The sequence below is a fragment of the Pipistrellus kuhlii genome, unplaced genomic scaffold (genome assembly GCF_014108245.1).
Source record: "Pipistrellus kuhlii isolate mPipKuh1 unplaced genomic scaffold, mPipKuh1.p scaffold_m20_p_15, whole genome shotgun sequence".
NCBI lineage: Eukaryota > Metazoa > Chordata > Mammalia > Chiroptera > Vespertilionidae > Pipistrellus > Pipistrellus kuhlii.
The window spans coordinates 2,760,497-2,832,585 of NW_023425460.1; the positions used below are offsets into that span (position 1 = coordinate 2,760,497).

General features: G+C 38.3%; 1 long non-coding RNA gene across 1 annotated transcript; it reads right to left on the reverse strand.

Annotated features, from left to right (window-relative positions):
* Positions 1 to 5,789: 5,789 nt before the first annotated feature.
* LOC118719619 lies at positions 5,790 to 26,458 on the reverse strand. Its single transcript, XR_004988191.1, has 3 exons — positions 26,438 to 26,458; positions 12,355 to 12,359; positions 5,790 to 5,950 (listed from the first exon to the last, which is right to left on the reverse strand). It is a non-coding gene; the product is annotated as an uncharacterized LOC118719619 (long non-coding RNA).
* Between the last annotated feature and the right edge of the window lie 45,631 nt (positions 26,459 to 72,089).

Below are 72,089 nucleotides of genomic sequence, written 5' to 3' on the forward strand. Positions count from 1 at the left end.
GGAAGTTTCTAATTATGAATTTAATTTTCATAATAGTTACAGGGTTATTCAAATAATATATTTCATACAGGATGAGTTATAGGACTTTGTACTTTGTAAAGACTTGGTCCATTTCCTTACTATAACTTCCTTGTCTTCACAGTGATATTCCCTATTTCATTCTTGATATAGGTGTTTTGTGTCATTGCTTTCAGTCTTTGCTAATCATTTCATTTTCATTCAGTCTAATGATTGGCAATGCCCACTCAGGATCCAAACAGAAGGATGCAAGATTCCTGAGAAATAGAACCAGCACCCTATCTTTTCTATCACGCTCTATCACTGAAGCAAGTCGCAAGTTCAGTCCAGAGTCAGACTGGGAGGAACTAGATAGTCATATGACAAAAAGCATGGACACAAAAGACTTTAATTAGGACCATCAGTGCAATTAACTGGCCACAACCTATGTCCCGCTGCTTCTGAAGGTCTTGGTTTTGAGTGGTATTTGAGCACTTCAGGAACAAGGACCACATTATAGGATCCTAACACTTAACTCCTTGCCTAGGCATTTATTTAATGATTTAACTTGTGTGTGTAAATGGGAAACTTGATTCAACTTACAAAGATAATTGAAGAAAATATTTATAAATCTATTAATTTGACTAACTTTTACTGAGTTGCTACTATATGCTAAGTAAATCTTTTTAAATATAACTTCTACATATTTGCATAATTATCGTGGCATTTATTGAAGCTCAGAAACACATTTCTAAGCTTAGAGTTTGTATATCTGCTTAAAAGCAGGAGAAAAACAATCTTGGGTGTTATTTAAAATCCTCACACATACACACCTATTATACATTCTAAGACATTTGAAGAAACTTTGTCTCACTATATTAGGCATCAGTCATGAAACCATGAGAAAATATTAGTGAAAAGATTTGCTTTTTATAATATTTTGTTTGCTATCTCATATCCTAAATCAACTAGCCCATATAGAAAAACTCCAAATTAATATAGTTAAATAATAATCAGTCTATAAATTTACTTTATAAGAAATTTTTTATAATCGCTAGGGCTAATTTTGGAATTCAAAGATTTAGTATTCAGTGAGAGAATTCTTATTGTGACAAATGCTGAAGTAATATTTTCATAATTAAAATAATCGTTGGATAGTACATAAATTTCAAACACTTAGTGAGAGCCTACTATGCATAGAACGTAGTTGGGTTTATATTGTAGTGGATGATGGGCATGTTTTTGCAATTAAAGGACTCCATATTGTATTGAAAATAATAGATTAGACATAACTAGATTTTAGTAATTAACCAGGAAATACCACATTTGCTCAGGATATTTTTATAAGGAATAATTCGTTTTAAAAACATTTTCTCCCTAATATTTGTACCTCCGTTTTCTTGTTTGTAACATGTAAATATGGCAACACGCATGGACAGGAACATTGCAAAAGACAATTTAATGAACTTTGTGAAAACAAATTGTACTCCAAAACACCATGGCAAGTACTCAAGCAGCAGGCAGCAAGCGTTCACTGTCACAGATGAAACACTTGGTAAAATATCTTCTGGTGGAAAAGCCTACAATAGAATAAGAAAAGTCTTCAACATAATTGTTGCCTTCTGTTCCCTCGTCATTTACACTATTACAATGAAGCCCTCCATCTCTCTGCCGCCTGTATCATTTTGCTGCTAACACCACAGTCTTACCTTTGCTCTGAAGACTCTCTCTACCCTCATTAAATGAAAGATAAGATGGTTATTAACTTCAGAGCTTGTAATAGACTTTGGCCTCTTTCGTTTCATTATCATTCATTAGCAGCACCTCCTCCTCCCCCATGCTCTTACTGTTCCCTGTGTCTTGTTGCCTTTGGTGCACTCTCTCGGCTGTTTCTCTGGCTTTTAACAGCAGAAGTGGCATTAGTAACCTACCCTGGCATTGGCATCCAGTTACTGCCTCCATTAAAGATAGTCTAATTAAAAGGGGGCATGTGTTGGCCAAGAGTTAGTGAAAGGAAGTGCAAGAATCAAAGCAGGGCATTGCTTGTTTGAAATACAAGTTTAGCATCACATTTTGGAAGGCTAGGTTATGACTATTGACCTAATTATGCATTAGAAGTACTTTTGTATCTGAAATCAGTGACTAGATCCATTTTTTAAATCCTCACACAAGAATACTTTTATTGATTTTTAGACAAGGGGAAAAGGGGAGAGAGAGAGGGAGAGAAAGAAAGACAGGGAAGGAGGGAAGAGAGGGAAGGAGACAGGGAGGGAGGGAGAAAGAGAAGAGGGAAACATTGATAGGTTGCCTTTTGTACACATCCTGACTGGAATTGAACCTGCAGCTTGGTATGTGCCTGACAGGGAATCAAACCTGCAACCTCTTGGTTTACAGAACAATGCTGCTACTAAATGACCTAACTGATGAGGGCCATGACTAGATTCCTTTTAATCAGCGCTATCTGTGTGTGTGCGTGTGTATGTATATATGTTGGAGTTCGTTTGATTTCTTCTTTTATTTATTTTTTAAGATTAAAAATGTTTTAAAGGCTATGCTGGCTCTTCATTGCCAGATTTCCTTCTTCTTAAGCACTTTTAAAATATATTTTTTCTTTATTTCAGAGAAAGGAAGGGAGATGGAGAAAAAGATAGAAACATCAATGATAGAATGGGTTGCCTCTTGCCTGCCCCCTACACTGGGCATTGTGCCCACAACTGAGGCATGTGCCCTGACTGGGAATCAAACTTGACCTCCTGGTTCATAGTTGATGCTCAAATACCGAGCCACACCAGCCAGGCAAGTTATTTTAAATTGATTTTTAGAGAATGAGGAAGGCAGAGTGTGAAAGGGAAACATCCATTAGCAGCATCCTGGACGCCCCGCCCCCTACAGGGGATCCAGCCTGCAGCCTGGGCATGTGCCCTCACCAGGAATGGGACCAGGAACCGTTCAGTACCTGGGCAATGCCTGACCAACTGAGCCACACCAGCCAGGGTTGTTTGGATTTTTCTTTGAAAAAGATTTTATGTGAGTGAACCACTTGGACATGAGAAGACTTCATTAATAGAAAGCACCAACGATGCTAAGATCAAGACAACGTTAGATTGCTTACTACCAGACTATTTTGATTCAGTTCATCCAATTTTTTAAAACACTAAAGACTCTTTAACTTACAAGTCTTTCTAAGGATAGAAATGCTTGACAAGGGTCTTTCCTGCCATCTCCCCTTCTCAATCATCACCTGTTCTATCTCCTGCTAGACCTTACCTTTGGAGGCAGTTCACAGAACCTGCTTCTCAATGCCTGGAATAGCCATCAGATGCTCTGGTTCATAGGTCTGGAGTGTGGCCAGGGATTTTGCTTTTTGAGCGAGGTCCCAGGTGATGCTGCTGCTGCGACTGCCCATCTGCAAAGCATATTTTGAGCAGCAAATGCTAGAAGCTTTGTTCAAACAAATCGACATAGTCAAGTCTATCTCTTCCCTTCTACTTCCCCTGGTCTTATTGTGAAGAGGCATTATACTTCCAAATGACGTACAAGAATGTCACCATCACTGCTCAACCCTTAGGGTGAGGTTTCTGACATGTCGAGTTTCCATAAATGAGAGGGGAGCTTAAGAACTTAAAAATAAAGGGAGTGCAGAGGGGAAAATGGAACTTGAACATATGAAAATGTTTACCTTTATAATTTTATTCCATTCATAAAAAGAAAAAAAAGAGCCTTATGTAAATTAGAAAATAAATTGCATCCACATGTCTTAAATAGTAGTAATGACATCTATAATATATATATATATATAATAAGTCTCACTTATCTTTTACTCAAGGTGACTTCCTGTGATGTTGATAATGTTTTTAAATTAATGTGCTAGTGATGGTGTTACTAAGGAAGAAAGATAGGGAGGTGGGTTTTTTTAGGGAAAAAAAGATCTAGAACTCTCTCTCCCCTGGAATGAATGGTTTTACAAACTCTTTGGGAGCCCCGTGCTCTTCACCCTCTGAATGAAAGGCAAAGCCCTCATTTGAATTCTCCTGTGCATCTCCTTATTGATTATATCAAATCACTCCAGGTCGATTTAGGAATTGCTAAGACTTTGCTTATGCATTTTCATAAAGAACCATTTTTGAGTGCCAGCCCATAAGTAATTGATTTTCACAGAAAACTTTGCTTCCTATGGTATGTTAGGTATCAGGCAGCCTGGTAAGCAAAAGGTTCTATGGAATGAGACAGCTATAGATAGGTGCTCTGGGCCATGCTGTCTGCAGTGAGAGTGTTTCTGCTTTTACTGCTCAGCGCTAAATAGTTCAAGTTCCCAAGAGCGAGGAGAAATGCTTGCTGTTTTCAGTTGGTCATTATTTTTTCAAATATTAGTTTCTGACCCCATTCTTTCCTTTCCTTATTTCCTGAACCAAACTTACGTGTATGAAGAACATCTGATATTAACTCACAAGCACCCTCTCCCCCTCTTCTAGCTGCTGTTGTTGTATTTCTGTCCTCTAGAAAGACTCTCGGGGTTTCAGCTATCCCATGTGGCACCAACTGTGGACAACTTTCAGGCTGAAGGTTATAAAAATGTGGAAATTACCCTATGAAGATTTTCTTTCCAAGTGTGTAGCCTTCCCAGAAACTTTTTGCTTTTGTTCATTTTCAACTGCATTCGGGTGGTTGATTAAAAAAAAAAAGTATTTTTTTCAGATCAGTAGGAAGGTTGGTCTTTAGGAGCCATAGCAATAATAGAACTTTAATGTACTGTATATTTATGCCTATTTGTTAGACACATCTATCCTTAATAATACAGAAATTTAGATCAGAAGTTGGTGCTTCCAAAATAAAACATACAATGTTTAGCTTCGGCTTATGGTTGTACACAGGTATTACAAGATGGAAATCTGGTAACCATTGGTATACTACCGGTATTGCAAGGACAGGAAGACAAGCAAAATAAGATTCCCAGATTGTTGATTCCAACTATAAAGGAACAGGTGGCTAAAAGTAAGAATGTTGATGTATGCTGAGGTTCATAGCCACTTTAGGAAAATTCTTATAAGAAAATGATCAACTCAGTAAAACTATCCCAAACTGAATTTGTTATAAGAAGCAACTTCATATGATCTAGTATCCAAACCAGGTTATATTTGTGAATGAAAGGAAACACTTAACAATTAATTGAGAAAATGGGCATAATTTGGTATTATCTGGTACACACTGATGTATATAGTCACTAGCTCTGAATAAACAGTCTTAGAGGATAAAATTGTAGCATCTATCTCTTTTCTAACATTTCTCATTAGTATTCTGTAAGAAATGGAAGGCAGTCCAGTAATAAAAATCCGATTAAGATGACTCTTCTGGCCACATATATCTTCATTATGAAATTAAGAGAAGACAAATAGGCGATGTAGAGGCTAATAATTATATTTTAATTTATCATTATTGTTGGAAGTATTACAGATGTCCCCCCTTTTTTCCCAATAACTCCATCCATCCACACTCGCCCCTCTCAGGCTTTAACTAAACTATTGTTTGGGTCCATGGGCTATGCACATAAATTCCCCAGTTAATCTCTCCCCATCCACCCTCACCTCCCCTCTAAAAATTTGTCAGTCTTTTCCTATGCATCTATGTCTCTGGATCTATTTTTTTATCAGTTTATTTTGTTTATTAGATTCCACATATGAATGAAATCATGTGATACTTATCATTCTCTGACTGGCTTATTTCACTTAGCATAATGCTCTCCAGATCCCTCCATGCTGTCTCAAAGGGTAATAGATCCTTCTTTTTTTCTGCTGCATAGTATTCCATAATTTAAATGTACCACAGCATTCTTATCCATTCATCTATTGATGGGCACTTGGACTGTTCCCAGGTCTTAGCTATTGTAAATTGTGCTGCTATGGACATAAGGATGCATATATTCTGTCTGATTGGTATTTAGGGTTTCCTAGGATATCTTCCTAGAAGTGGAATCACTGGGTCAAATGGAAATTCCATATTTAGATTTTTTAGGAAACTCCATACTATTTTCCATAATGGCTGCATAAAACTCTTGATTTAAATTTATGAGTTGCACAGTCAGCTTTCTAACAACCAATTGGGGAAATAGTCCCAATCGTTTCAAACAAAATATCACTAAGGGGACCCCAAGAAGATACATTTTCTTATATTAATATTTGAATTTCTCACACTAGGTAAATTCTCACATAGAGCCGATATTCAGCATCATTATTGAATTTAATAAAATAATGGGCCATATATCTGTAGGCATTTACTCACACATCTTACCTCTCTTCTAACCTACACACTTGATGAATAAGCCCTTGTCAAAAACAGGTTTAACTTCACCCAAAATAATTGCAATTTGTACTATTGAGTTCCAGTGGGAGAAATAAAGAGTTTACCATCATCCAAACATGATTTCCTTCAGTCAGCTCCTCAAAAGATAACCTTCAAGTCTCTCAGGGGGGAAAAAAACTGCCCTAAAAGACCTGCAACATGCCTGGAAAATTTACTCCTGGCTTTAATGCTTTAGCTCTCAGCTCAGGAGATCAGGATTTCAAATCTCAGGTATCCCCGTTGGCATATAAATAATACTTCCTTTGTATTAGTGAAGCAAAGGAAAGAAAAGGTGAACTCTAAATTGACTCCATTTAATGGGCTGCCACCTAAAAACAGTGAATGAAAAGGTAAACTCCCACCAGTCGGTACTGAATGAAGGAAGAGCAGCAGCTGGTAAAAGATAACAAGCAATTTTTAGTTAGATGAGGCTGTATATCAATGAAGATTTTGTTCTCAACAGCTATGAACTTTCAGATGATTAACAGGACAAGAAGGGTAGATTCCAAGGAATACCCTAGGGCAGACGACGCTATCAACGAGCAGAAGACAGGAACCGTTAAAATAGGAAGTGCGGAGAAAGTTCACTGTCAATGTGTATTAAAAAAATACTGATCTGATTACAAACCAGAATGGCGTGACTGGAGCCAGTACTCTGTCTCATACTCAGGTTTGCACCCACCCCTTTCACTCCTCCTGCCCAGACTACAGAGTCAAATCTGCCGAAGGCCAGGACTCAGCCTCCTACTCTTCTGCACTATTCCCCCTGGCCTGGCCTGGCCAACTGTGCCGATAGCATGCCCTACTGTACACACATGAAACCTTGGCCAGATCCCAGCTGTCCATGCTGTCCATGCTGACAGCTTCCTGGATGCCAGTTCCCTGGCTGTTATTCAAGTCAGATCTCTGTCTTGGTTTTTCCTCAGGACATTCTATTCACTTGAATGAAAACTTCCTAATACACAACAGGAGCTGCTTTCAAATAACTGATAATAGGCTTCACCCGCCAAGAAGACTTCCTCCACGCGCATCTTACTAGGTCTGTTCCCCCTTTGCTCACCTGACTCCTGTGAAGGGGTTCTGGTTCCATAGTTTAGCTCCTCCCTTTCCTCCATCCTGCTGCAGTTTACCCAGCAATCAGGACATAAATCAGCATGCCAGTTCTGGCCCAGACCTGGATCAAAGTGCCTGTTTGCCTATTATTGGAGGCATTCTAGGTCATCTTCAGATACTCTCTGAGACCATGGTTCCTACACCTTATTCTGGGCCACCAGATCCATGACCCATATACAGAAAGACGGGCTGGTCAATGGCATAGGCTAAACAAGCTGGGTGATCAGTAATAAGAAAAACTATTCGGCTCCACCTAAGGAAAGGAATATGCTATGGTTCCTAACACAAACTTCTCCATGCTCCATGGAGCTCTGCCCAGCCTGTGCTCCTGATCTTCTGAGTTCCACAGCGACCCACTTCTACCCTCTGAAGTCCCATCCACCTCAAGAACCATTACACTCTGAAGGGGGAGCAAGTTTAACTCATCCCTAGATCCCTTAATCCTTCCCTGTGCAGGACTAATGCACCCAGAAAAGTCACCCTGACCCATTGGAGGGGGTGTGACTCTTCTTTCACGCCTTAGAATGGGGAAACAAAGAGCTATTTGGATCTTTTCTCAACACTGTCTGTTTTAAAGATGCCCAGAGGATGATGAGGAGATTTTCCCAGTCAGTAAAGATCCAGAGATACCTCCACCTGTGCCTGCCTTTGCATCACTGCAAGTACCTCTTTCACTATTTGGGGCTCTTGAATCAGCCTATTCCACAGCCCAGCATTTCTAAATGTATGCTCTCTGGACCACTGCCATCAAAATCAGTTGAAGGACCATCAGAATGCAAAGTCCCAGGCCACTCACTCATCCAGAACTGACTTTACCTACATGTGTTGGTAGCCAGATCTCTAGGGGATTCTGGGACCCACAAAATGCTCAGAGCCACTTCCCAGACCCTTCAGGAGCAACCTCAGCTGAGGACCTGGATACAGGGAGTTCAGTCAGAGGGGAGACTGAACTGATTCAGGTTTTGGACCCTGCAGAGCCTAATAGGAAATAGTATGTCTCCCAAAGAAACACACTAAAATATTACTGCTGGGTCTTACCTGTACTGCAAATGGGATCAGGTGCTGAGATCGGATCCAGGTAGATCCAGATCTCAGCACGGGTGAGTGAGTCGTGAGCGGAGAGCCTCACAGAGGCTGAGAAGGGATTCCTGGGCAGGCAGAGTACTCCCTGGAGTGAAGAGAATGCTCTGTATGGAGACACCCTATGCCTGTGGAAGGGCATGCACACACCTTTCAGGATCAGCCAGGAGACATGCCCAGCCAGTCAAACATCTGGTGCTGAGTGTGACATGACTTCCCCAAAGCTTGATCCATGTCTGAATTTAGAAATAATAACGGTCTCCAAGAGTAATTATATCGAGGTCCCCAGAGACAATTTCAGGGAACCAGACCTCTCAGATTTGCCGGTGGAAATCTCCTGCGTTGACTTTACTCTTCTACGCCAACGACTTTGTCTATACAGACTCTAAGCAAATGCCTCTGGGGTGTCTTTTGCACTAAAGACCTAACTGGAAACATTGGGGTTCATCCTGGAGAGACAGTTTCCATGTAACTTTAGGTAACTCGGGGAGAGAGGAGCATTTGCTATGTGGCGTGGTCAACCAAGAGCTTGCTGCCAGGGCACCACCTAAAAGCCCGGAACCCAGCCTTTGTGCCTACAGCACTGGTGGGAGGGGCCAGACTACTAGGATGGTAAAGACAGCAAATATGCCTCCTCAAAGGAGTAGACCAGTCAAGAAGTATGTAGAGTTATTCTGCTATCAAAGTTGGCTGGGGAAAGCTATGTGATTAAAAAATATTAAAAAATAAAGTGGCCCATGGAGCGAGATCTGCATGTCACAAAAGCTGGAAGGGGTAGACCACAGGGTGAGAACTATCTGACAGTGCGTAGTCTACCATTTCCTAAGCCTCAAAAGCACAAAAATTGGCATTTTATTCAGAGAAGTAGAATGAATGGCATTTCATGCATGCATTTGGTTATAGTGAGCTGAAGGCCTAAAAGATAGCCCAAGGATTTTGAAAATTGAAAGAAAGTTTCTCTCCATCTATATGGCAATAATGTAAGAACATTCCTGCAGCCAGATGTATAGTGAGGTTTAGAGAGACTGAGGTGGGATATCACAGAGAAAACTGAAGGAGAGGAGAAGACAGATTTCAGTAATACTTAAAGTACAGGGAGAGGGAGATGGGGACAGAAATAATGTCCACGTGTGTGTGTATCTTAAAGTATCAAAAGGATCCACAAATATCAGAATACACACACATATATATATATATACTAGAGGCCTGGTGCAGGAATTTGTGCAAGAGTAGGCCTTCCTTCCCCCGGCTGCTGGCACCCAGGGCCTGGGCTTCCCTTGCAGCCCTGGCTCCATCCAGAAGGTCCTCTGGGAGGACATCTGGTCTAATTAGTATATTATGCTTTTATTATTATAGATATGTGATGTAACATGTATGTGTAATCCCTGCTCTCACTGTACCAATTTAACCAATCCAAAAGTAATGAATTAAATCTTTGCTTTCTAAAGCTTATTAATATTAAAACATTATTTTTTTAGTAATTACTAGTCATAATTTAAAGATTATAATAGAAATCAGGGCTCAGCAACCTATGTTCCATGGGCCAAATCTGCTCACCATCCCTGTTTGTAATTACACTTCCTTTGGACACAGCCACACCCAATTGTTTCCACATTGTCTTATGGCTGTTTTCATGAAAAGGCAGTAGTTGCATAGTGACGGGCACTGTATGGCCTGCAAAATCTAACAGATTTACTCTCTGCCCCTTCACATAAAACGTTTTCCAGTCCTTCATGTAAATCGTGATCACAGACACATCCACAATCACACCGAGGGCACATCTAGATGCAGCCCAGGCTCTTTCCCTCGCCGCGGCCAGGTTTCACTGATTCCTTCCACTGCAGATCTCCCAATGTGCTACCCTCATCTCTCTCTAAGCCTGACTACATGGGGAAGGGGCTGGGGGAGTTTTACAGCAATTTTTGAAAAAACTTAAGGCATTTGCTTTTTAAATATTTTAAGGCGAATACTGAGAGAAAATAAATAGGAAATACCAAATTAACATAAAGGAAAAATTACTAAGTTTATGACAGCCTATATCTTCTTCAAATAACATAGTTAGGTCTTTAGTAATATGAAATGCCAATAGAATCTCTTGGGTTTTATAGCTCTGAGAACATGGATTGTGAAATCTCTTTGCTCATGACTAAAATATTTAAAAGAATAGAAAAATAATGAAATAGTCAACAGCTCAAAATTGAGTGAAAGATCTCATTCACATGTGAGAAATTTTGAGATAGTTTTCCCAGATAAAAGACAAATGGAACATAAATACAGCAAAAAACCTCACTTTGGGAAAAAATAAAATAATATGACACAAAGAATAAATAGACACCATCAAATGTGGAAGAAATATAATTTGTGATGTAGAAGACCGCAGAAAACTGAGTCACTTCCCTGGCATCTATAATAATCTATGTAATATGCTAATTAGACCTGATAGCTGAACAGCAGAATGACCTTCTGGATAACCATCCAGGCAACCATCCAGGACCACACTATGACACCCTATGGGGCCAGGCCAGCCAAGGTAGGTGCAATGAGATTGGTCAGGGGCCTGGCCATCATCCCATGATCACCCTGCAGAGGGAGGCCCAGGCTGGCAAGCTGTGGCGTGTGGGTAGAACCTGCCTCTGCAAGGGAAGCTTGGGTCCCGGGTACCAGAGGAAAGCTGGTGTCCGCAGCCAGGGGAAGGAAGGCCTGCTCTTGCATGAATTTCATGCATCAGGCCTCTCGTATCCTTATATTGCTGAGACTCAAGAACACTGATAAGTACAGCTGATGGCTGTGAACATGCCCCAAATGACTCTGGCACCTGCACCGCAGACACCAGGTTGAAATGTACCTTGTTCTTTGAAATAAAGAGAGTAGAGAAAAGATTCTCTATGATAAGAAAGAGAAATAGTGCCAGGAACATACAATGTGTCTGGAATGGAGGCAGGACAAAATGAAATCTGTGCATAGAAAATTGGACCCTTAGCAGCAACTTCAATAAACATACAGAATAAACTGCACCAAGGTAATGATCCCCTACAGGGCCTGCGTCTAGTCCCAATTCATTCCTCACTCCACTGAGAATGCTGAATCAGAACCGCAGAGAAGGGTAGCAGGACACAGCTAGTTGGTAATAGAGGGGGTAATAACACAATTTTTTTAAAGAAAGAATGCACCTCACTTTGTCTTAAAAAAACGTTGTCAACAAGTGTTTATTAAAAGAGTATTCAAAATAGGAATAATCACAAAAAAGAATAACACAAAAGAAGGTAATTCTAAAAGGATTCAAACTAGAAATATGTTCTAGTTCATAATATATATTTTGTTTACTGTAGCAAAAATGGCCTCAACCTAATAAATGAAAAATTAATCAATAAATCATCAAATTCAAGAAAAGGAATTGAGAAGCAAATAGAAGAAAGAAATTAAATGTATTGTTTAATGTGAAGTATTTGAAATGAAATAGAGCAGCTAAAATCCTTGTTAAGGAAAGAAAAGAGTGTGCTTGGCACAGGAGAACACATCAGTTCATATTCTTCAGCACACACTTGAGAAAGGCTTCCACACTGAGGGATGAAATTTAAATGCCATGCTCACCCTGAGTCATAGGTGCTTTCAAGATAGAGGAGGATTTTCCCTCAGACCCGTGGTCAGGCCCTCCCGGCCGGGCCAGGGGAGAGCAGGAGGGCAAGCGCGGTGTGTGCTGGCCTTGGAGAGCAGGGCTAGGGTGGAAGGTGCGGGCAGGACAGCACGTTCCTGCTATCTGTCATCAGAGAGAGAGCCAATGGCCTCTGTGCATACAGAACATGCCCTGCTCATGATTTGTCCTGCAACCTATACTGACTGTCCATATGCCCTAAATATCCTGATTTTTCCCCCCAGTAAGTTATGAGAATTCAATAATTAGAGATACTTTTCTGCCACAGATTTTGGCCTTTAAATCACTTAGTCACCCTAGCTATGTTCTGATTCAAACATACCTCTACAAATAAATATCTGGACAATTCCCTCTAGTCTCCCCTACATGTTTGGCTAAGGGAAGACGAAAATGGGGCTTGTGGGTAGAGGGGAAAGGCTGAGGATTGCAAGTACTTGTTTTTTATAATCAAGAAAGAAAAAGACCAAAGACTGGAAACATGAACAAATAGTAAACACTGTTAAGATAATTTCTGAGCAGTACGCATGCTCTGAAATCTACCAACCAGCCACAGCCCCATTCTAATAACTAGTTTGCAAAGTTAGCCAATCAGAGACGTGGCCACACTTCTCAACAGCTGCCAGTCACCATGTGCTTCTCTCCAGCTGCCATCGTTCTGAAAGTCAGTCTGTCAGAACATTTTATGACATAGCCATGATTGCAAATAATCACAATGCAAAAAAATATATATTTCTATTGTTTATGCAAGATTTTGAATGAGCTCAAGAAAGAATTGATGAAAAATTTATCCATTTAAATGTCAAGGTTTGTCTTATTATGCAGGACATTGTTTATAAACAGGAAAAGAAATTCTTGTTTGAAGAGAATAATTATTACAGCATTTGTCGTACTATCTTTTCAAATGGATTTTTATCTCTTAAAGAATTTAACTATTTTACATAGATGTTACTAAATATCCTTCCAGCATGAGAACAAATGGACTCACAATACATAGTATTGAAGACTAAGAGAATAAAAATTAACAATACTACTACTTTTATTCATGAAAATATTTTAAAACCATTGATTAAGTGGTACTATGTACTCCTGAAGAAAGGAAAAAGAATTTATGCCATAAAAGATGACATTATATACTTCAACACATGTAATTAGAAGAACTTACTCCAGGTTTATGACTGAAACTGTTCAGTGGCTGACTCATGAGATGAATTTCTTATTAATGAGTGTTAAATGAACAAAAGAATAAAGTAAATTGTATGGGACCACTATAGAAGGTATGTCACCATGTCAATTGAACATAAACTATAATTGCAAGGAATTTTATCAGCAAATCTACAAAAGAAATAACTATTAAAGAGAGTTAGAATATAAAGGAAATAGAAGTTAAAAAGTGTCATATAATTTATATATTTGAGATAAACAATGAATAATTTTTAATTTAAATATGCTCATGTAATGTTTTTATTATATCCCAAATGTGCATATGCATAAGCCATCAGAAAGTATTCAAATTTAACTGCCATCTTTTTTTTATTTTATTTGCTAAATATGGTACTCCTAGTCAGAGAATGAGACCTGTCTAATTTTTCCAGGATTGAGAGAGCTGCTTCTTTTCTGTTTTCAGAAATATGCAGTTTGACTAGGGACCCAGCTCCCTCCTTCAAAAGCCAGTGCTCCTCCATTTGGCCATAGGCCCCCAAACCTAAAAGGCCATTTTTCCTGAGAGGATCTAACTGATCCCAGGAGCCACAGGACAGGAAAAGAAAAAAAACAAAAAAAGAAAAAAGAAAAACGTACTAAGCAATACAGCCTACCCCACCCTCAGGAGCCCTGCACGCTACAAGCTGAATTAAGAGCATTAAAAAAAAAAATCAGATAAAGACACCCCAATGAAAGGAATATAGTCACAAAAATCATCAATAAGATACAATAAATCAAATTCAGCACATTTAAGAAAAAAAAGTATGCAACCATGAAAACGTGATATTTATTTAGGAATGCAAGGCTGGTTTAACATTGTAATGTAATATCGGTTATTAAAATCAATTATTGTAATTATAAAATCAATTATTGTAATGTAATATCGATAGAATTTAGAACAAAAACCATATAATTATCTCATATATACAGAAAAAAAGCATTTGTCAAATTTCAGCACACTTTCATGATGAAAAACACCCAGAAATCTAGGAGCAGAAGAGAATTTTCTTCTCCTGATAAAGAGCACCTGGGAACAGTTAGCATGATGGGGAAAAACTCAATGCTTTCCCCCAAGAGCACTTTTATATAATACTAAAGGCCCAATGCACAGAATTGGTGCAGGAGTAGGTTCTTCTTCCCCCAGCTGCCAGCATCGGCTTCCCTTTGGCACCTATAAAGCAAGATCATCAAGATTGCAGAATACAAGATCAATACATTAAAATAAATTACATTTTTATACACCACAAATAACTGAAATTCTGAAAATAAAATTTTAAAAACAGTGCATTGATAATGGCATCAAAAAGAATAAATACTTATAAATAAATTTATTAAAAAGTACAAAACTTATACTCTGAAAACTACAAAATATTGTTAAGAGAAATTTTAAAAGATCTAAATAAGTGAAAGACATCTAAATTTTTAATATTAAAAAGCAATATTGTAAGGATGACAATATTCCTTAGGTTGATCTACAGTTTCAACAGAATTGCTATCAAAATCTCAGGTGATATCATTGCATAAACTGACAAGCTTATCCTAAAATTCATATTGAAATGCAAGGGACTCACAATAGCCACAGCAATCTTGAAAGAAAATTAGAATACTCATATTTCCCAATATAAAAACTTACTAGGAAGCCATAGTAATCAAGATATAAGAATTGATGTATAGAACAACCTAAATTTGAGAATCCAAGGGGGAGAAATCACATTTAATGTCAATTGATTTTCAACAAGTGTGCTAACACAACTCAATGGGCAAACAATATATCTTGTAAAAATAAATAAATAAATAATGCTGTAACCACATGATATCCACATGTAAAAGAACAAATTTTGACCCTTACCTCATACCATATACAAAATGGGTGCTGCACCTAAACATAAGAGCTATAACTATAAAACTAATAGGAGAAATATAGGTGTAAATTTTCATGAATGGACCTGGCATATCCTGTGATATTTCACCAAAACAGGCAAAATAAATAAATAAATAAATAAATAATAACAATAAAATTAAATTAAATTAACAATTATCATAATTAAAATCTTTTGTGCTTTAAAGGACAGCATCAAGAATGAGAAAACCCCACAAAATTGGGAGAATATATTTGCAAATACCATATCTGATAAGGAATTTTACCTAAAATATAGAGAGAATGCTTACAGCTCAATAATAAAGACAACCTAATTGAAAGGATCTGAATAGACATTTCTATAACAATACACACAAATGCACAATTCTATCTAATAAAAGAGAAACATGCAAATTGAGCATCACTCTGCTACACCCACCAGCCAATCAGGAGCAAGTATGCAAATTAACCCAATAAAGATGGCTGTGGCCATGGAGCTGCAGCAAGCAGGAGGCTTGGGTTGCCCCCAGTGATAGAGGAAGCCAAGCTTCCTGTCTGCCCTGGCAGGCCCTGGCCTTCACTCAAGGCTACAAAGTTTCAATTATATAAGACAAATAAACCCCAGATACCTGCTTCCAGCTTGCCCTTGCTTCTGCTTAAGGAGGCACTGAAAAAAAATAAAAGGAAAATAAAAAAAAGAGGGGCTGGAAGCTTGGGTTGCTGAGGGATGTGGCCATCCTGCAAACAGCCATCAGCCCCTCACCCAGGCTGGCCACACCTCTATGGCCCAATCCCTGTAAACAGGCCGTCGAACATCCTTCGAGGGGTACCAGATTAGAGAGGGTGCAGGCTGGGCTGAGGGACACATCCCCCCCCTCATGCACAAATTTCGTACACTGAGCCTCCAGTAAACAGATAAAAAGATGCTCAACATCATTAGTCATCATTAATACGCCAATCAAAAGCATAATGTGACACCAATTTGCAACCAGTAGGATGGCTACAATCAAAAAGTTAACAAGTGTCAGTGAGGCGCTATAGAAATTAGAACCCTCATACATTGCTGGTGGAATGTAAAATGGTGCAACTGCTTTGGGAAACAGCCTTATAGTTCATCAAAAGTTAAACATAAATTTTTCATATTTACCAGCAATTCCTCTCATATATGTATAAGAAAAATGAAAACAAATGTCTACCCGAAAACTTGTACACAAATGTTCATAAAAGCAAAGAATACAAATGTATATCATTTGATAAATGAAAAAAAATATGGTATATGTATACAATGGAATATTATTTGGGAATAAGAAATAAATGAAATACTAATACATGCTACAGCATGGATGACCTCTGAAACAATTTTCATAAGAGAAAAAAGCCAGTAATGAAGGATTACATATTCTATGTTTCACTTTATATGAGGTAAATGTTAAGATAAATCTAGAGAAACAAAAAAGTAAAGCAGTGTTTTCCTAGAGCTGGGAGAGAATGGTTCCTGAGGCAGGGGAGGTAATGGCTAAAGGGCACAGGGTTTCTTCAGGGACTAATGAAAATGTTCTAAAAATTATTATGGCTTCATGTTGACTAAAGTCACCCCAATCAATCTAATAAATAAATGAAATTTAAAAAAAAAAATTTAGCCAAAACTGTTTTTGACTCAGTAGATAGAGTCCCAGGTTCGATTCCAGTCAAGGGCATGTACATTGGTTGTGGGCACAATCCCCAGCAGGGGGGTGTGCAGGAGGCAGCTGGTTGATGTTTCTCTCTCATCGACGTTTCTAGCTCTCTATATCTCTTCCTTCTTCCATGTGGAAAATCAATAAAATATATTTTTAAAAATAAAAATAAAAAATAAAATAAAATTTATTGTGGGGATAGCTGCACAATTCTGTGGATATATAAAATACTTTTTAACTGTACACTTTACATAAATAGTATTGTATTATGTCTTTATAAAACTCTTGCAAAAAATTAAGAGTATGACTGACACTGCCTTTAAAGGAAAACATCTGGATGTTCCCCTCAACACTGAATCTGGTCCCTGGAAGAGTTGATTTCTCTAAAGTGACTGTCACCAGGGTTCAGCCTGTTTAGCTTCAAACTATGCATATTCTCTGGAGGGGAAGAAGCCCTGGGCTCCTGGTCTTGGTCTAGACTACTTAAGCCTCTGAAAGAGAAGGGGCCCTGCCCCTCAACTCCAGGGCTCTGTTCTCTAAACCTCCTGAATATAATCATAATGCCCGCCTTCTTCCTGCTGACAGGAGGGGAGAACACAGAAAGTAAATCTCAAGGTAAACCATGGACTATTGTTACTTATAACAAATACACCACACTAATGTTGTTAATAATAAAGAAAACTACTGGAGGATGGGGTGTGTCTATTTGAATTCTATGTACTATCTGCTCAATTATTCTGTAAATATAAAACTGTACTAAAAATATAAAGTCAGTGGGGGAAAAGGGAGATGTGTAATACTTTAAACAATAAAGAATTTAAATTAAAGAAAAAAATGTGATAATTTAAAAAATGTCTTTTAATTATTTTTTAAACTACCTGACAAGTCATCTTAAAGGTAAGACAGCCTCAAATGAAAGTGCAGAAAAGTCAATGAAATAAGAGAACATGGGAATGAGAAAGACATAGACCTTCCCAAAATGTCATCTGTCAAGACTTTCAACAAGAGCAAGAAAATGTTTGAAACAAATGACAAGATGAACCATTAGGATGAAGAGCTGGAGATGTACAGAAAGGAAAACTTCTAGAAGAAAATCTGAAAAGAACCTGTCCTTCATCTCAGAGCCAGCTTCAGTCCCTGGACTGAAACTCATTCATTAGTTGAGAGTGCAGGAGGATGAAGTAACTTCATTGTCTCCATACAGAATGTGAAGAGAAGAAGAATAGAAGAAACAGAAATGGTACAGGAGCTTCTAGGAGCAGATCCTCATGAATCTGATGACCTAGACTGAGCATTTGTCAGCAAGCATTGCTTTCCAATCCCAGAACATGAGATGTAGCTTTCTATGAGACAAGAGGATCTAACTGCCTCCCATATACCTTCCTTGCCTGCCAGACTTCCTTCCTCTTCCCCTCCACTCTCAAGTCCAGTGTTTCCAGTGAACCCAAATGGGGAGCTCATAGTAAGATGTCCATTCCTGCCCCTTCTTTTAGGATTCCTGGGTGAACACTCTCACAATCTGGCTTCCCATCTTGCTCCTATTTTATTCTCTCTCCTTGTATTTTTACCTCTGGTGCTTTCTTTTTCTTCCTAAGTCTTTCTAAGTATTTATCTATTCATTCACTTATTGATTTAAACAATAATTTTTATTATAACCCACTAGGTACCAGGTTATATTCAAGATGCAGGAAGTTGCTGTGAGCTGCAATTCTATCCAAAACTCCTCTCTGACCTCTGTCCTACCTGGCCAGGCCCTTTGGGTCCACACGCAGGCCTTGAGGATGGATGATCCTTGGACAAAACCTGTTATAGACCAGAATAAAGGTCTGGTGCACAAATTTGTGTATGGGTGGGATCCAGCCAGCCCACCCTGATTGAGCCAGACCAGGGCTGGCTGGCCGGGGGAGGGGGCAAAGAAGGTTGCTGCCTCTGATCAGGATGGGGGATTGATCTGGGATGTGGCTGGCCAGGGGGAGGAGCTGTGGGAGGTTGGCTGGTCACAGTGCCATAGTGACCACTCATTCAGGTTGTTATGGTTGTTCTGATCATTCTCGGTTGCTTGGCTTTTATATATATATAGATGGGCTCCTCTGCCTTAACTGTCTGTAAGATTTATAGAATGAGGTAAGGGGATTGATAGGGGATTGACCTCAGAATAACCCATCTTCCCTAGAAAGAAGACACCCCACCCCTGTCCCATCCATAATCAGGGCCAAGGAGATGAAGGAAACTCTTGTCTACCAAACAGATGGTGATACAGTTTTAGGTTTGGGTGATGGATCACTGCCTTCCTTCCACACTCTACTCACTAGATCCACTCAGGATGAGACAGATCCCTGAACTCAAAGCCAAGCTCTGATCCCAGAACCAAAACCAGAGACTTCAAAGTATGAGATCTGAGCTCAGGACCCCAAAACAGAGGACAGAAACTGAGCCAGTCCACAGGACAGGAGATAGCCAAGAACCCAAAGACTGGAAGACCAAGTGTAGATAGTCTCAGGTCCCTGGGGCTGATCTGGGATGCAGCCAAATCCCAGAGCAGATCTTGGGAAATGGAAACAATAATAAGAATTCTACAAATCCAAGCCTGTAGCCCAGATCAGCCCCAGGGACAAACCTCAGAAAAACTTGGAGATGCATATATTGTTGTTGATTCTTCAGAGTTATACAGGCTGAGTTCTCTGTCACCTGGGGAATGATGATGCTCTGAGCAGTGGCAGCATGTACCTCCAAAGATATACTTCCAACCATTCAGCATGAATGTGGTAGAGGCTTCTTATATCACTGAGGAAGACAAAGAAAAATCAAATGCCAGAAGAAAAATGAAACAAAGGTAATTATAGAAATTTGAAGAAAAGCTATGACCCAAAAATTCAGTAAGCAACTATAATACATTGCTATACTCTGGTTACTTTTAAGACAACAAGAATACATTTTTATGTATAACACAGAACATAAATATTCTACTAGTTCTCCTCCCTTTAAAAAGTTATTCAGAGTGATAAATCAGAATAAAAGTAGAAGAGCTCTCAAGAAGTGAGTGTTCTTGGCATAAAAGAATTAGAGTGCCTATAGAAAGAAGGGAAACATAAATTTAAGGGCAAAAGTAGCAATAGCTATGGATAAAAAAAGAATGTTTTTGCCAAAGTAATTTGTAGGTAGAAGAAACAAAGATGGAATGTTACAAAAAGCATATAAATTTAATATTAATAAGTCATATCTAAAAATCACCTAATCGATAAGAGGAAATTAAGATGAATTTAGAGGAAAAAATTTAAAACACAGGAACCCATGAAAATAAATGGGCCAAAAATAAAAGGAAAAAAGAGAGGAAAAATATATAATACATAGAATCAAAAGGAAAGAAATAACATATAGGATTAAAATAGGGTCATAAGCCCAGTAATTTGGTCTCCTTCCTCAACCAATTTTAAATGTTCCAACAACAGGAATATGAAAATTTCTGGAAATCAGATGGCCCTCTTGGACACTTAAATCTTTAAGAAGTAAGCAAATATGAAAAGATATTCCAAAAATATCATTTCAATATAATTATAGGTTATCAAACTGAACAATGCAAATATTACACAGAATGTAAGATGTACTAGGTGCTGTTCTGAGTGATTTACATTTCTAAATCACTTAATCTTCCCAAAAAACCCATGAAGTGTTATTTTTTATCCTCATGGCACAGGTGAGGAGACTGAGGCATAAGAGAATTAAGTTAAATAAGCCAATCAGAGAAAGATAAATATCACATGATCTCACTCATCTATGGGAAATAATGAACAACATAAACTAATGATCAGAAACAGGGAAGCATAGATCAGACTCAGAGGGAAGGTAGGGGAGGGTGAGGCTAAGGAGAAGAGATCAACCAAAGGACTAGTATGCATGCATATAAGCATAACCAGTGGACTAACAACAGGGGGCTGAGGGCATGAGTAGAAAAGGGGAGTTTGGAAAGGTAATGAGGGGATGAGGACAAATATGTAAACCTTAACCAATAAAGAAATTAAAATGCAAAAAAAAGAGAATTGAGTTACTCTCCTGAAGCCATACAATTACAAATGCCAGAACAAGTGTTCAGACTCTAATACTTTGATTCCCGGTGCAGCTGGTGCCATTTTTTCTTGTTTTCACAGATTTTTTAAAAAAAGATCTTTATTGAAGTATAATAGGCATACAGAAATGCATGTACTTTATGTGTGCAGTTAATGAATTTTCACAGTGAACTCATTTGTTTAACCAGCACCATCATGGAAGCCCTCCCCCCCCCCCCCCATAACCTCCCTACCACTTCCCTAACTTCCAACATCATACATTACTTGTGTCTACTTTTGTCTTTTGCATAAATGGAATCACTCAGGTTATTCAGTTTTATGTCTTTTGTCTTTTGCTCAGTTTCATCTTTGTGAGATGCATCCATATTTGTGTGTGTATGGTGTGGATCACTCATCCTCAGTGCTGTATAGTATTCCATCCTGTGATAACCAACATGTACTTACCCATCCTACTGTTGAAACTATCCTACCTGGATAGTTTCCAGTTTAGGGTTCTTACAAATAGTGCCATTGTTAATACTCTAGTATGGACAGTTCTAGAATGCTTGTTTTGAAAACAATTCTCCAACATGACTATTAGAGCACAATATGAATAAATTTTTTTTATAATGCATAATGTAAACTATATGTTTGCTCATGTACAATTTTGTCCAACAGAAAACACAAAACTACATCCAGATAAAATGAGTAATGCAAGAATACATAGAACACACATTTGGCCTGGCCAATTTACCTCAGTGGTTGAGTGTCTACCTATGAATCAGAAGGTCACAGCTCCATTCCCAGTCAGGGCACATGCTGAGTTTGCAGGCTTGAGCCCCAGTAAGTGTCGTGCAGGTGGCAGTTTATAGATGATTTTCTTGCATCATTGCTATTTCTATCTCTCTCTCCCTCTCCCTTTCTCTCTGAAAAGTCAATAAAAACTATTTTTTAAAAACACACATTTGCACACACCTCAAGCACCTACTAGCTACCTTAGTTCATCATGTGCATTATGTTACAAGTTTGTGTTTTGCTGTTCCTTTATTCATGAACTTTCTATATTTAAAAAACAACAACACACAAACACATACAAGATCCCAAATATGATTAAGCATCATAGTTATAAAGTGCTCAGCAGGGTACATAAAAGACTAAATATTGAAAAGAGCTAGAAAAAGCTTCTGATCAATAGTCATAAAGGAATCCATGTTTGGATCATCAGAAATAACATCGTAAAAACAAAAGTTTAGTTCAGAAAGACTAGAACAATTTTAAATTCTTATGTCTATAAGCATAAGGCCTGAATAATGAAGAAAACAAAAATAAAAACAGAAAGATTGTTGAGCATGTGAACTGAAAACCAAACAGTTAAAAAAAAAAAAAAAAAAAAAAAAAAAAAAAAAAAAAGGCAGGAACAACATTTCTCACAATCTAAGGAAAAACAGCATTTATATGCCTTGGCCTTCCATGGAAACTACCAGAGCCTGCTGAAGTGGCTCCTTTTACAGCTAGTAGTGCCTGCTTTAGTGGTTTCAGACTTTACCTCCTGGGCAAAGCCAGAGTGCAAATGTGAATTCCCAGTAGTGGCACAGAGTAAGTTAACTGCTGAAACCGGTTTGGCTTAGTGGATAGACCATCGGCCTGCAGACTGAAAGGTCCCAGGTTCAATTCTAGTCAAGGGCATGTATCTTGGTTGTGGGCATATCCTCAGTAGGGGATGTGCAAGAGGCAGCTGATCGAAGATTCTCTCTCATCGATGTTTCTAACTCTCTATCCCTCTCTCTTCCTCTCTGTAAAAAAAAAAAAATCAATAAAATATATATTTTTAAAAAAAAGAAATTAGTTAACTGACAATGAGGGCTATCCATTGGAGCTTTTTGTTTGGTTGGTTGGTTTTGGCTTCTATAAAACAGGGATCTATCACATGACTCTAAGGACCTATACCTCAAAGACAGAAAAGCATGGCCCAGGATGTGCAGCTGTGACAGATCACACATGTGGAAACTTTCCTATTGTAAATTGAATGAAGGTTTCCAAGAAAACATGTCCTGAGACCTCTTCCTGCAACCTTATTTGGAAAAGAACTTTTGCACAAGTGAGTAAGTGCAGGATCTAGATGAGAGCATTCTGAACTACATGGGTGGGCCCAGAGTATCTTTTCAAAACACAAAAGAGAAGGAGAGAGACAGAAGGCCATGCGAAGACGGAATGCAGGGATTGCAGTGATGTGGCCACAAACCAAGAAGTACCTGGAATTACCAGAGCTAAGAGGGACAGCAAGGACTCTCCCCGCTCGCCTTTGAGGTGCCCTGCAGACACCTCAGTTTTATATTCTGCTTATCTGACTATACCCACATCAAAAAGGCATCCGGCACACTGTTTCCTGATAGAGAATTCAGTTTCCCAGAAACAATATGAAATGGGAAGCAAAGGAAAGGAGCTCACTCGAGTCCATTTTAAATCCACTTTACACCCTCCCTATTATAGAGAACCAAACTCAGCATCTCCTAAAGACAAGGAAAAAATATGAAAATATTTCTTTTAGATAAAAGCTATGATTAGTAAATCGTAGTCCACGTAACTCAGATAGAATGAGTCGGTCCTATGTTATGCTACAAGCGTTGTTGTGGACACTCTGAGCATGACAGCAGAAGGGAACAGCCGTGTGATGAGATAGAGCCATGCGCTTTGCCAGAAGCTGAAGAAGGAACTGGCGGAGCAAGCACACCTTTGAACATGACTGGCTGTGCAATGAATAATTAATCACATCAGGATCTTTGTTTGATGTTCTAATTTATAAAATATTTTCAACCATCACTGAACATGATGCTCTCACATGAGTTTATAATGTTAGCAACTAACATTTGTAAGAGTTGACAGAATTGCCAAAAGATTTGCATATTTGTTTTTAATTTGATTCTCAGCTTTGCAGATAAGCAAACAAAGGCTCGGGGGGGGGGGGGGAAACATATTTAAATAGACTGATTTCATATGGCTAGGAATTTTCAAAGCTGAAATTAAATCCAGAATGTCATTTTTTGAAAACTTAAACGTCTAAGAATGCTACTCCCCAGAAATAATCAGTATTTACCTGTTGCCATTTAACTTTCCAGAACTGTACATGTCTGTGGGTACATGAATAGCAGCATGAATCAATATTTACTGTTGTAGCAGGCTATTTCCACTTAGGAATATAATGAGAGTGGTTCTCCATACCTATAAATATTTTCTTTTTTATATTTACTATGACAGTGCTTTTATCGTTATAAGCATAACAAAGGATTCAAGATTTGAGCAGTTTAAAGACTTTCACATTTCCATCTCTATAAAAAATAAGTATATCTTCTCATATATAAACATCTTACATCCTTCCTTTTATTTCTTTTTTTATGGGATGTATTGGTGTGACATCAGTTAATTAAATTCTGTAGGTTTCAGGCATAAAATTCTATAACACATTATCTGCATATTGTATTGTGTGTTCACCATCCCAACTCAAATCTCCTTGCACCACCATTTATCCCTCCTTTATGTTTTCCTACCTCCCCACCACCTTTTTCCTCTGGCAGTCACCATACTGTTGTCTGTGCAAATGAGCTTTTGTGAGTTTGTGGGGGGCGTTTTTTTTGCTTAATCCCTTCACCTTTTCATTCAGCTCCCCAATACATCTCCCCTCAGATAGCTGTCAGTCTGTTCTCTGTATCTGTGAGTCTGTTTCTATTTTGTTTTTTAGTTTATTTTTTTCATTAGATTCCACATATTAGTGAAATTAATTTATCTTTGAAGACAAGAGAAAGACATCCTTTCTCTTTCATATAAATGCAAACTTAGAATATGCATGGCTCTGCGTTTCTCTTTTTGCACTTAATAATGTATTATTGGAAACTTGCATCTCACTACAAACATAGAAAATGTCATTGGATGGATATACCAAAACAAACTTAACTGGCATTCTTTTTTTTTTTTTTTAATATATTTTATTGATTTTTTACAGAGAGGAAGGGAGAGGGACCTAGAAACATTGATGAGAGAGAAACATGGACCAGCTGCCTCCTGCACACCCCCTACTGGGGATGTGCCCGCAACCAATATACATGCCCTTGACCGGAATCGAACCCAGGACCTTTCAGTCCACAGGCTGACACTCTATCCACTGAGCCAAACCAGTTTTGGCAACTGGCATTCTACTAATGAAAATTAATGTTTTGGTGATTGTTTTCACTATTAAAATAATGTTGCAATAAATACAACTAGCAATAGCAGAAATAGTGGTGTTTCTAATATTGCTGTTATTATTATTACTACTAGAGGCCTGGTGCACAAAATTTGTGCACTGGGGGTGGAGATCTTCAGCCCAACCTGCACCCTCTCTCATTCTGGGACACCTCACTTCTTACCACCTGCCTGCTTGCTGCTCCTTACTGCTTGGCTCAGTGCTCCTTAGCACTACTGCAGAGGCAAGTAGAGGCTCCTGCCACCACCACTGCACTCGCCAGCCATGAGCCCGGCTTCTGGCTGAGTGACGCTCCCATACTGACCACCAGGAATTAGCTCCTGCATTGAGTGTCTGCCCCTTGGTGGTTAGTGTGCATCATAGCAACCAGTCATTCCACTGGTCATTCTGCTGTTCAGTCAATTTGCATATTAGGCTTTTATTATATGGGACCAGTGCATGAAATTCATGCACTTAAGGTGGGGAGGGGTATCTCTCAGTCCAACCTGTGCCCTCTCACAGACTGGGAGCCCTGCGATTGATCACCCCAAAGAGGTAGGCCCTGCCTACCTGCCACAGCCTGCAGGTCAGTGGCCTGGGCCTCCCTCTTTGTGGTGATCGTGGGGCCCCTCAACTCATTGATCAGCCCACTGGCCAGTGGCCTGGGTCTCCCTCTGCAGGGTGATCATGGGACAATGGCCGGGTCCCAGACCAGTCGCATAGCACCCACCTTGGCTGGCCTGCTGCCAGTGGGTGTCATAGCATGGTCAGCTGGAAGGTCATCCAGACAGTTGTTCTGCTGTTTGGTCAATCAGTCGATTTGGATATTACGCTTTTATAAATTTTTTAATATATTTTATTGATTTTTTTACAGAGGGGAAGGGAGAGGGATAGAAAGTCAGAAACATCGACGAGAGAGAAACATTAATCAGCCACCTCCTACACACCCCCTACTGGGGATGTGCCCACAACCAAAGTACATGCTCTTGACCGGAATCGAACCCGGGACCCTTGAGTCCGCAGGCCGATGCTCTATCCCCTGAGCCAAACCGGTCTTGGCTTTTATTATTATTAATTATTATTATGCACCGGGCATTATTCTAAGTAATTTACATATAAAAACTCATTTAATACACAAGCCAACTTTAAGAGGTAGTCACTATTATTATCTTACTTTTATAAATGAGAAAACCAAGGTACATAAAAGCTAAATAAATTGCCCAAATTACACAGATGGTAAATATGTGTATATTTCCACATCTATACTAATAAAAGGGTAATATGCTATTTAGACCAGGTCGATGGCCATATACCAGACATCAGACTTCCATCCAGACAAAATCATGGTGATAGGGCCGAGGCAGAGGCAGTTAAGTGCAATCAGGTGATAAGGGGAGGGCAGTTGGGGGTGACCAGGTTGGCAGAGGAGGGCAGTTGTGGGCAACCAGTCTGACAGGAAGGGCCATTGAGGTGAGCAGGCTGGCAGGGGAGATCAATTGGAAGCAACTAGGCCAGCAGGGGAGTGCTGTTGGGGGTAATCAGAGGAAGGAAGTTGGGGGCATTAGGTAGGCAGACAAGTGAGTGGTTAGGAGCCAGTGGTTCTGGATTGTGAGAGGGTTGTCTGACTGCCACGGAGGAGTCCTGAATTGGAGAGGATGCATGTCCGGCTGAGGGACACGCGCCACCCCCCCCCCGGACCCCCCCCCCTGTACTAATTTTGTGCACCGAGCTTCTAGAATGTTAATAAATAGATAGGAAATTTTCCATTATATCACAAAGAATATGCATTATGTTTTTATTTATATTGCTAAATTGTCCTTTAATGAGGTTATATCAATTACATACTCCCTTCAACAGTGTATAAAATTTCCAAAATCCTTCTATTTATCAGTGGTGGGCATTGTGAAACTTTGTACTAATTTAATAGGTGAACAAATCAAATTGCTGTTTCTGTTCAGCAATTAAATTGCTGTAATTCTAATAAAATTTAGGTAACTTCATTTAATTATTAGATATTTATACTATTTTCCTATAACCTATCTGTACTATAAATGTGTGTGTTTTTAATATTGGGTTATCGGTATATAAGATTTCTTAATATACCAAAGAAAACAATCCTGTAGCTATAATATATTTGCAAAATTTTTCCCAGCATGGCTTTTTAAATTTGCTCACAAAGTTTTTATAGCTGCATTTTTTGAGAAACTAAGTTTAATTTTTATGTAGATTTCGCAGTCTGAAAAAAATATTATAGTTTTTCTTATTTCCTTTCTTTGTATGTTTTTGTGTATACCAATCTTCATATCTACGGTACCTCTCTTTGTGTCTTTCTATCCTCCCTCCTACTTATTTCTTTCCTTTTTCTGTTTATTTTCTTTCTATTTTAATCTCTAATACAAATTGTTGAGTTAAACACATTCCTTAGATCACATGTGTCAAACACAAGGCCCGCGGGCCAAATCCGTCCCACCAGGCCTTGCAATGTGGCCCTCACTGCGCTGTCATCACTGCACTCCGCTGCGTTTCCATCACAATGACAGTTTATGACTGTTCAGTAAACCATTCTGCCCGCGATTTAGGCTGGATTTTAGATTTTGGCCCCTTCTCTGATTGAGTTCGACACCCCTACCTTAGATTAAAGCTCATGGTTATTGAATTTTATTGTATTTTCCCTCAGCCTTTCCCTCACTACTCTCCTCCCTTATAGAATCCTACTCAAAGATGTTTGAAGTATGTCATTGTAAAGCTTCATTTGGAGAGAAAGTTGGCTACTTGCATTTATTTATTATAATCTCTCTTTTTCTTTTTGTAATCCTTACCTAATTCTATTTTTCCATTGATTTTAAGGGAGAGTGGAAGAGAGAAAGGAGGGGAAGAGTCTAGAGAGAAAAGCATTGATATGAGAGATAAATCTATTGGTTGCCTCCTACATGCACCCTGACTCTAACCAGGGAATAGAGCCTGCAACGGAGGTAAATGCCCTTGACCAGGAATTTAAACCATGACCCTTTGTTTTGGTCTTTGGACTGACACTCTAAACACTGACCAGGGCTGTAATATCTCTTTAAATACACATATGCATATACAGCATATCTTTATTTTAAATATTTTAACTTACCTAAATAACATCATGCTATAGATCTTTCTCTATTTATTAATAATTTCACACAAGGCTGTGTTTTGAAATCAGTCCATTTGATTTTCTGTCCCAGTATCACATTTATTACCTTGGACATGGGCACCTCCATTGCCCATCTCAAAATATGTCAGGATAAACAGCCTTGCCCTTGTCTGACTGCTGACGTGAATGAGCAGAACGCTGGCTTGTATGCAACACTCATACTTAACTTCTCGAGGTGTTGTCAGATCGCCCTTCAGAAACAAGGCACCATTTCACATGTTCACCAGAAGTAACATTTTCTTTCCTCCATATCTTGGTTGACACCAAGAATTGGATAACATTACAATCTTTGACAATCTTGGGTATAAAATGAGATCTTCTTCTTTCAAATTGTATTTCTTTGATTATAAGAAGCATTGAACACCTCTTTAATTTTTAACCATTCAAAATTTTCTTCTTTTTAGTGTCTAATATTTAAATCAGTTGGCAGTTGATGGTGAAAAGATAAGCTAAAGTTGAATAATTTCAAAACCCTTCTTTAGAGTAAACTACTAAATCTTAGTTACAGTTTATCCACTATGTTATTAACTCACTATCTGTCTTCCCTCGTTGAGGATGACTTCCCAGGGAGGGCTGACAGTCAAACAGACTCACTAGTCCACCTGAATAGGGTTCACACTGCCCCGAATTCTAATCCATCAGTCAGTAACTCTGATTGCACAAACTCTATGCCAACACACACAACTGATATTTCTTAATATTATTCTTGTTTATAATACCTAAAGTTAAATAAAACTTCTAATTCCTTCCTATATCCCTAATAAAAACGTTTTAATAGCACTACAGTAAAATGATCTAAAATGAACATTTTCAACTTTGCCTAGAAATTGGTGCTCAGCAGGATGGAGAAATGAGATTTGTGAGGCTATGGATTTAAAAGCTACAAAACAAGTGTTCCTAAGCAGCAAATAAGCAGCAAATGGTTCAAAATTTTGGAAAGTAATATGAAAATGCAAGTGAATATTTCTTTGACCCAGCAATTACACTCCTGATTTGATATAGAAAGCAATTCAATAGATGAGAACTATGCCTCCCCTGAAGATATTCACTGTAGGGGAAATACATTTACAAAGGAAACCGGTTAATTTGATAACAGTTAAAACTACGATGCATCTAGGTAAAGCCTGAATTTGGAATCTCTTATGTTCATTTTTAAATGTATTTTAGTATTTTTGTATTTTAATGGTAAATAGGCCTCTGAAAATTTAATCAATAAAAAGACATGTTTATTTCTTACGATTTAATAAGCTATGTACCATTGAATAGGTCAGAAGGGATAAATACAAGTGGCTTGAGCAGGGTGGAGATGAAGGATGAGAGTGGTAGGGATCAGAGCCTCTAACAAAATCTGAAACTTCAGGTTTTTAGAAGTGCAATTTTGGGTTTATGTATTAAATGGGTCTTTAAGAGCAATTAATCTTAAATGAAATGTGTGCTAAGTATTGATTATTAAGAATCAGCACAGTGTGAAGAAATGCTTTCTGAACCCATAGTTGTAGGATGCATATTAAAATATCGAACCAACTTTACTCTCTGAGCATCTAGACAAAGTAATTGCTTGTTGAGCCCTGTTTTCTCTGATATTGCTGATCTGTGATAAGGAAAGCTTTTCAGTGGAGGAGGCTCTTTTGGCATGTATGACTCCCATTCATCTCCTTGGAATGAATTTTCAGTTTGTGTGAGGGTATGTCCCTGCTTTTCCATCATTTGAATGATGAAAGATGATGGATAAACCCGATTCAGACTTTATTATTGGAATAATGCTTTTACCAAATCATTTTAAAGAGGAATCCATGCATGTTAACTAAAAATGCTCAGAGCCCAGCCAGTGTGGTTCAGTGGTTGAGTATTGACCTATGAACCAGGAGGTCACATTTCGATTCCCAGTCAGGACACATGCCCTGGGCTCCATCCCAGTGTGGGCATGCAGGAGTCAGCCTACCAATGATTCACTCTCATTGATGTTTCTATCTCTCCCTCTCACTTCCTCTCTGAAATAAAAATATATTTTTAAATGCTCATAGATTCATATATTTCAAGTATATTTTATCCTTGAAGGGAATTATATAACTGTCAAACTATGAAGATGGAAAAGTTATAATCCATATGCTCATGACTCTTAAATTCTAATCCCCAAGTTTAAAAACCTCTATTTCTGGGATGCAACTCACATAAATCAACTTACCAATTGGCACTTCTATTTGGGCGTCTTAAAGACAGTGCATTCTAATTGTACTCTATAGTGAACATCTCTTTCTCATGCAAACCTTCTACTCTTCGAAATCCCTTTCCCACTGAATGAAAGCACTATCTACTCAGCTTTCCAAGCCAAGATCATCCTTGGTTTCTCCTCCCTGATCTCCCACAACCAAATAATCAACAAATTCTATTGATTATGTTGCTTACGTTTCAGCTAAAATCCATCCATTTCTCATAGATTCTTTACACATAAAGTATTAAAGATTTAAAAAGATTGCATACTTATAAATAATAATATTCTAATATTATCATACTTTTTTCCCCCACTAAACACTTGGGAAATAAGCAGGGATTTTTTAAATATCATTTTGAGATAAGGAATAAAGATTTAGAAGAAATGAAATTCAATCCAGTTTTTCCTGATTTTCATTTAAAGTTATGTACACTATATTATGAAATGTATTTTAAAAAGTGTCAATGGGGTGGCTACTTCTAACCAAATCTCCCTAGAAGATCATAAAGAGAGAATACCACTGGTTTAATTTTATGTTTTTAATATATTTTTATTGATTTCAGAGAGGAAGAGAGAGGGAGAGAGAGATAGAACCATCAATGATGAGAGAGAATCATTGATCGGCTCCTTCCTGCATCCACTGGGGATTGGTCCTGCAACCCAGGCATGTGCCCTGACTTCCTGAGCCACTTTGGCTGGGCCCACTTGTTTCACTTTAAAGATCTGTGAGTCTTGGGGCAGAGCTTGAAGATGGCGACCGAACAGATGGACTTGTTCTGACTCCGTTCCCAAAACAGATAAAGGCAGAGTCTGAGTAGCTCAGGGAATGTGGATTAGCAGCTAAAGGGCAGCAGATATCTCTAGGAAAGTAAGGAAGGGTCCGCTGGACAGGATTTCCTGACCAAGCGGCCAGCACTGCGGACTTTTCCAGGAGCGGCCTCGGCGCGAAGGCTGCACCACCCTACCAGGAAAGGAGGAGCATCTCTGAGGCCTGGAAAACCCACAGGGGAGGAGTCCATCGAGCACCTGTGATGCCCCAATCGGCGCAAATGCGTGGATTCAATGGAGTTCATCGGCTACCCACGGAAAGGTCAGAGTTTGTGGGGATAGCCTGAGGGTTCTGGCGGCCAGGCAGCGGTAGCCCTGGAGCTCCCGCGAGGCCCCGCCCCCAGAGCAGCCCAGGAGCAATACCGCCCCGCCTATATTGTAGCCCCAGAGCACTGCGAGGCCCCGCCCCCAGTACGCCCCGGAGCGCAGTGGCAGCTGCGCCAGAGCTGTGCCCAAAGAAGGCCACAGCGAGAAACCTGTCTGGCAACACCCAGTCCGGGGTTTGGCGTAATCATCCCCAGAAGCAGGACTTTTTCTAAAACGCCAGGGGGACATGGGACAGATTGTTAAGAATCGCGGCTGTCCCACTAAGGGCGGAATACCTGGACACGTCGGCGCCTGATCCCCTTCACCCCTTTGCATCTGAATACTAGGGAAGGACTGCACAGTTGGGCATATCCGGGAAATCTCAGGGGGAAATTGCCTTCCTGGAAACAAGGGATAGGAGCCAGAGGAGATAGTCTGGGAGCCAGCTGGCACTCTGCCAGCTAGAGCCATAGAGAAAGAAGGCCAGAGCAACCAAAAGACTGGAAGGTCAAACCGGAAACACTGACACCTAAGAGCTGAATTACAAACTGCCTTTTTTTTTTTCTTTCTTTCTTTCTTTTTCTTTTTCTTTTTCTATTAATTAATCAAAAATAAATGGACACAAATAACTAAGATATAGCCTACCTAAAATTAAGGACTACCTTACAAAACTGAGGTGCAGCAGAATACTGGGAACTAGAAGATTCTCTGGTCCGAGAATCAGGTGTACCAAATACAACAACAGAGGAAGTGAATGACCACTACTGGACATTTTTATGCTAATTTTACTATTCTTTACTTTACTTTCATTTTTTACATCTTTTATTTAATTTTCATTTTTTACATCTTTTACTTAAGAAACGAATTTTTTTCTTTTTTCCTTACTTGATTTTACCTTTTCAATTATTACATTTTTCAATCTCTATCATCACTATTACTACTGCTATTTTGCAGTTTTGTGGGTTTTTTTCTTTTCCTCTCCAGTACCATTTTATTTCTTTTTTATTTTACATTGGGAGTAACCTTCATTCTATTTTAATCTCTACTATAGCATCATTCAACCGTATCTCAACTCAACCTTTACACCATCACTCTCTTACTAAACATTAACCTTTTAGTCTCCAGTTTATCCTATCCCTTTCCGGCCTTAGTTTTTCCTCTATTCTTTCTGTGTAGCCCCTGCTAAATCTCTCACTATACTTATAGACCTAAATTCCAACCCCTGATCCAAGTATATAAATACCAATCTCTGCAATATATTAACTAGTTTAAAAAAAAACAAAACTGTTCTACTTTTTATCCTTTTCTCATGGTTTGTGTAAAGGTTGATTATTGTGAATTTTTATGCTTTTTAGTGAAATTTTTATGCTTATTCCTGTGTTGTTATTGTTGCTTTGTATTTTTTAAACAAAAAAAATCTTCTGTTTTTGTTTGTTTCTTTTACTTCTGTATATCATAGCCTTACTTAATAATAGTGGATATTGTATAGTTTGTATTAACCTCCAAGTATTGTTACTCGCATTGGCTGGCCTCAGTGGTTGTTCTATGGCAATTTTTCTCCACATATAATATATATAGTTTGTTTCCCATCTCTCTTTTAGTTTGCTTCTTCTCTCTCTCTCTCTCTCTCTCTCTCTCTCTCTCTCTCTCTTTTCTTTTTTTCCCTGTTTTCCACCTTCATTTTGTCATTACTTTTTTTCTTCTTTGACTATCTCTTTATCCATCTTTTTTATTTACTTATTTATTTATTTTATTTTATTTTTTTATTTTTCCTTACTTTATTTTTACCTTCCTTCCTTCTCTCCTATCCCCTAATTTGCCTTTCTCTAGTGGTCACCTTTATTAGAGGTTATTAATATTGTAAATACATTCCTGTTAAGTGCCTCCTGTGTTGTACCTGGTAGTGTTGTATTTTGCACCTTTAAATCAACGCAAGAGAAGGAACACCACATAACCAGACATCCTGAAAAGAGATACCATGGGAAGACAAAAAAATACCCCGCACATGAAAGAAAAGCAGGCATCACCAGAAAAGGAAGTAAACGAGTCAGAGGCAAGCAGCCTTGCAGAGCAAGAGTTCAGAATAATGATCATAGGTTGGCTAAAAAGAATGGAAGAGAAATTTGACAATAACCAAGAAGAAATGAGGAAGAACCATGAGGAAGTGAAGAAGAGCCATGAGGAATTGAAGAAGAACCAAGAGGAATTGAAGAAGAACCAAGAGGAACTGAAGAAGAACCAAGAAGAAATGAAAAATAACATCACTACCATGAAGAACTCAATAGAATGCAGCAAGAGTAGACTAGATGAAGGAGAGGACCGCATCAGTGAGCTAGAAGACAAGATGGAAAAAAAAATACCCAATTAGAGCAGCTTCTAGAAAAAAAAGATTAAAAAGCAGGAGGAGAGCCTACTGGAGCTTTGCGACAATACAAAACAAAATAATATTCGAATAATAGGGGTTCCAGAAGGAAAGGAAACTGAGGTAGACATGGAAAAAGTATTTCAAGAAATAATGACAGAAAACTTACCTGAGATAGAGAAGAAAAAACCCACACAAATCCAAGATGCTCGCAGAGTCCCGAGCAAAATGAATCCCAGAAGACAGACTCCAAGGCACATTATAATTAAATTGGCAAACAACATTGACAAAGTAAGAATCTTAAAAGCAGCCAGAGAGAGACAGAAAGTTACATACAAAGGAACCCCGATCAGACTAGCAACTGATTTCTCAACAGAAACATATCAAGCCAGAAGGGAATGGGATGAAATATACAAAGTCATGCAAAGGAAGGGTCTGAATCCAAGAATACTGTACCCAGCAAGGCTATCAATCAAAATTGAAGGGGAAATCAGGAGTTTCACAGACAAAAAAAGACTGAAGGAATTTATCTCCACCAAACCAGCAATGCAAGAAATGCTAAAGGGTCTACTGTAAAAATAAAGAAATAGGAAGTGAACAAGGAACACCGGTATAGAATAAAAATGGCATCAAATGAGTACCTATCAATAATAACCTTAAATGTAAATGGATTAAATGCTCCAATCAAAAGACATAGGGTGTCAGACTGGATAAGAAAACAAGACCCATACATCTGTTGTCTACAAGAAACCCACCTCAGAAAAAAAGATGCACACAGACTGAGGGTGAAGGGATGGAAAAAAGTTTTCCAGGCAAATGAAAATGAAAAAAAAGCTGGGGTAGCAATACTTATATCTGAAAAATTAGATCTCAGAGTGAAGGCCATAACAAGAGATAATGAAGGCCACTTCATAATACTAAAGGGAACAATCCAACAAGAAGAAATAACCCTGGTAAATATATATGCACCCAATACAGGAGCACCCAAATACATAAAAAAAACTGCTGGAGGACATTAAGGGAGAGATTAATAGCAATACAAGCATAGTAGAAGATTTTAATACCCCACTGTCACCCTTCGACAGATCATCTAAACAAAAAATCAGCAAAGAAATATCAATCCTAAACGACTCACTAGACCAGATGGAATTAATTGACATCTTCCGAACATTCTACCCCAAAGCCACAGAATATACATTCTTCTCAAGTGCACATGGGACATTCTCAAAGATAGACCACATTTTGGGACATAGGCAAAGTCTTTTCAAATTCAAGAAGATAGAAATCATATCAAGCATCTACTCAGATCATAATGGCATAAGACTGGAAATTAACTACAATAAAAATAATCCAAAGAAATCAAACACATGGAGACTAAACAACATGCTATTAAACAAGGACTGGGTTACCAGAGAAATCAAGGAAGAAATTAAAAACATCCTGGAAACAAATGACAATGAAAACACAACAATCCAAAATCTATGGGACACAGCAAAAGCAGTTTTGAGAGGGAAGTTCATATCCTTACAAGCCTATTGCAAAAAACTAGAAAAAATGGTAACAGATGATCTAACTCTACAACTCAAAGAGTTAGAAAAAGAGCAACAAAAAAAGCCCAGTGTAAGCAGAAGGAAGGAAATAACAAAAATCAGAGCACAGATAAAGGACATAGAGACCAAAGAAACAATACATAAGATCAACAAAACCAAGAGCTGGTTCTTTGAAAGGATAAACAAGATAGATGGACCTCTAGCCAGGCTAACCAAGAAACAAAGAGAGAGGACCCAAATAAACAAAATCAGAAATGAAAGAGGTGAAATAACAACAGACCCCACCAAAATACAAAGGATTGTTACAAAATACTACGAACAACTCTATTCCAACAAACTGAACAACCTGGAGGAAATGGACATATTCCTAGAAAAATACAAACTGCCAAAACTCAATCAGGAAGAATCTAAAAATCTCAATAGACCAGTGACATGGGAAGAAATTGAAACAGTCATCCAAAAGCTTCCAGCAAACAAAAGCCCAGGGCCAGATGGCTTCACAGGAGAGTTTTACCAAACATTCAAGGAAGAACTAAAACCTATCCTCAGACTATTCCAAAAAATCCAAGAGGAAGGAACACTTACAAACTCCTATGAACCCAGCATCACCTTAATACCAAAACCAGACAAAGACAACTCAATGAAAGAGAATTACAGGCCAATATCCCTCATGAACATAGATGCAAAATCCTCAACAAAATTCTAGCAAATCGACTCCAGAAGAACATCACAAAGATCATACACCACGACCAAGTAGGATTTATTCCAGGAATGCAAGGATGGTACAATATCCGCAAATCAATAAACGTGATACATCACATAAACAAATTGAAAGATAAAAATCATATAGTCATATCAATTGATGCAGAAAAAGCATTCGATAAAATCCAACACCCTTTTCTGATAAAAACTCTTAACAAGGTGGGAGTACAAGGATAATACTTCAACATAATAAAAGCTATATATGATAAACCCACAGCCAACATTATACTCAATGGGCAAAAACTAAAACCATTCCCTCTAAGAACAGGAACAAGACAGGGATGCCCACTCTCGCCACTCTTGTTTGACATAGTACTGGAAGTACTAGCCATTTCAATTAGACAAGAGGAGGAAATAAAAGGCATCCAAATTGAAAAAGAAGAAGCAAAGTTATCCTTATTTGCAGATGACATATTGTACATAAAAAACCGAAAAGACTCCATTAAAAAACTAATTGACTTAATAAATGAATTTGGCAATGTAGCAGGATACAAAATTAATGCCAAGAAATCCATGGCATTTCTATACACCAACAGTGAAACTGCAGAAACAGAGACTAAAAAAGCAATTCTATTTACCATCGCACCAAAAAAATTAAGATACCTAGGAATAAATTTAACTAAGGAAGTAAAGGACCTATTTGCAGAAAACTACACGACACTGAAAAAAGAGATAGAGGAAGATGTAAGGAGATGGAAGAACATACCATGTTCATGGATTGGTAGAATCAACATCATCAAAATGTCCATACTTCCTAAAGCAATCTATAGGTTCAATGCACTCCCCATTAAAATACCAACGACATATTTCACCGACCTAGAAAGAACTCTCCAAAAGTTCATTTGGAACAATAAAAGACCCCGAATAGCCACAGCAATCCTGAGAAAGAAGAGTAAAGTAAGAGGGATCTCAATACCAGACTTCAAACTATATTACAAAGCCACTGTTCTCAAAACAGCCTGGTACTGGCATAAGAACAGACATATAGATCAATGGAATCGAATCGAGAACCCAGATATCAACCCAAATCACTATGCTCAATTAATATTTGCCAAAGGAGGCACGAATATACAATGGAGTCAAGACAGTTTCTTCAATAAATGGTGTTGGGAAAATTGGACAGACACTTGCAAAAGAATGAAACTAGATCACCAACTTACACCATTCACAAAAATAAACTCAAAATGGATACAGGACTTAAACATCAGATGGGAAACCATAAAAATACTAGAAGCATCCACAGGCAGCAAAATCTCAGACGTATGCCAAAAGAACTTCTTCACTGATACTACCCCTAGGGCAATGGAAGCTAAAGAGAAAATAAACAAATGGGACTACATCAAAATAAAAAGCTTTTTTACAGCAAAAGAAACCATCAACGAAACAACAAGAAAGCCCACTGTGTGGGAGAACATATTTGTAAATGATACCACTGATAAAGGTTTAATCTCCAACATCTACAAACAGCTTATACAACTAAATAAAAGGAAGATGAATAATCCAATTAAAAAATGGGCAATGGACCTAAATAGAACATTTTCAAAAGAAGACAGAAAGAAGGCCAAAAGGCACATGAAAACATGCTCAAAGTCACTAATTATCCGAGAGATGCAAATCAAAACAACAATGTGGTACCATCTCACACCTGTCAGAATGGCCAACATCAACAAGTCAACAAACAACAAGTGTTGGCGAGGTTGCGGAGAAAAAGGAACCCTTGTGCACTGCTGGTGGGAATGCAGACTGGTACAACCACTGTGGAGAACAGTGTGGAGTTTCCTCAAAAAACTGAAAATGAAACTCCCATTTTACCCACTAATCCCACTTCTAGGAATATATCCCAAGAAACTAGAAACACCAATCAGAAAGGATATATGCACCCCTATGTTCATAGCAGCACAATCTACAATAGCCAGAATTTGGAAACAGCCTAGGTGCCCATCAGCAGATGATTGGATCCAAAAACTATGGTACATCAACACAATGGAATACTATGCTGCCATAAAAAAGAAGGAATTCTCATCATTTGCAGCAACCTGGATGGAATTGGAGAACATCATGCTGAGTGAAATAAGCCAATCAATGAAAGAGAAACACCACATGACCTCACTCATTTGTGGATGATAAAGAACATTATAAACTGATGAACCAAAAGATAGATATAGAGACAGTATATCAACAAGTAGACTGTCAAATTACAGCGGGGAGGGGAGGAAGATCTGGGAGAGATAATAGATCAACCGAAGGACTTTTATACATGTATATAAGTACAACCAATGGACACAAAACTCTGGGGAGGGAGGGGATGTGTGGGAGGGAAGGAGGGGGGCAAAAAAAATCAATAAAATATATTAAAAATAAATAAATAAATAAAATAAAGTGTTGAAAAGACCTCAAAAAAAAAATAAATAAAGATCTGTGAGTCTTAACCATAACAATTTTGTAAGCAAATGACACCTCTAGATGCTTTACCTAAAGATATTTGATATAATATATTCTTTGAATTTGCCTTATTGTTTTTAAAATTGTGAGTAGATTTGACTTCTTAGTTTTTGAGTGATAAGTTAAAATAACAACCTAAATAGCCATCCTATATAATAAAAGGCTGGTATAAAAATTGTTTCTTCAGGAGTTCCACTAACCCAGAGTTTGACTGCTCACTATGGCATGTGTTGACCACCAGTGGGTGGTACGGAATGAAGGCAGCTGGGAGAAGGAAGGCCCCAGTCGGCCCTGATATCTGGCCAAGCCTAGGGGCCCTAACAATTCATGATTTTCATGCACTGGGTCTCTAGTATATGAATATTTGCTTTACTCCACCTTGCACAGAATCAGACACTTTGGGGTGGGAAAAGTGCTATACAAAATAAAGGGTTTTATAACCACAACTCAGAGATATATGTATTGTTATACATCTATTCTCCACTGGAAACTCCTCCTGTTAGCCTTCGTTTAATCAGCTGGAAATCTGGTGAAAGACTACTGAGTGAAATCCAGAATTTATTGATTCTGACTGTGAGTGAGAACCAGGTCAGCAATGCTGGCTCCCATCCCCACGGGTTTGTGTAGCAAAGTGACTCAGCCCACAGCTTTGAAGAGTGGCATCGTTGGTGTCCTAACTTCATAATGAACTACTTTAGTATCCTTGGACAAGTTACATAGTGGATTAAACCTGTTTTATATATTTTCTATGCTTTTTTAAAAAAATTCTGTATATCATACAGCTGGCAAAGTGCATGGCACATAAGTTATTAATAAATTTACTAGCAGTTCTAAGAGCAGAGGTTTAGACTGTCAAAGGTGGAAGAGGACTTAATAACTATTTTTAAGTGAATAAATTGATTACCAGAAAGTGGAGGCAGTTTTCCCAAAGTCACAAAGCCAGGTTCCAATACAACTGTGGGTCTCAAACTTTGGAGTACTTCAGAATGACCTGGAGGACCAATATAACCAATATAACTACACCCATCCTTTCTATAAATATCACTCAAAATCACAGATCTTTGCTTCTCTACCAAGTTCTGAGATGATACCAATGCAGTTAGTCCACGTACTGCAATGAGAATCACTGCAGTGGTGATCGCTTCATGGTGGTGTACTGTACCACTGTACATCCCTATGAACTTCAGGGTGCATTGATGTCCATTGTCAGTCAACCTAGGGTGTGTGTTTCATGATCCATAGTTGAAAAAGTTAATATGTAAACTAGTTTTATTTCATACTAGAGGCCCAGTGCACAAAATCGTGCACAGGTGGGATCCCTTGGCCTGGCCAGTGATCAGAGCCAATTGAGACCAGCTGGCCAGGGGAAGGGACTGCAGGAGGTTGGCTGGCCTTGGGAGGTTGGCTGTTGGAGTGCACTGACCACCAGAGGGCAGATCCTGAATTGAGCATCTGCCCCCTGGTGGTCAGTGAATATCATAGTGACTGGTTGTAATGGTCGCTTAGGCTTTTATATATATAGATTAGCACATTATAATCATCAGCTTACATATTAATAACTAAATCTAATTGTCTTCCCTAAGTTCTCATAGACAAAAGGGGCCAAAAGTCCATCTAACATCAAGACCAGTCCATCTAACACCACAGCCTACCCTTTTACTCCATCTCAAAACTGGCTTCTTTCCACTGGGGAAAAAAAAAAGTACTCCTAAAAAGGAGGGAAGGCAATACAATAGAATAAAGATAATATTTTCAACAAATGGTGCTGAAACAAGATATCCACATACCCTCCCCCCCAAAAAAACAGAATCTAGACACAGATCTCACATTCTATAAAAATTAAGTCAAAAAGGATCATAGACCAAATTTTAAAATGCAAAATTATAAACTAAAAGATAATATGGGGAGAAAAATCTAGATGGCTTTGAATATGGTAATACCTTTTTAGTACAACAACAAAGGTACAATTCATGAAAGAAATAATCTATAAGCAGGACTTAAAAAAATTAAAAAATTTTGCTCTAGGAAAGGCTCTCTCATTCAAGAGAATGAAAAGGCATGCCACAAGACTGTTATTCAACATACACAAAGAACTCTTAAAACTCGATAAGAAAACAAACAGCCATATATTTTAAATGGGCCAAAGACCTTAACAAACACCTCACCAAAGAAGATATGCAAATGGAAAACAGGCACTTTAAAAGATGCCTTTGTCTCAGAGAAATGAAAATTAAAACGGCAATTACACCTATTAGGAGGACTAAAACCTGGAACACTCTCAACACCAAATGATGGGGAGAATGAGGAGCAACAGGAACACTCATTTACTGCTGCTGAATGCAATTACTGAATGCAAAATGGTACGACCACTTAGGAAGATATTTTGGCAGCTTCTAATAAAACTGAACATACTCTTACCAAATGGTCCATCAGTTGTGCTCCTTGGTACTTGCCCCAAAGGAATTTATGTACACACACACACACACACACACACACACACACACACACGCAAAGCCCTGCGTATGGATGTTTACAGAAACTTTATGCATGACTCAAAATTTGGAAGCAAACAATGTGTCCTTCAGGAGGTGGCAAATAAACTGTGCTGCATCCAGATAAGGCAATGTTATTCAGTGACAAACAGAAATGAGCTCTCAAACCATGAAAAATCACAAGGAACTTGTAAATGCAAAAAAGTGGGAAAAACCAATGATCCCAACTCTATGGCCTTCTGGAAAAGGCAAATCTGTGGGACAGTAAGAGATCAGTGGTTGCCAGGGATTAGAATTAGGAGGCAGGGAAGGACAAATCGGCAAAGCACAAAATATTTTTAGGGCAGTGAAAATACCCTGTATGAATACGAGTCCATTCATTATACATTTGCCAAAACTCATAGAATGCGGTTCACGAAAGTGAACCTCAATGTAACCCTATGGATTTTGGGTGATTATAATATATTCATGAAGGTTCATCAGTTAAAACAAAGGTTCTAGTTTGATGGAGAATATTGATAATGGGGGAAGGCTATGATGTGTGGAGACAGAGTATATGGAAAATTTGTGTCTTCATCTTAATTTTGCTGTGAACCTAAAACTGCTTTAAAAGGTAAAATCTTTAAAATAGATTTTTTTAAAAAAAGACAGAAGTTAGATTGGAGCGATGTAGCCTCACGTGAAGGAATGTCAGTAGCCACCAGAGGCTGGAAGAGCCAAAGGTCAGACTCTGCCCCAGAGCTGCCATAGGAACTGTTGGCCCACTAACACCTGGATTTCAGCTTAGGGATAAGGATTTCAGATACATTGTTTCCAGAACTGCCAGAGAATACATTTCTGTTGTTTTAAGGAAGAAAAAACCCACCTCACTTCTCATTAGTGTTAATAAGCATCAAATTAGTGGTGGGGTGAAAGGTGAAGATGACATGCTAACGTGACAACTGCCAGCAGATAATATAGTGGAGAGACAGGTGTGCACCTAATATTAATCAACACACTGCATCAGCTCAAGGCATGCAGCATGTTAAGTGTGGGATCTGTGCAGCTGGTGACACTTGGGTGGAGCTGGGAGGAGAACAGCCTAGGGTGAGGCAGTCCACCAACACAGTGGCCTCAGAGATAGGCCTTAGCTCTTACCTTTGATGCGGTTGCTTTGGGCAAGGTACATTGTCTTCCTGGAACTTCTTTTTCTCGTCAGTAAATTGTGTCATTATAAAAGTACCTGCATATACTAGTGCACTAGTATATATATATACTCATACACAGCCTTTCCTTCTGTGTGTCTCCTTTGTTTTTTCTCATACACCACCACACTTAGAATTCTTAGGCACCAGAGGTGTGCAGCTTTCCCATACCATGCCAAGTGTCCTGCAACTCCATTCTGATTCTGTTGACCTGGAGATAACATAAGATTTCACAGGTTAAGGACTCAGTCCCATGAAACTATTTATCACATCACAGGCCAATTTCAAGTAGTAGGTCCCCTGGTTACCCACAACTTCTGTCTGCTTGGCTACAAGTCAAAGATTTCCATAACCTCCTCCCCATTGATTTTATTATTATTATTTATTTATTTATTTATTTATTTTTCTAGGACGGTTCATAGAACTTAGGGAAATACTTATATTTACCAACTTATTTTAAAAACGATAAAGCACATGAATAGCCAGATGAAGAGATGCAACAAATCAAGGTCTGGGAGGGTCCTGAGTATAAGATCTTCTGGCCCCATGCAGTTGAGGTGTGTCACCATGCCAGCATGTGCGTGTGTTCACCTTGAGTCCCATACCATTAACATTTTTATGGAGGCTTCCTCATGTAGGCATGACCAATTACTAACTCCGTCTCCAGCCCCTCTCCCTCTGAGGCTGAACAAAAAGTTTCTAATAATGACTTTGTTTTCCTGATGACCAACCCCAATACAGGAGCTCAACCAGAGTTAACTATTTAGAACAAAAAACAATCACGCCACCTGAGAAATTCTAAGGGGTTTTAAGAGCCCTGTGTTAGGAATCATGTTCAAAGACAAAAATATAGTCAGACACCACTTAAGCACAGGGATACTTTCTGAGAAATGTGTCATTAGGTGATGTCTTCACTCTATGATCATCTAAGAGTGCACTTACACAAGGTATAAGATGGTACAGCCTGCTACTCACCTAAGCTATATGGTGTAACCTATTGCTTCTGTGCTACAAACCTGTAGAGCTTATTATTGTACTGAATATTGTAGGCAAGTATAGCACAATGGTAAGTATTTATGTATCTAAACATTTCTAAACATAAAAAAGGTACAGAAAAAACATAGTATAACAGATTTTTTTTTTTTTTTAATGGTGTGCCTCTATAGGGCACTTGCTGTGACTGGAACTGAGTGAAGGTGAGTCAGTGAGTGAGGGTGAATAACTGTGAAGGCAGAGGACATTGCTACTGTAGACTTTATAAACACTGTGCACTTAGGCTACATCAATTTATAAAAAATATTTCTTGCCCTAGCCAGTTTTGCTCAGTTGACAGAGCATCAATCAGTCTATGGACTGAGGGTCCCAGGTTTGATTCTGGTCAAGGGCACATGCCTGGGTTGCAGGCTCAATCCTCAGTCAGGGGAGGGCAGAAAGAAGTTGATCAATGATTCTTTCTCATCATTGATGTTTCTATCTTTCTCCTCCCCCTCTCTTCCTTTCTGAAATCAGTAAAAATACATTTTTAAAAAATAATTTATTTCTTTAATAATAAATTAACATTAGCTTATCGTAATGTTTTTATTTGATGAACAGTTTTTTTTTCACCATTTCCACTCTTGTAACAAAACAACTTAAAACACACAGTACAGCTGTACAAAAATATTTCCTTTCTTTATATCCTATTAGAGGCCTGGTGCACGAATTCATGCATGAGTGGGGTTACTTTGGGTAGCCTGTGGGGATCTGTCCAAAACCTGCAGTCCAATGCCCCCTGCAGCTCCTATCTGCCACTCCCACTCATCCTGGACTAACTGCACCTACCACAAGCTCACACCCAATCATGGGAGAGGCTCATGCTGCCCCAGCAGTGCTCACCAGCCATGAGCCCTGTGTCTGGTGCCCTCCTGAGGGGAGTGGCCTGCAGGATCCGGAACCAGCTCCCTGACATCCCTTGAGGAATCCCCGATTGTGAGAGGGCACAGACCAGGCCAAAGGCCCCCACTGGTGCAAGATCAGGGCTAGGGAGAGACTGATGGAGGGCTCAAGGGCATGTCCAGCTCCGTTTGGCCCAGTCCAGATTGGGGCCAATTGGCCAAGCAGGGACGTGGGAGGTTGGCCAGCTGAGAAGTAACCATGGGAGGACTTCAGGGTATGTTTGGCCCATCTCGCTTAGTCGTGATTGGCCAAAGACCCCCGAAGCAAGCTAATCTACCAGTCAGAGCATCTGCCCTCTGGTGGTTGAGTGCACATCATAGCGAGCAGTTGAGCAGCCTTAGCATATCATTAGCATATTATGCCTTGATGGATTGAACAGTTGATTGGTCACCAGATGACTGGACACTTAGCATATTAGGCTTTTATTATATAGGATTCTATAAGCTTTTCACTTTTAATTTTTTATACTTTTTAAATTAATTTGTTAAAAACTGAGACAAACATTCACATTAGCCTAGGTTTACACAGATTCAATATCAATATCACTCTTCTACTCCACATCTCATCCCACTGGAAGGTCTTCAGAGCAATAACATGCCTGGAGCTCTCATCTCTTGTGCTGACAATGACTTCTCCTGGAACACCCCCTGAAGGACCTCCTGAAGGGGCTCTTCTTGAGGAGGTATCACTCTCTTTGGTAACATGCCTGTGGTGGTTTGCTTGGTTCCTTTTTTTCATCACCGATTTGCTGATAAGCAGATAACTCACCACAAACATTCTTCTCCATTAATAAAAGCCTCCCAGAGTTGGGGTTCATGTTGTCAAACATTTTAAGGAACTTGTGGTGAGTAAGCATTTTGTAACTTGATAGGTTTTGGATGTATGACATTATGAATGTACTAAATACCATGAAAATGTATACATTAAGATGGCTAACTTTATTTTATATAAATTTATCTCAATAAAGATTTTCCTATTCCAGTTCCAACCACTCTTCATTAGTTACTTCTTCAGGAACCGACCTCTACAAACTCCTCGATGTCATCTCACCCACAACCAGCTTAAAAGTGGTTTGCCATCTCAACAACAACCTTCTTGATTTTTGCCACTGACTCATCCTTGACAAATCCTTTGTGGTCATGGACAAAATTTTAAGTGTTTTCTTCCAGATGTCATCCACACCCTTCTTGATGACATCACTCCAAACCCAAGCAAACTTCTTAATATTATCATAGGTGTTGTTACATTCCAGAATTGCATTATTGTTTCTCATTGTCTTCCTGGGCAAAGGTCCTCTTCAGGTAGTAGGCCTTCAAAGCTTCTGTACTTGACCCACTGATTCAATCAAAGAGGTAGTATCGAAGGGAAAAATCACCCCTTTAATATTAGGATGAAGATCACCAATAAAGAAAGAAGGTCCAGACACATTATCAACAATAAGCAAAATCTTGAAAGGCATGGTATTCTCCAAATGGTACTTATTCCATTGGCATAGCAATTTAGGAGGGCTCTTGGCAGAGAAGCTGTGTGACCCATGACTTCTATTGCTCCTGCAGCACACTGGCAGTGAGTGCCTATGTATCTGCTTGAAGAGCCTGAGGTTCTCACTATGCCACATCACAAAGGGTTTCCATTTCTGGCTTGCAACTTTGCCCAAAGCAGAACTATTATTTAAAGCCTTGAAACCTGGCATTGATTTAGCCTCCTTATGAATCAAAGTCCTTTCAGACATCCGTTTCCACAATCAGGAGTTTTCATCCATATTGAATATCTGCTGTGACAAGTAATTTTCCTCCATAATTAGCTTATCTACTGTTTCCAAGCATTCTCAACTGCCATCACATAGCAGACTCATCACTCACTTTCACATTATGTAATGATTAGTGAATCCTGAAGTGTTTAGGTCACCTAAAGCTAGCAGTAAATTCAGCATCTTAATTGGGTTCAGCGGTTTCTTTCAACATTGCAAACATTTGTTTTGAGCAGGATCCTCATGGTGTTGGGAGGGATATGTTCCTATATCTGGTCTGCAGTACAGTCATTAGACGTTTCTTTACATCTGATATAATTTGAATTGTTGTTATCCTGCTGCCTTCAATGAAGCAGATCCCTGAATAGCTTCCATCCCTTTGTTCTTGTTCTTCAAGATCAGAGCTATGGTGGAATGGGACATGCCTGTCTGGGGAACAATCACTATTGCTGATTTTTCACCTTCACAGTTCTTAATCATTTTCAATTTAGTTTTCAGGTCAATCACTCAACACAGCCTCTTACTGGCAGTATTAGCAGTGGATTTTGTGAATGTAGGACTATCATGAACAAAACAACATAAATTAAGTCAAGCATAGGAGAAAATGATCCAATCAACAGACACAGTAAACATGAGATGTATGAGTTGTTGTGGCATAAAATGATTGTTTGACAGCAAACTTTTTTTAATAATTAGAAAGCGTACACTCAAAAATAATGATAAAAATTATAGAATAGTAAATACATAAACCAGTAACAGTTGTTTATTATTACTATCAAATGTTATGCGCTACACATAGCCGAAACCGGTTTGGCTCAGTGATAGAGCGTCGATCTGCGGACTGAAAGGTCCCGGGTTCGATTCCAGTCAATGGCATGTACCTTGGTTGCCGTATCCCCAGTAGGGGGTGTGCAAGAGGCAGCTGATCGATGACTCTCTCTCATTGATGTTTCTAACTCTCTCTCTTCCTCTCTGTAAAAAATCAATAAAATATATATTTTTTAAAAATGTTATGTGCTACACATAATTGTATGTGCTGTACTTTTATATGACTGGTGGTACAGTAGATTTGTTTACACCAGTATCACCACAAACACCTTAGTTAACCTGTTGCCCTATGATGTTACAATGGCTACACTGTCACTAGGCAATAGGAATTTTTCCCTTCCATTTTAATCTGAGGAGACCACCATCAGATATCCTTTTCATAGTTGACCAAAATGTTGTTATGCACTATATGAGTGCATTGGAACAAAAGGTGATCCTAGTGTTATTATCTTTTCAGAGTTGACAAGGGTTTGGGGTGCTCCTTTCCAGAAACTGGAAACAGAAACTAATATATATATTTTTTCCATTATCTCATACTGTCTCACAAGACAAATACCAGATTGAAAACTAGAAAGGTCAGGTATAGATTTAGGGTTTTATTTTCCTTTTGGTCTTAACAGTGGTTGATCAGAACCTGTCAAAGTATAAACCATATGATAGGCATTCTATAAACATTTATTTATTACAACAATGATGACTGATATAAAAAAACGAAATAAAGTAATGATTCAAAACACTTCAAAGAGAGTCTAGTTCTTAATAAGACCATTAATGGATGCTAGTATTATTTTTATTGAAGAATAAAAGTTAGTATTAAAGGATGAAAAACTTCATAAATTAAGACTCAAAGACCTGAAATTATACTAAAACAATTGTTTCTAGATTTGTTTCCTTCTTAGAAAGATTATTTGCTTTATTCATCAGTACTAACAAAATCCTTACTCCTGTGTTTAAAACTTACATGCACAATTTACCTTGCATAAATATGCTGTTACTAAGAAATAACCAATGATTTCATTGTTATTTCTTTGTTAACTTGAGAAATTATCTCACTGAGAGATCCCTACACTTTTTTGTGCGCTTTTACAGAAAAAAAATTATTACCATTGATTTAGGAGTAAAGTTAAAAGTTTAATTACTACCTATACCTATTTCTTTTTTAATCTCAAGAGTTGTTTGGTTTGGTATAGGTAGGCGTTTTTAGATTTGCTATTTGTCTTTCATTTGCTAGTTAAAGCTTTTATAGTCTAGCCGAAACCGGTTTGGCTCAGTGGTAGAGCGTCAGTCTGCGGACTGAAAGGTCCCAGGTTTGATTCCAGTCAGGGGCATGTACGTTGGCTGCGGGCACATCCCCGGTAGAGGGTGTGCAAGAGGCAGCTGGTCGATCTTTCTCTCTCATTGACATTTCTAGCTCTCTAGCTCTCTCCCTTCCTCTCTGTAAAAAATCAATAAAATATATTTTTCTAAATTACTTTAAAGCTTTTATAGTCTAGCACTAATTCCAAAATATGCATAATTCTTATTACAAAGTAAAGGACTTCTTAGACAACTGAAGTTGAGGAGAAAAAAGTAACGAATCACACAGGCGAGAATTTTTCATTTTGCTAAAAAGCTCTATGTAATATTCAATGCGCTCTATCATATTACTTGATTTTGTAAGAAATCACCTTATCTTTTAATGGGTAAATGCCAAAAGAAGCCCTTTATCAGTTTGTCCTAAGGCTTTGGAGAGATTCCTGAAAATAAGTAGAAAATCAATTAAGCTAAAGCTCATAAAGAAAGTCAGAATTATAGTTTCCAATGAGCCCTTTATTCTGTGCTTTCTCCACGGCCATAGAACTCATTTCAGCCATAGCCAGAACCCTGAGGCTCACTGCAAAATAAGTCATGTGAGTCAGGAACAAATCTTTGTTTACTCTAAAGAATACATTATTCATAGGTTTTTTTCTTTCTCATCCATTTTATTTCTACTTAGTAACAAAATCTGTCTTGTGTAGTTTAGAATAGGACCCTAAGTATCTTTCTGTGATTTTGTGAGAAACAGATGTGACCAAAACAATTTTCATAAAATATCTGTTCCTTTGCATGATTGCAACCCGGAATTGAAGACTGTCTGCAGAAATGATTTATGATAGTTATCCTACCAGGGTGCCAGACTGATGCTAATCCCACCAGGACAAGCTCTCCACACAACTCCAGGAAAAGGTACTTGGGTGTCTGACTGAGGGGAAAGTTCTAGAAGGGGTCCTCTGATTGTCATTTATCCATCCATCCTTTCATCTACTCATTCGTTCACTCACTCATTTATGTGATTTTTCATTCGTTTATTCAAGAAGAATTAACTTCTGTTTAAAAAACAGTTATTCATTTGCCCATGCCACTTTTTCTGATGATATTTGAAACTTAAAATGGTTCTTTTATTTTAGTTAAACATTATTTTATATTTGTGCTAGTTAGTACGACAGATAACTCTTTCAACACACCCACTCTTCTATCTTTGCGCAATAAAGCTGGGACTGAAAACCTAAAAACCACTTTCTTGCTTTACCACCTCTTACTGTTAGGCTCTGCCAGTAGAGGGCAGTAGAGGAGACACAAGGTTGGAGGAGGGGGAGAATTGCTCCTTCTGATTTGCTCCTTCTGTTTGAATGAACAACACAGCAGTCTTGCTTCTTTACGTTGGGAGCAACAGTGGCAGCAGCTCTACTCAGTTTGCAGGTTTTTCATCACTTACGAAGCCAGCCTCATCACTCCTGGACTTCAGAGACACCAGCACCAACTAGCCATGCTCCCTCCCCAGAGGTCTGAGTGTCAGCTCTGTGGGGATCCCACTCAGAGTTACTAAATTTTAATAATCCAGTCTTCTTTTCCCCCAGTCCTAGGATCAAGAGTTGTTTTTCATGATTGCTACTACACTGATACTTTCAAGTTGGCTTTCCACCCTTTCAGTTTCATAGTGAACACCATTGCATTTACATCCATGCATCACTGACCAATGGGAATATGTTCTGATTAATGAGTCATTGGGCACTTTGATCCTTGTGTGCCAACACTATAGAGTGCACTTACAAAAAAGTAGATGGCACGGGGCTTACTCCTGTAATCACAGGTACTATGCTTTTATATTGTACATCTGGCAGCACAGATTTGTTTACACCAGCTTCCTCACAAATATGTGAGCGATGCATTGCACTATGATTTACAACAGCTATGACATTAGGTGATAGGAATTTTCAGCTTCCTTATATTCTTTTTTATAAATCCTCACTTGAGGATATGTTTTTATTTATTTTAGAGAGAGAGAAACATCAATCACTTCCCATATGACCCCAAACTGAGGACTGAGCCCACAACCCAGGAACCCTCAACCTTTTGGTGCATGGGATGATGCTCCAACGAACTGAGCCACCAGCCAGGGCTCCATTATGTCCTTATGGGGTCACCTTATATATGCAGTTTATTGTTGATCAAAATGCCATTATTTGATACATGACTATAGTTAACGGTTCTTTATAATAAATTCTCCATGTTCAAATAACTTCCTGTATCCAGATTGTACCCACAACTGACACAAGAAGCAATGAATAATACTCTTATTTAAGATAAATATATCTGGGCCATTAGATTTTGGCTACACAAATATTAAAATAATACATAGCTAAATAAATTCATACAAAATGATACATTTCAAGAGATGTGAGAAGTTGGAAATATTAACATTCTGAGAGGGCCACGAAATCATGTTGAAAATTTCTCAATTCACGTTGCATTGTAACCAAATTGCATGACAACACTGAGCTGAGCCAAGATTGACCTACCTGGGAGAAGTTACCAGAGATAACAAAGGAGTAGGAAGAATGAAGACATGAGGATTATGTATCTTATGTTGTAAGTATAATATGCCTTGTTTAATCAATTATAAAAGTAATTTATAGTCACAGCAGAAAATCTGAAAAATAAAGACACAGAACAGAATCAAAGTTTACTACTGCACAATTGAAGTTAATTTTTTAATTTTCAGTTTTTTACCTTACAGAAGCCCAGTGCACGAAATTCGTGCATGGAGGAGGGCAGAGGTCCCTCAGCCTGACCTGCACCCTCTCACAATCCAGGATTCCCGTGAGATCAGGCCTAAACCATCAGTCGGACATCCCTCTCACAATCTGGGACCACTGGCTCCTAACTGCTTGCATGCATGCCTGCCTGATAACGCCTAACCACCTCTGTCTCTAACCCCAACATCGCAGCTTTATCAGGAAGGTCACTTAGAAGCATGTCCAGAATGATGTCGTTCGGCTGTCTGGCCTAATTAGCATATTTCAATTGTATTATTATAGAGTTTCCTTACTGTTTTGTAAGTTTATTTTTCTACTTAATATGACATGATCATTTTACAATAATAAGTGAGTAATTTTAATGTGTTGATATTTTGAACGTTATTAATATACTTCCTCTCTTACCTCATTCATCTTCCTGCAGGAAGCTGAACATATGTTTCAGAAGAAGTTAAAAAGGAAAGTACAAAGCAATAGATAAGAAAACTAGGATTTCACCGTAAGAAAATTAGCTGGTGAGGAAAGTGCTGTTAAGATAGGATTTTCAAACATTGTCTTCTGACATTTCAAAGTAGGGCAATTATGCCTGAAGGACACTCGCTTCTAGAGCCCTGCCAGGGACTGGCAGAGAAAGACTCCCACATGACAGTAAATTCAGAAGGCTTCCTTCTTGATAATAGGAGAATACTACAGAGAAGATGTGATGGTGTTGCCTGTGGAAATAGGGTTCTTCCACAGAGTCACAAGAATAGCATTTAGTGGACCCATCCACAGAAGGATGAGGTGTAGTGGTAAGATTCATTTGAGCAAAAATAAAGGACGTCCCCCAGGACAAGGTAGCTTAGCTCCCTCTTGCTACAGAAAAATTCTTGGGCTTGGTGAGCACAAGTGCCCACCTCATGGGGTCAGGATCCCAAAAAGAAATGCCATCACCTTGGGCTCCTATGGTCTGCACCCACCTGTGCTCCTACCTTGTCCCCCAGCCCCCCACGAGGGCCAGAGTTTGGAGCCACTCACCTGCTGCTGAGAGAGAGTGTGTGTGAACAACTTAATTTCTCTTAATTTTCAGTGATAATTCATGCTACCAAGATGGGCCTTTGTTAAGATCTGACTATATTACCTGGGCTTGGGAGAGAGCAGGCTTTCCTTCAAACTAACATATCTCTTTCACAATCCTTCGTGCGCTTCACAGGCTTGTGCTGGGTCCTCTCCATTATCAATCCAGTTTTCCCCCACTTTATGTCGCCAACTGCTCATGCCTTAGCATTTTGCTGCATCATCTTGGCTTCTACCGCGCATGTGCCTAACAAAGGAATACCCCCTGCTATTTTTATTCTTTCTTCAGTAACCCTAAAGGATGACCAGTATCAGTTCTTCCTGCCTGCCTGGGGGGTAAGTCCCCTGGGGGAGGATACGGCTGTCCACGGGGAGGGGAGCTTGTGAATGCTGAGGCTTTCCAGTATCAGGCCTAGTGAACCAGGCTTACACTTGATCTTAGCCAAAAGGCCGAGAAGCGATGTGAACCAGGCTTAGTATCCAATTCCACTGATTCCATTTGCTCCCTTCCTTAACTAACTCTGCTAACAAAAAGGAAAGGAGAAATGCAAGACAAAAAGGGGGGTTGAGACAAGCAGATACAGGCTCTGGTTTTACTTTAGGCTGAAGCTCCTCCTCCAAGCTCTCTGGTGGTGGGCTGAATTCATTTCCTTGCCATTACAAGATTGTTGTTCCTGTTTCCTTGACACAGGGTCCCCTGCACCTTCAAGCCCACAATAGTTTGTCAAGTCCTTCTTGCACTTTAAATTTCTCTGACCTTTCTCTATCACTGCTCTCTGCCTTCCTATTCTGCTGACAAATATTAAATATTCACAGGCATTCGGTGTGTGGGGACTTTCCACCCCTGCAAATAACTGAGAGCTGCATGGGCTGTAGGAAAACTAAGTATGGGACTGAACTGTAGAGCAACATCGATGTCTTACAAGCTCTACTTCTCCAGGGAAAGGCATCCTGAACACGACTGCTACCTTCCTGGCCTGTGGCATAAATCCAGAGAAAAACATCTTTTTCAGCAGTTGCTGGTATCTGACCATGCAGAATTAAGTTAGAGCTTGGTCGGGATGCCATGATTGCAGTACTGACACTGGAAAAAGATAAAGAATGCTAACCAGAAGCACCATGGCCCAATGGGCCCACTTGCGTTCCAGCTTTAGGCTATGGACATTCTGTACAGAGGTTTGGGGGAGGGGAGCCCATCACAGGGAACTATTCATTCACACAAAGTTTTTTAAGAAAAAGTTTTGGGAAATTCCTCCAACACTTAATTTATTTTAATTCCAATTAAGTAGGTAAAAATCCCTGACGATCCTTCTGCCAAAATTGTTGTCAGTCCTAAATAAACAATCCAAACTGGAAAAATTATTTTAAAGTGTAAGGATGTTTGACTGACAGCTTAGGCCCTAAGGATGTCTGACTGCAGGGAGCGGGCTTATGCTGTCAGTCAGACATCCTCTAAGGGCTTCCAGACTGCAAGAGGGTGCAGGCTGGGCTATGGGATCCCCTCCATTGCACAAATTTCATGCACTGGGCCTCTAGCAAGATCACCAAGTACCAAAATAATAATAATAAACATGACATTTAAATAATCTCATAATATCTCTATTCTTTCAAACCAAGTGAGAAGCAAGCTAATTAGTTACAAATCCCTTCCAATCTGATGGTAAAGATAAAGCTGAGTCATTTTTGTTTCATATTTCATTTAAATTTCACAGACAATACAGTATCATGCTTATGATCCTAGATTTAGATCCTTGCTCCATTGTTCTGAGTTCTGTGCCCATGGACAAATTATGGAATTTGTTCCTAACTTTCCTCAACTGTTAACAGGGAGAAAATAATAGCATGGCCCTATAAAATTGTGATGAGAATTAAGCAAGTACATACATGTTGAAAACTTAGGACAGGATTTGGCATGTAGTAAACACTCAATAGATGCCTATTTTTATTATTATCCTTCATTTTTTTCCTCCCCTCTTGTTCTATGATTTCAATGACAAATAAGTGAAGAAAATTGGATATGTCCTCCATGTCATTTAAAATTCTTCTCCCCACTGAAACCAGTTTGGCTCAGTGGTAGAGTGTCGGTCTGCAGACTGAAAGGTCCCAGGTTCGATTCCGGTCAAGGGCATGTATGTTGGTTGCAGGCACATCCCCGATAGGGGGTGTGCAAGAGGCAGCTGGTCGATGTTTCTCTCTCATCGATGTTTCTAGCTCTCTAGCTCTCTCCCTTCCTCTCTGTAAAAAATCAATAAAATATATTTAAAATAAATAAATAAAATAAAATAAAATAAAATTCTTCTCCCATTTATTTATCTCATTCTTTCCTCTCAATCTGGGAGAATTTCATCCTTTGTCATCACATTTTATGATTTGCTTTCCTGTAAATCCAATCTGCTTGGAGACCATGTTTTTCATTTCTAAGCAAACTTTGTAGGTGTCATGTTTGTTCATTTTTCATTCACTGCAATCTTTTCTCTTGTTCTCTTTAACTGATTTGAATTAGCCTTCTTCACATTTCCTTCTTTTATTGTAGTATCCACTTCAAATGTGTCAGTCCCCTTGCTTCCTTAAATTAAGCCAATAATTTCAAACATTGAAATGTTTTTCTCTTTAGTAATTGTTTTCCTCTGTTTGGCCATCTTTACAGAGGCGAATGTGGGGAGAGATTGTGAGTGTCTGAGATGATCAATAAAGTGACTGGCCCTTCAGAGATTCAAAGATAATTTCTTTCAGAGATTGAGCCTTTCCGTGACTTCCAAAGTTTATGAAATAATAACAAGTCAGTTTAGATATTTACTTTTCTTTATTGGAATTCTAAGCCCCAGTGTGGAATTGGGGGGGTGGGGGGAAAACAGATATTTCAACAGTTTGCCAATATTGTTTTTCTGAGCTTACTGGTAAAGCAAAAAGTTAGCTGGAGCAGTGTTAACCTCCCTCTAACTGGCAGGCTCTGGGATAGGAGGCAGCTATGGAATCCCCCTTAGCGTGGCAGTCATTAGTGCACTCCCCAAAAACATTCAAATAATGTCTTCCAAAAAACTGTCCCATGGTCAATTTTCCTCTCCCAAACTGCTTCAGCCATCTTCCTCTCTAGCACCAATCATCATTTGACATATTACATATTTACAGGTCCAGTTGTTTATTGCCCATCCCCCCTCCACCCACATACACACATTAGCATTTTTACATACAGTAGGTACTCAATAAATACTTATTAAATGAATAAATATTTCTTAAGTGATGCTTTCTTCCACATAAAATTTGTTTTAGTACCTTAGTTCTTTCCTCAATATGCTTTTCTGGTATGTATTCTAAGAAGAAATTTTGTAAACTCCTGGGCCTGGTTTCTCATGTTGACATTTTCTATAATTTTAATACAAGCTGGATGATGAGTGTACTTCTAAAACTTCCATATTGAATCATAAGTCCTCTCTATATTAGCTCTTCTCAAACTTCAACAACTCTAAATTTTAGTTTCTGTTTAACATGGTAAAAAATATAGTACAATGGCTCATAATGTAAAGCACTCCAAACCCTCCTTAATCTTAATGCAGAGGAGTTACTTTTATCATTTTCTATGCTTAGTTTTTCCAACATTTATTTATGACTTCCAATATCATATGTGTAGTTCCCCAGGAAACAGAGTCTGAGACACAGGAAGTTCACTGGAGAGTGCTCTTGGAATCAACAATAGTACATTAAAGGAAGCAGGACTGAGCAGTATGAGAAGACAAAATGTAATGAAATTGTAGCACAGGCCTTAGCTGATCCCACAGAGAATTCTGGAGCCTGAATGGTCCTTCAGAGTTGTCTCAAACCTAGACAAGGGAGATGAGTTTTTCATATTCTCCCAGAACAGTCTTCAAATGTGGGCTACCCTTGAAGGAGGTGGAACACCGGGCAAGGCAGTGCTCAGACAGCAAGTAATTAACAAAGATTGACACAGATGTAATCTTTCTGTCAACACTCCAAAAAAGGGAGGATGTGCTTTCCTTCTGAAGGAAGGATCTAGCCAGCTAACCCAACATTCACCACCTTGCTTTAGATGAGTCCACATATCTTTGTCATATTTATATGATGGCCTACTTGTTACTGCTTTATAGCATTCTATTACAGCATTAATGATGTGGTGACAATGAAAAGGAAAGAGGAGGTGGAGAAGAAGGAGGAGGAAGACAAGAAGAACAAAGAGGAGGAGCACGAGGAGGAGAAAAGAAGAGAAAGAAGTGGGAAAGGGGGAAGAGGAAGAAAGCAACAATAACAAAATGCATGGATATGTTCTTTAATATTTAAGAAAAGGAGAGACAAAAAAATCAGGGTAAGGTAACTCTTCCTCTTTGCTAATAAGGAGCTAGTAGATAATATCAAATGCTGAGAAAATTGAAAAAATAGTAAGCAAATTATTTAAATTTAAGCATTTGACTAAAGAAAAAACTAAAAATAGAGCATTCAAATAAGTACATGAATAAAAACTGAAAAAGTACATGAGAGCTTATAAACAATATCAATATATTCTCAGCTCATCACACCAAATATTTTTAACATGTTCTTTAGGCAACATTTCCATTATACTTAATAATACATTTGCTCTTCCTTTTTTTACTTATACGCCTTATTCAAAATTTATTGACCTGATATCAAGAAATACAATGATTTTGTACAGTAGGTCACCCCCACCTTCATCTCCTCTTTCAGCCACTTAGAACTTTAGAGCAGGTCTAATGTAGGAATCTCAAAATGGGAGCAAAAGGATATGGAACACACTGGAATTCATTGAAAGTTTATCTAACATAAAGATATCCAGCCGAAACCGGTTTGGCTCAGTGGTAGAGTGTCGGTCTGTGAACTGAAAGGTCCCAGGTTAGATTCCGGTCAAGGGCATGTACATTGGTTGCGGGTACCTCCCGGGTAGGGGGTGTGCAAGAGGCAGCTGGTCAATGTTTCTCTCCCATAGACGTTTCTAGCTTTCTATCTCTCTCCCTTCCTCTCTGTAAAAAAATCAATAAAATATATTTTTAAAAAAAGATATCCAAATCATAATCTATGTCATGAGTTAAAGCTTTAAAAATACTGAATGAAGATTATTAATTTTATTAGAATTCTGGTGTGAAGTGATGGACTGAGCACAAACAGTTGCCCCTTTTCCATTTTGAGACCCCAATAAAATCATGGTAATAAAATTTGTAATGGAGTTAACCAAAAAAAAAAGGAGCAGGCAAGAGCATCATCATCATATGGAAGTTAAGATGAATTTCTTCTACAAGACAAAAAAATTTGATGAAAATGTATTTATATTTGAAACCAAAAAGGGAAAATCACAACTCAAATACACAAACTAGAGAACAGAGAGGATAATTCAAACTCTGTGCTTGATACTCTTGTGCCAGTCCCTGAACCATGTCCACCCCAAACTGAAGGATGAGCTGTATAATACATATATTACACAAAAATAATAGTGTTGTTTTTTAAAAAAAAAAAAAAAAGGCTCTTAAGATATTAGACAAAATGCTCATGGAGAACTAAGTTGGCAACTATGAGAATGTGCCATGTTGGCATACTGATTATTTTAGCAGTTGTATTTTATACACCAATAATGAAATGTGAGAAAGAGAAATTAACAAAACAATCCCATTTAAAATTGCATTAAAAAAATACCTCGAGATAAATGTAACCAAGAAGATAAAAGAATTGTACTTAAAAATTATAAAACACTGAAGAAAAAAAATTGAAGAATATACAAATGGAAGCATATACCATGCTTATGGAAGGAAGAATTAACATAATTAAAATGTCCATACTATCAGAAGCAATCAACAGATTAAATGCAATCTCTATCAAAATATCAATGGAATTTTTCAGAGAACTAGAACAAATAATCCTAAAACTTACATGGAACCACAAAAGACTCTGAATAGCCACATTGATCTTGAGAAAGAACAACAAAATTGGAGGTATCACACTAACTGATATTAAACTATGCTACAAGGCTATAACAATTAAAACAGCATGATACTGGCATAAAAACAAACACATATATCAATGAAATAGAATAGAGAACCCAGATATAAACGCACACCTATATGGTCAATAAACATTTGACAAAGGAGGCAAGAACATACAATGGCATAAACACATTCTATTCAAAATGGTGTTAACAAACCTGGACAGAAACATGACAAAAATGAAATGACCACCTTCTTACACCATTCAAGAATAAACTAAAAATGGATTAAAGACTTAAACGTAAGATTTGAAACCATAAAACTCAAAGAAAACATAGGCAATGAAGTCTCTGAGATTGCTCTTAGTAATATTTCTTTCTGCTCTATCTCCTCAGGCAAGAGAAACAAAAGAGAAAATAAACACATGGGACTCCATTAAATCAAAAAAGTCCTTGAACAACAAAGGAATTCATCAACAAAACAAAAGACAACATACTGAATGGGAGAAGATATTCACTAATAATATATCTAATAAGGGTCAGTATTCAAAATTTATAAAAGAACACATACAAATCAACATCAAAAAAGAAAAAAAATCCAATTTTAAAAAGTGGACAAGATGACTGGAAGAGACACTTCTTTAAGGAGAGCATAAGAATGGCCAATAGACATATAGGAAGATGCTCAATATTACTAGTCAAAAAAATGCAAATTAAAACCATAATGAGATATCCCCCACATCTATAAGAATAGCTATATCAATAAGTCACCAAACAAGTATTGGTGAAGATGTCTAGAAAAGGAAATTCTTATACACTGTTCATGGGATTGCAAACTGGTGTAGCCATTATGGAAAACAGTATGGAGATTTCTCAAAAAGTTAAAATAGAAAGAACTATCTTATAACTCAGAATTCCACTTTTAGATATATATCTTAATAAACCCAAAACCCTAATTTGAAAAGATATATGCACTCCTATATTTACTGAAGAATCTATATGTATAAAAGGCTAAGTGACCAACTGTATGTATGTCCAACAGTCTGACTGACCAACCAGCTGGTACTTATGACTGCACACTGACAATTTAAAAAAAACATTGACTTTCACATGTGTAATACATATAAAGTTCTCGCTGCTATGAATTGTCGACCATAAATTTGGTGTTTTTATTAACATTGTTGACATTCTGAAACTGAAAGAAAGCAGCATTGTCGACAGAATATGTCTAAAGACCAACTATTGGCACAATGTACCTCTGAAGCCAAAAGAATTGATTTGTCCCCATTTGACACTGACCTCCTATTTGAATTATTTTGAAGACAGTTTCCCATGATGCCAGCATTTGTGATGACTATTAATAAATCACAATGACAAACTCTAGACAGAGTAGGAATATTCTTACCTAAACCCCTTTTCAGACACGGTCAGTTATATGTTGCTTTCTCTCGAGTTCAAAGAGCATGAGATGTTAAAGTTGTAAATACTTCATCACAAGGGAAACTAGTCAAGCACTCTGAAAGTGTTTTTACTCTTAATGTGGTATACAGGGAGATATTAGAATAAGTTCAATCAATAGGTTAGTCACTGTTTTTAATCAATGTTGTTTTTATATCACGTTTTTGTTGTTTTTATATCATGTATTTGTTCTTATATCATGTTATTATTGTTTATTTATTAATTAATTTATATATTATTCTCATATACATTTTACTAATTTTCTTTCATCTCTTGACACTTCTATTATAAAGGGCAAATAGCGATATTAAAATATTTCTTTTAATTAATTTCCTTTCAATGTACATAAATCTGTGCATTGGGCCACTAGTTATTTATAATAGCCAAGATATGGAAACAACCCAAGTGCTCATCAATAGACAAGTGGATAAAGAAGACACTATATATATAAATATATATATATATATATATATATATATATATATATATATATACACACACACACAATATTCTCAGTCATATAAAATAATGAAATATTACCAGTTGTTACATCATGAATGGATTTAGAGTATATTATGCTAAGTGAAATAAGTCAGACAGAGAAAGACAAATTAGATTTCAGGACTGAAATCTTAACCACTGCACACACTCTATCCCTTCCTTCTACTGAGGTGTGGCAGGTGTGTTTCTCCTGGTTCAGCTGGGAACACCAGTTTGGTGGAGAGAGCAGAGTGCTGGAGGCAAGGACCTATGGATTATGTGAATCAGTATAACAACCAACATATCTGTATCTACATCTGATTAGACTTGAGGCAAGAAACATCAACTTTTAAAAAGAAAACAAAAACCCTGAAAAGCAGTTCCTAATTTTCCTACAAAATAGTAGACTATTTTGAATGGTATTTTCTTTTCATTCTAGAGAAATTAAATTTCCTCCTACAATCAAGTAGAAAAACAGTTTAAAGTGTAAGCATTTTTTCTCTCTCAAATCATTAATGGACCAATTAACACCTTCTAATTTGGTCTGCTACTCCTTTTTATCTAAATCACTTACTCATCCAAGTAAGGCAATCATCATAATCCATTTAGCATATTGAGGGCTGCTTCTGCTAATGACATCCTATATAATAAAAAGCTAATATGCAAAATGACCGAATAGCAGAACAACCAGTCGCTATGATGCCCTCTGACCACCAGGGGGCATAGACCCAATGCAGGAGCTGCTCCCTGGTGATCAGTGACCTCCCATGGGGGAGCACCGCTCAGCCAGAAGCCCAGAAGCCTGGCTCATGACTGGCAAGCCAGCAGTGGTAGCAGGAGCCTCTCCCACCTCCGCAGGAGCACTAAGGATGTCAACTGCCAGCTTAGGTCCACTCCCCGCAGTTGGACATCCCCCAAGGCTCCTGGACTGTGAGAGGGCACAGGCTGTGCTGAGGGACCCTCTTCCCCCAAGTTCATGAATCCTGTGCACTGGGCATCTGATATATATATATATATATATATATATATGTGTGTGTGTGTGTGTGTGTGTGTGTGTGTGTGTGTGTGTGTGTGTATGTATATATATATACATATATATATATATTATATAATGTTTATATATATAAACATTAAATCAATTATTAAAAATTATAAATGTTTTACACACATTAAGAAAAAATTAAAATAAGGCAGTTTATTGGCCTTAGCAGAGTTGTTGTGCTTGTAATAAAGCATATTAATTAGAATTCCATTTATCAGGATGAAAACAAACCTTTAGGCTGACCCTGCAGCCTTTGTGGCAGCTTGAGGCTAGGTAGCTTCTTTAGCCTCTATACCTCCTTCTACTCTGGCTGCCACATGTAGTTTTACATGATAATTAAAATTTCTCTTCTGGAATGGGAATCACATTTCCTTCAGCTTCCTCAGGAATGTGAGAATGGAAGCCACTCAGAAGGGTCAGGCCTCTAATCGTGCCATCTCAGGCCACTGCCTAAATCCCAGGGGCCTTCTGACCTGAGGCACTGGCACTGCAATGTGGTCTCCCTCAACTCTCTTCCCCATGCCTCGGGTATTCGGGCCACACTCTTTTCTGTCTCAGCAGCTGCCTTCACCTTTATTCTAAATGCAGTGTCCCCTTTACTCTTCACCCACTCATCCACCTCCTTGTTTTGAAGCATGAATGTGCAGAATGCAATTATTCAACATATCTATTGCTGCTCCCTTGGAGAAAAGAGATGGAGAAGAAAATGAAGAAGTAATGGAAAATGACAAATGTTCTAAAAATGCCTGTCATTTGAAGAGTTCCTATCTCTCATCTCCAGTCCTTGATCACATGACCTTACATACAGATAACCTGGCGGCCTTTTCTTCTTTTCTTTGTCTCTGGATCATGGTTCTCTTAAAGTCCTCTTATGCAGACATCAGTCCTTTTCCAGCCCTCTATCCTAGCTTCTATCCTTGAATACTAGCTAGAAATAAGGTGCTAAGATGTTGCTTTTAGATTATGAATTCACCTCATCCTCTTTGCATTATTTCCATTTTATAGATGAGACAACTTGATGTCCGGAAACATTAGTCATTTGCCCCAAACATAAAATGCTTGTAGAGTACAATGCAAGAATTTGAAGCAATGTCTTTCTGATTTCTCAATCCTCTCACACTTACTGCATTGTCACTTCTCTCAGAAATTACGTTGGGATGTTAGACGAAAATGAATGTCTTTGATTTAGATGTCTCTAATCCTTAATGAGTCCTTTATTCTGTGGCCAGGCTAGTGATGCAGTCACTCTCCACTCTACCCTAACACACCTTCTCTCGTTGGCAGATGAGAATGGAGGACACACAGTCTCATTGAGTTATATTTCAGTGAGGGAATCAAGACATTTCCTCCTCTGTACTGTGGAATAGAAAAATCTCTGAGTCCCTATCTACTAAAGCAGAAGCCTTCCAGAATAGAAACCATGACTACTTAATCACACTATACATAGCATGCTCTACCTAGAGCAAATAAATAATGCTGGATGCCTACCAGATGCTCCAGCATTTTTATTAAAAAGCTGAACTAAATTATTCACATCTATAATTCAAGGATGCTATGTTTCATCATTTTCACAGTCAATAATAATAAAAACAATAACTGGGAAACATATTCCGAATTTTAAGTGACATCTAATTTAATACTGACATTATGGAACACTTCAGATAAAGTTTCTCATTAATTCCTCTTTCAGACTGTCACTTAGCAAATATGGAAATGTTGAGGAAATTAATGTCTTACTAAATTGTCCAAAATTATGAAGTTCTTCAATATAGGTTCAAATTCATAACCTAGTTTCCCTTTCATTTTTTAGCTTAACAGAACAGGGCTTTATTACTCTCTCTTTCTGGGTACTATTGATGAAAGAGAAATACAAGCATCAGTTCAAATTGATCCATCATATTACCCTTAGTACTGGCACATTTTGATAACAGCAGGAAATGAACCAACAAATTTAGCTCAAAAGTTAAATAATTAAATACATAAGTATGTCCTTGCAACAAACATGTTCTTAATCTGAAATTTCTTACACCTGAAAAATTGAGTTATCAAGAGTCACCAATTAATGGACAACCATACTCTCCTGATTAAATTTTTCTACTCCGTGGCACTTCTTAAAATTACCAACTAATTTGTGATTTAAAAGGGGAACAAAAAATAAAAAATAAAAAAAACCCTGTTAGATATTTTGTGACTTTCAGGATTTGCTTAATTCACATACTTTTATGCCATAGGATCAGAAAATAGTGGCTATAAGATGTGATAATTCTACTTAAGTAGAATTCTTAAGTACATTTCTAATAATAAATGCAGAATGTTTTACATGGGTATTTTAGGGCAATAAGTTTATATTTTGTAATTATTTTTGTTTTAAATAAGAAAATGTTGTGGTCAAGATACTGTCTTTCTCACTAAGTAGTGGACTTTCAATCCACTTTAGTTTTAAAGATTGTTCATTTAATGAAGCTTGAACAGTGATGTCAACAAATAGTCTACTCAGCTTTAAGAAAACACTATCTGGCCCTTATCTTTGCAAAGGATGCAAGGACCACATAATTATCTATCTCTGAAATATCTAGTTATCCCATGCAATATGTAGTTTGCCTCAAATTTTAATTGTGTTTTATGATATACTAGAGGCCCGGTGCATGACACTCATGCACTGTAGTGGGATCCCTCAGCCCTGCCTGCATCCTCTTGCACTCCAGGACCCCTAGGGGATATCCACCTGCTGGCTTAGGCCTGCTCCCCACTGGCAGTTGGACATTCCACAAGGGGTCCTTAGTGCTGCACTCACCAGCCATGAGCCCGGCTTCTGGCTGAGTGGCACTCCCCCTGGTGGTCAGTGTGCATATATAGTAGTGACCAGTTGTTCCCCAGTTTAGTCAACTTGCATATTAGCCTTTTATTATATAGGATGGAATTTTTTGTGATCAAATGTATTAATAATTTCTGATAATAAATGATATGTTTTCTTCCTTTAATTTTAGGCTTAGAGATTCCACTATTATGAAAATCACATAAATGAGTATATTATGCTGTGTTTTATGTGGAATTCATTGGTCAATAGAGAATTCTTTGGGAGGAGGGGGCATGATGTAAAATATATGGCTCTATTAAAAAATTTCAGTATTTTCAGAATTCAGAAGCATAAAGTGTTTCTAGACTTATTTAGGAAGCAAATCAGTATTCTGTTTTTCATTATATAGGTCCATGTCATTTCTAATTATATTTGTTCCTCAGGGAGAAATGAAAGAGAGAGATTGGGTAAGGTATTTAAAATCCTTCCTGTTCCATTATCAATTAATGGGTTTTTCACTATCTTTCACTAATTTAGTTTTGAATCTAGAGTCAGGAAAGAAGAAGTGCCCTGAGGAAGATCAGGAGATGAACTAAGAGAAAAATCATTTTGGATTCCATCTGGATTCTATGAAGATGAAGCAGACAAGAAGAGAGAATAATTTTGAGAAGCTATTTCTCATTGCCTCTACTACCACACAAGGAAGGAAATGTTGGGGGCTGGGAGGAGGCAGGCATTAAGATAAGTATGGAAAAGTCAAAAAGTTTGGTGGCAGCAGGCCAGTTCACATTGCAAGAGGCTGGCCCTCAGTCCCCCAGGAAGAGACCTCCACGTAGACCATCAAAGCAGTGCAAGCCCAAGCTCTAGAAGATGGGTGGACTGAGGTGGAGCTATTGGTCTCTTACAACCTCAGTGCATATACAAGAGATCCAGTTGTATCCTCAAATCTGTGAGATGGCATGGAGGCACTAAAAGTGTTGATAGGCTAAGAGAAGCCTGGCTTCTAGCAAGGACGCCTCAAGATATGGGGAGTTTGCAAGCAGGGGTAAGTAATAATGTCTGTTGACTACAGTGGATAGTCCCATCACATCACCTCAAAAAGTCAGATGGACCTGGTTATGACACCAAAGCCACTAGGGAGGGGTCAGTCCTGATTGATCATTCCATGACAGTCACATAATATGAGCCAAATAACGTTGTGCAGGTTTGAGGAACCTATTTCTGTCTTCACAGTCATGTAGGTGAGTACTACCCACCTACCCTCGATACTAGGAGTGATCTTACAAAAAGCAAGCACAAGAATAACCCTTTGCCTGAGTCATCCAAGCAGAGACTAAATTTTTAAAAAGGAAGTTTAAATTATTGGAAAGAACACAAGTTATACTTTTAGGCAAATATAATTATTCCCTTTCTTTTTTTTCTCCCTCTCACCCAGGGAAGTGGGGGTTGGGAGGAAGCTCAGGCAGAAAATGAGAACAGTTATAAAGGAATAAATTCCAAGCCTCATGTACATCCCTGTTAATCAGATTGAATGTCATACTAATACACACACATACACACATTTCCTTCTTTTTTATTTTTCCAGTTGTTTCATAATGCTAACATATTGTACATTGTATTTTCTTAGAAGAAAACTAACATTTATTTTTGAAATCTTAATCAGTCTTCTTTAAAATTCCCCAGCAATTCTGTATTTCAATACACTTCAAACATAGTTGGAAGGTTTTACTTAATATATTACTCCTACATTTTTACTTCACATTCTACTTGGCGAATCTGAGTTAAACCAACATGATTGTTTTGCATCTTAGACTGCCATTATTTATAATTCATATCTGAGAAGATTTTCTCATAAAATTTTATCTGAAAATGTATTTCAAAAATGAGTTGGACAAGATAAGAAAGGCATAAACATTGTACCTTACCTTGGGTATAACAACTTTTTTTAAAAATATATTTTATTGATTTTTTACAGAGAGGAAGGGAGAGAGATAGAGAGCTAGAAACGTCAATGGGAGAGAAACATCGACCAGCTGCCTCCTGCACACCCCCTACCAGGGATGTGCCCACAACCAATGTATATGCCCTTGACCAGAATCAAACCTGGGACCTTTCAGTCCGCAGACCGACGCTCTACCACTGAGCCAAACCGGTTTCGGCACAACTTTCAATTTTAAAAGAATATATAAGCCAACCTTTTGCTGTTGAAAGAGACAACTAAAGTCAATACGATTCCAAGAAACTTGAAATACAACACAACCTTTTCCAGGCCTTTTTTGATTCATTGCCAAATGGATTTGTTTCATCTTGAATTAGACTCAAAGTTGTTTTAAAGGTCTTATTAGATAACATATGGACAGCAGAGAGTATGATATTTTCCACATACAGCCAGGGCCTTATAAATTATAACAATTATTATTAGTTTTATATATTTGAAAACAATTTAAAGCACCACATAGAAATAAATTATGCTAGTCTTCTAGAAATAGGGCATAGAACAGAGCCAGGGATGGGGAATGTATGGCTCACAAAATCATTTGATCTGGCCCTGGCAAGGCATTAGAGGGAGTTAATTAAATGTTTGACCAGATATAGTAGGCTAGTTGTTAATTTTGTATGGCCCTCAAATGATGTTATAAATACAAATGATGTTATAAATATACAATGGCCCTTGGCCGAAAAAAAAAAATGTCTCCACTCCTGATATAGAACAATGAACTTCCCTTCCTGGGAACACTGAAGTGCACAGACAAGGATATGCATGATGCTTCCAATGAGAGGCGCCCTGTCCTATCTATACAGCCTTATCTCCTATGACTTCCCAATGGACCCATTGCATGTGTCCTTCAGAACTAGGAGGATCATCTTGGACCACATTCCTTTCTTCCTGCTCTCCTTACCCCTCTGGGGAGCTCCTCTTCCTTGGAAGAATAATTAAACAAATAAACCTCTTGTAGCACATCATGTGACTTATAATAGCAGTGGTCTGGAATCAAGATTTTGGTTGAGAACCCACTTCTGTCTGAACCCACAGTAGGAGTGCAGGAGACTTAGCACAACTCACCCAGACTCAGTGCCCACCTGGGGGAAGGGCCCTCCAGTTCCCTACTGCTATAAACATCTGCTATTTAATAATTAAGCTCAGCTCCTCCATCCAACTTTCTGGAATGACCCTCTTCACACTAACAACAGCACTCTGCTCCCTATCCTTACGATGTTTACAATCAAAATTGATCAAATTCACCAGACCCTTAGGCTTTATCAGGGCAAGAAGGGACTTTTCTCTCCCGGCCCAGTGTTGGTGGCAGGTCTGTCCTACCATATGGCCACCATGAGTTCTTGGAAAGTCCAAGAGTTGAATATCAAAAGGAGTGCATAGCAGAGCTCCACAGTAGAGCAACCCTTCCTATGCCTTCACCATAGAACATGCACCCATAGCCACTGGCCCCAATACATCGTTAGAACACCCATGTGTAGCACAAATAAGTTCCACAGGCTCTCTCCTCCCATGGACCTCTCCCATCTGTGAGGAAGAAAATAGAGCAAATTCTCCTCATGGAGTTTTAAAACTGTCAAGTTGTCCAAAGATCTATAATAATAAAAGTATAATATGCTAGTTAGATCGGACGTCCTTCCAGACTTCCTTCCAGACTTCTGGACAAAGCTGGGGCTGCGAGGGAAGCCCAGGTCCCGGATGTCAGAAGGAAGCCAGTGCCTGCATCTGGGGGAAGGAAGGCCTACTCTTGCACAAATTTCATGTGGCAGGCCTCTAGTTCTCAAATGTAAGAATAAGTAAGAATTCATATGTTGCCCCTTACTAGCTATAAAGGCTTTGTCAAGTCCATTTACTTCTGTCTCAAGTCCTCAGTTTAAAACAGGGGCAACAATGCCCTGTTTGTGAGGATAATATGGAAGCTAATGTATGTGAATGTGGCTGTCCTTCACGAAGTCAGTAAGAAGCTACTCCTGTGAGTACTGTTCTCAGTTATCAATGGCCCTCAATTCTAAGTCAAAGCAGAGAGAAAACAGTCAACCCCCAAGTGTCCGGGCTTTATCCTTCAGAGGAAAAGAGCTTTTTCTTCAACATCTTGCCTTTGCTAGATGACACCATCTCTTTCGTGACCAAAGGTATTGGTTTCATGTTGCCACTGTAACAAATTACCTTAACTTAATGGTTTAAAACACACACTTATTCTCTTAAGTTTCTGGAGCTCAAAAGCCCAACATGGTCTCACAGGACTAGTGTCAAGGTATCAGCTGCCCTGGATGCTTCTGGGGACCCTAAGAAGAATGCCCTCTTTTGCTTTTAGGTAACAGTTACAGCTTCCAGAGATTAGGACGTGCACATAATTAGGGAGCATTTACTCAGCCAGCTACACTAGGTTTCCATCATTATTGTTTCCAAACCCATTCCTGCCACTCTTTCTAATTAACAAACTCAGTCCAAGAGGATATTACAGTTGGACTAATACAACTCGAAGTAAAGTTCCATACAAAACACATACTGCACCAAAGTTATCAAAATGAAAATATGTGGCTTCATTCACTACGTGCACTCATCCATATGCATTGGAAAAGAAACAGCAGCCAAAAGTTTTTTAATAAAGAAAAGGGAAGCATTCAGTTGGATATGCGTCAGTGATGGAACTAGTCTGGGAAGCTTCTAGAAAAGTTTATTTGCATGGTCTCTAAGCACATTTTTAGCATGGAGATATGCCCCTGAAACCATTCCCTGGCACCTCTCATCACTGCACTCATTTCTAATGGCACGTGCACAGGAATGTATGTTAGGTTTTAACTAGACATGAGACAATTAGGAAAAAGTAACATATGTAAGAAGGTTATGGTGACATCCATGTCTCTAGTCCCTTTACCATTTAAACAAACTCACACATGCAGTGAACTTCTTCATGAGTTGATAAAACATATGTCAATGTCAGATAAAATGTTTTACTTTCTCTGTTACTTTTAAGGTCAATTTTTAAATGATAATCTCCAGTGCTTTCCTTAAAATAACAAAATAGTTGTATTGGTGATTGTTTTATGATTACTCAATCATATTCTTTCCCTATGCCTTTGGCTCCAATATCATGAGAAACCTTGTTATTAATAGATGTCCCATGATATTTCTTTTTGAAAAAAAATTAAAAATACTGCCCATACTACAGTATCATGTTTACAAGCATTGTGGACATTCATAGGCAATTTAAATAGTTATTTATTCAAATGTCTAAATCATACCAACTTAAAAATAACTATTCCACATTTCAATTTTCAAAGCATCAGAAATTAATATGGTAGCAAGAGTGACATATTTCATACCAGCAAAGAGGTTCAAGTATCAGATACTCCACTGAATTTACAAGACCTTTAATATTTCACTGAATTTAACGTGTTCACATTTGTTGTCTTCTAATTTACATAGTAATTGTTCTGCATCTCATTGTGAATAATCTATGCCCAAAATAAGTTTGTATTATTAACTCTCCAGAAAAATCATTGTTTTTTATTCATTTACTCATTCAATCATTTACCAAATATTTACCAAGTGTCTACTATATGCCAGATCAGACCCTGAGCCAGTTTTTGGAGAAAAGGCAATGAACAAAATGAATAAGCTTTGTTCTTCTTTTTTTTTTTTTTTAATAACATTACATACTCCCTTACTCTTCATTTCAATGCTGCAAATCCAATTCTTAATAGCATGAATAAAAACAAAAGCACAACATATAGAAAATTGAATCACAGCATATGTTTTCACTATTTTGAGCTTAATGGATTCTTTGTTGACTTATGTATCTCAAGTTTTTTGATTATCAGTTTTTTCTTAAGTGCATTTATGAAATTGCCTTCTCAAGACATTTGTTATTACAAGGGCGCCAGAATGAAAACAGTTCAAAAATCTTCCATCGGGTGATTTATTTACTGTATTGTCCAAATGTGGGCACCAAAGAGGGTAACAGGGACACAAGCACAAGGAAAATAGGCATAAACTACGCACATAGTCACCCGGCCATAAATCACTCAACCTCTTTGGCTGTTGTTTTCCTTGTCAAATTATGACAGTGGCACATAAATTTATAAAAATATGAAATATGATAAAATACATGGAAACCCTTTAAAATGTACATAGTGCTACACAAATTTTTGTTTCACTGTTAGTAAATTAATTACCTAACTCTCAGTTTACCCTGTGAGTTAACCCTGAGGCATCTTTTTTTTTTTTTCCAGTGTAGATGCTATTACATTCAGGAGTTACAGCAAAATAGCCTTTAAAAATTATCAGTGCCTCTAATACATTTTCCTGGCAAATCAATTGTAGTACCGCTATTTTCTAACCACAGTCGGTGAGAAAGGGGAAATAGGAAGAATTAGCACCATGGATGGTGATAGACACCTGCTTCCCAACGAGGCAGGAGCTGAAACGAACATCATGACAAACAGGCACTCTGCACCGCCGTTCAGGATGCTAAATGCTTATTAACCTCTGGGAAACGTTTCCATCTGCAGCTGAGGCTGACCTGGAATGTATTGTACTTATCTGAAGAGAACAAACAGTCCAGTAGCTGTTCTGATAACAGTCAATACATTTCCTCACCATAAATCATTCACTTCTATCCTAGGCAGTGCAAAGAAACTAATGACAATGTAGACGTGAACCACTTCTTCATTAAAAAGAAAAAACAATGCTAACTTTGACAAGTCTAAAAAAATCAGGAGAAAGCATTGTACAAATAGATTCCATGTTACAATGTTCTATAATCTATATATATATAAGCCCAAGCAACCACTCAATTAGTCAACTGTTCGCTATGATGCCCACTGACCACCAGGGGGTAGACACTCAATGTAGGAACAGTCCCCTTTGTGGTCAGTGTGCTCCCACAGACAGCCTCCCATGGCTGGCCAACATCCTGCAGTCCCTCCCCCAGCTGGCCAACCTCCCATGGCCCCTTTCCCCCTTTGCCAGCTGGCCAATCTCCCATGACCCTCACCTCTGCCAATTGACCCCAATCAGGATTGGGCAAGATGTTCTGATGTGCCCCAATTGCTGGCCAGGCCAAGGAAGCCCTCACATGCATGAATTCGTGCACCAGACCTCTAGTAGTGAAATAAACTCCCATATGGGAAGACTTTACAGGAGCAAATGTGAAAAATGGATACAAGGGAGACTGAAAAAGACTTTACAGAGAAAAACAAAAAAAATTAAAGTAAAATAAGCAATACAATTAGGCAAAGAGAAAACGATAGAAAGAAAATTAAATTGCTTCTTGTAAATAAAAAAGCAATATTATTTATAGTCTTTAATGCTTTTACAGTTTGCAAAACAACAGAATTTTATTTATAAAATGAAAGGATTTGAAAGAGCAAACAATAGGTGCACCAGACGGCCTCTCCAGGAAAATGGAAAGTCAAAAAAGGGAGAATTTTCTCTTCAGATGTTAAAACAAGATGACATTACTACTGGTGTCAGAAATATGACTGTGCACAACAAGTGGTTAAAGTTAGTCCTCCTATCTTCATAACAATTTGAAAGGAAAACTGCTACTTTTTGCCCCAGTATTATATTCCATCATCTTCCTTAGTAGTAACAGAACCTGATTATTGGCTGGGTACATTTTAGCTGAGAATAAGAATACATTGGTCAGCTTTCCTATAAGTAAGCCTGTTGCCCATATGACTAAGTGCTGGACATTAGGATCTAAGTAGAATTGTCTTTAAGAAATTATCTTAAAAGGAGGACATATCCAAATTTGCCTCTTCTTCCTGCTCTCTTAATGTGATTCCTGAAGACCACGTGACAATGGTCCAACATATGTTTAAGTTTAAAATGATGAATCAAGAAGATAAAAGCTCTAGTGAAGCAACTGGAATGGCCCTTAACTATTCATCCCTGGATATCAGTTACAAGGAATAAATGACTATCTTACTTAACATTACTGTTATTTAGGATTGCTGCTAACAGCTAAAAGTTACCCTGATGATAAAGAATCATGAATTAATATTAAAAGTTTATTCTTTTATGGATAGTATAAATATAATATCGTACCAGAGGCATTTTCAAAATGAGATTTGTTAGATATATGCAAATTCAATACTTACTAATTTGGGGTCTTCATCGAACCTTATAAAAATTTACCCCATTTATTTATGCTCTCCTCTACCTCCCCCTTCTCTTGCTCTCTCTCTCTCTCTCTCTCTCTCTTTCTCTCTCTCTGACTCTCCCTCCCCAATATATTGTTGTATTTAATTCAAC